At 50.5% G+C, this 60,289-nt stretch overlaps 3 protein-coding genes across 3 annotated transcripts; 2 read left to right on the top strand and 1 right to left on the bottom strand.

Moving 5' to 3' along the window:
• The first annotated feature begins 2,569 nt into the window (after positions 1-2,569).
• HHATL (hedgehog acyltransferase like) lies at positions 2,570-19,942 on the top strand. The gene is made up of 12 exons (XM_021537954.3): positions 2,570-2,794; positions 4,612-4,762; positions 5,461-5,528; positions 6,314-6,427; positions 6,544-6,738; positions 7,790-7,999; positions 11,195-11,366; positions 12,667-12,811; positions 13,149-13,184; positions 13,859-14,060; positions 17,467-17,608; positions 18,777-19,942. Exons 2-12 carry the CDS (start codon positions 4,657-4,659, stop codon positions 18,899-18,901), a joined length of 1,515 nt encoding a protein of 504 aa, XP_021393629.2. The 5' UTR covers positions 2,570-2,794; positions 4,612-4,656; the 3' UTR covers positions 18,902-19,942.
• Positions 19,943-24,234: 4,292 nt separating this feature from the next.
• KLHL40 (kelch like family member 40) lies at positions 24,235-35,148 on the top strand. The gene is made up of 6 exons (XM_021537974.2): positions 24,235-25,698; positions 29,164-29,324; positions 30,655-30,762; positions 31,898-32,083; positions 32,647-32,793; positions 33,548-35,148. The coding sequence occupies exons 1-6, from the start codon at positions 24,553-24,555 to the stop codon at positions 33,657-33,659; spliced, it is 1,860 nt and encodes a 619-aa protein (XP_021393649.1). The 5' UTR covers positions 24,235-24,552; the 3' UTR covers positions 33,660-35,148.
• Positions 35,149-36,813: 1,665 nt separating this feature from the next.
• On the bottom strand, positions 36,814-59,705 carry ZBTB47 (zinc finger and BTB domain containing 47). The gene is made up of 6 exons (XM_021537972.2): positions 59,185-59,705; positions 47,362-48,726; positions 43,909-44,056; positions 42,862-42,977; positions 42,358-42,502; positions 36,814-41,559 (listed from the first exon to the last, which is right to left on the bottom strand). The coding sequence occupies exons 1-6, from the start codon at positions 59,185-59,187 to the stop codon at positions 41,192-41,194; spliced, it is 2,145 nt and encodes a 714-aa protein (XP_021393647.2). The 5' UTR covers positions 59,188-59,705; the 3' UTR covers positions 36,814-41,191.
• Positions 59,706-60,289: the final 584 nt, after the last annotated feature.

Raw genomic sequence — 60,289 nt, 5'->3', positions numbered from 1 at the left:
GGGCTGGGCCATCCGAGGGGCTGCATCCACATTGTTGTAAAGAAATATTATAATATTGGCTTTCTGTGGAAACCCAGGGCACTGGGAATATTTCTCTGTCTGCTCTGGGGTGTCCTGACCCCCAGGGGAGCACTGATTTTTGACTTTCATTCATAGAGAAAACTTCCAAAGCCTCAAGGTAAACTAGAAACCACAAAAGCGTGAAATAGATTGTAAAAATTATAGATAGTAGTGTAGTATATCACATGAGTAAAAAAATTTAAGTTTTAAGATTTTTTGTATAAGTTCAAAATAAAAAATATACAGTGTTGTCATAAGTGCCTTTTTTCTTCTTCCTCTTTTTTCATAAGTTTAAGGAATATCTTGTAATTAAGTAGAAAAATCCACATTACCAGTCTTTAAAGATCAGTTAGTAAGTTAAAAAAATGGTTAAGTGTCACTTATTAATTAAATAATTTAGTTTTTAATTAAACTTAAAAATATTTATAACGAAAGATTGTTAGCCATTTTTATACTGTCTTTCATACACACAAAGTCTAATACAGACAGTGTGCTGAAGTTTTAATAAAATAACAATAAAGCAAAAACCTAAAGACCAAAAAAGCCCTTTACATCTAGTTTTCCTAACAAAAAACTACTTCAAAAAAATTTTCCCCCTGTCAGGGCAGCCCTCAAAGAGTTACCCAACATAAAGCCCACAAAGTCACAGATAATACAATGGGTGTTATATGTATAATGTTAAAGTAACTTTGCTATAAAGATATAGTTTTTATTTCTGTTAGGCACAGCAGTGGAATAACTGATAGAAGAATATTTGTGTTAAAATTCCTGCTTGGTTGAGATAACATTCCATGAACACATGAAGAGGACCCCTGCTGCTGATTTGCCAACTATCAAACCTGCCATCGGTAGAAAGTACAGACAAAGCCCAAACTGAAGGTGATAACAAGAACAGACTAAAACCACAACCAAGAAATACTCTAAAAAGGCAGACCCGAGGAGGAGCCGTGCTAAACAATTCTTAGAACGTGTAAACTAGTTTGGGGAAAAGTTTTAATATGCATAATTGCTTATGAATATGTAACAGGCTGATGCAATAGGAATGGGATATAAAGGGTGTTTCCAAAATAGCAGGTGTGCTCTTGGCTGAACGCCAAGCACCCAGCCATAAATCTTTGCTTTATTGTCTTTTTCTCCTGTTGTCCTTTATTAAACTTTTACATTTTTACAGGAGAGTGAGCCTTGTTTTACACAAGATTAAAGCACCTCGTTAGGTGCTAGGAGTGTCACCACGCTGCCCTGGCTGGGGAGAGCCTCTCTGTGTGCACCAGGTGAAAAACAAAACCCTGCTAAAAAGCTTTTTTGTTCACAGCCAGTGCAACAGCAGAGCTGGGCAGATCCCAGGGCTGCAGATCCTCCCAGCAGATCCCAGGGCACAGCATCTCACCCCAAAACAAACCAGCCACGGAGGGATTTACAAAATCCAACTTTATAAAGTAGAAAATTATTAAAACATAGCACTTCTATAAAATCTCAGCCAGGCTGACCCCAGGGCTGCAGATCCTCCCTGCGGATCCCGGAGCACAGCATCTCACCCCAAAACAAACCAGCCACGGAGGGATTTAGAAAATCCAACTTTATAAAATAGAAAATTATTAAAATATAGCACTTTTATAAAATCTCTGCCGTGCTGACCCCTCAGGCAGCCCAGGGATGCTCAGGAAGCTCACCCAGGGTGAGCTGTGCCCAGATGTCACCGGGGCTTGGTGACAGGTGTGGCACAGGCCTGGCCCCGAGGCTGGGCTGGTTTTTCCTCTTGGCTGAGCTGTGTTTGCCCACCCTGAGATAACAGAGCCCACAACCCTACCCTGCCCCTTCCTGTCCCCTGCTGGGGATGCTGGAAGCCCCCCAAAGGTGTTTTGTAGAGATCCCAGGGTCGTTAAGGTTGGAAAAGAGCTCTGAGACCATCGAATCCAAGTGCTAACCCAGCATTGCCAAACCCAGCACCAAACCTTGTCCCCAAAGTGCCACTTCTGCAGCATCTTTGGGACACTTCAGGGATGGTGATTCCACCACGTCCCTGCACAGCCTGTTCCAATGCCTGACAACACTTTCAGTGAAGAGGTTTTCAATAATTTCCAACTTAAATCTCCCCTGGCACATCTTGAGGCCGTTTCCTCTTGTCCTGACACTTCTTACCTGACAGCAGGAGATGCTGCAGCCCCCGAGCCTCCCTTAGATTTAAACACTGCCCGAGCTGAGTGGGAACGACACTTCCTTTTGGCTCCGTGCCTCAGTTTCCCCATCCCCAGCAATGGAACAAGGTGATGGGGGCAACCCCCTCCCTTGCAGGGCTGAAAGTGGCGACCCAAAGCCCCTCCCTGGGATGGAGCCGGTCCCTGCCTGGGGCTGCCGTGCCCCGGTGCTCCCCGGGCCGGCTTCCCTGGCTCGGGGTGAGCTTTGGCAGCCAGCACGGGTCCTCTCGGCAGCTGCCGTGACAGACAGCTCCCGAGCCACCCCCCTCTGCAGTGCTGCTCGAAAATAAAAATACCTCCCGCCTGCTCCGCTCCACTCCCAGCCAAACTTCCTCCAGGGGCAAGGTGGGGGACGGCGGCCCAAAAATCCCCCCGCCCCCCCGCCCCAAGCCGGCCTGAGAGATGCTGTAGGGCAAATCAGCCCCCCCAAAGCCTCGCTAGTCACCCCCATTTCCCTTGCCCCCTCCTGTCCCCATCGCGCTGCCGGACGCTGGATCCGCGACCCTCGCCCGCCTCCCCCCGCGGCCCCGGGGCTCAAGGTCAGTAGCGGGGGGCGATGCGGGGCCGGGGGGGCGCAGGCTGCGGGTGGTGACACTCTGCTCCCGCACCTCCGGGGCTTTCTGTCACCTCTGCGTGTCCCCAGCGCCCGGCCGGGGTCCGGGAGGGGAGCGGGGGGGATGAGGATGGGGAGGATGGGGAGGATGGGGAGGATGCTGCTGCCCTACGGCCGCTCGGAGCTGCGGGGGGCTCTGCTGGGACCCCCCGAACCTCGCCGGGAGCGATCAGGAGTTAAAAGTGTCCCAGGGGTCCCCGCCAGGGTTGGTCACCGCCTGCCGCCCGCTCCCTCGCCAAAGGAATAAAAATAAATTAATTAATTAATTAAAAGAAGCGATGGAAAGCGTGGAAAGGAGGGAGAAAAGCTTTTTACAGGCACCCCCGTGCGCGCCCTGCCGCCGCAGGGGCACCGCAGCGCGGTGGCAGCGGCCCCGCACCGGCAGCGACCGCGGGGCGACCCCGAAATTCCACCCGGATGAACCCGAAATTCCCCCAGTATGAACCCGAAATTCCATCCAGGATGAACCCGAAATTCCACTAGGGTTGAACCCAAAATTCCCCCCGGATGAACCCGAATTTCCACCCGGATGAACCCGAAATTCCACTAGGGTTGAACCCGAAATTCTCCCCGGGATGAACCCGAAATTCCCCCCAGATGAACAGGAAATTCCATCCAGGATGAACCCGAATTTCCCACCGGGATGAGCCCGAAATTCTTCCCGGGATGAACCCGAAATTCCCCCCAGATGATCACGAAATTCCATCCAGGATGAACCCGAATTTCCCACCGGGATGAACCCGAAATTCCCCCCGGGAAAGGCGTTTGGTGCACGCCGGGGTTGGGGGGAGATGGGGTCACCCCTCATCGCTGCCAAGTTGCTCTTCCACCCCCCACTTAAAAACCTCGGCTGCCGACCAAAAAAAAAAAAAAAAAAAACCGCTTAAAATGAAAACGGTAATTTGAATATTATTTTAATTTCTAAATGGAGTGATTTTAATAACTGCAGAAGCTTTGCAACGCGGATGGCCAGTGCGGAGGGTTACGGGGCGACTTTTTATGCTTTAATCCCTTCCGCGCTCTCAGGGATGGTGGCGGGTGGCGGTGCCAGCACCGGGGGTGTCCCTGTCCCGGTCCCCTGTCCCTGTTCCCTGTCCCTGTCCCCTGTCCCCGCATCCCTCCTGCTCCATCCCTGATTCGCCTCTTGGCAGCTGCCGGCCGCTCAGCCGGGGAGGCTGCGGAGCACGTCGCGCCGAGGTTAATTAACCTCTGCAGGAGTAATTAGCCCTAGGGCTAATTGTGGGGCTGGGTGTCACCGTCCTCCGAGCGCTGCTGATGCCCCGGCGGGGCTCAGCCGTGTCTGGCAGGGGAAATTTGGGATCACGGAGCCCCTCCAGGAGCAGGAGGTTGGGCAAGGGGCTGAGAGGGAGGTGGAGAAACCCATCACCAGGGGTGTCTCCGTGCTCTGTCCTGGATCCCATCCACGGATCCAGCCAGGATTTACAGGTGGGGACATCAGAGACAGAGGAAGCCCATCCTGGAGCAGCTCTGAACATCGGGAGAGATGGGAGGAGCCGCCCATCAGGAACACCTGGCCCCAAATCCTGGGCTTTGCAGGCACCTCTGCGCACCTGAGTTGTGCCCCGGGGCTCAGCCCCAGGTGTGAGCCTCTTCTCCTTCCCTCCAGCCTTCAGGGAAGCCACAAAGCAGAGCTGGCAGAAGGGATTGAGGGTGTTTGGGGAACAGGAGGGCAGCCGAGCTCTCATCCCCGGTTCTCCTCCCTCTCCTCTCTCCCTTTCCCAGGTGTGGATCCCTCTCCCGTGCCGGCCGGGGCTGTGACCTCCCACCATGGGGGTTAAGGCGATGCTCCCCAGCTACGAGCTGGGGTTTTACGCCCTCGTGGTGACCTGTGCCGTGCTCTACAGCGGCAGCGGCATCTTCGAGGCATCCCGAGGTAACCGCGTCCCTGGGGGGGTGATGGGTATCGGGTGCCTGCTTTTACAGCTGTCGATTCCAGCGGCTGATCCCCGGCTTCAACTTTTGCAGAGGACAGCTTGGAAATCTTTTTTTATAAAGGGATTTTTTGCCTGGTTGTCTCTTTGTCTCTATTTCCACTGCTCAGGGCAAGAGGCTGTGGGATGTCACAGGTCCCCAGGTAGTGCCACACCAGGCAACCACCACCACCCTGCCCACGCAGGGCTGATTCCCTTTTTTGTTTGGTTGGTTTTGGGGGTTTGTGGGGGTTTTTTGGGGTTTTGTTTTTGACTTTTTTTTTTGTTTGCTTTTTGTTTGTTTTGTTGTTGTTGGATTTTTTAGGGTTTTTTTTGTTGGTTTGGTGTTTTTTGTTTTGTTTTTTGGCTTTTTTTTTTGGTTGGTTGGTTGGTTTTGTCTTTGTTTGGAAGCCCACAAACCCAAAAACTTTATGGGATCAGACAGGGAATGTGTAATGAGAAAAAGGCTTTGCTGAAAATTCCTGCAGAAACCTGCTGTCACCAACTCTCCTGTTTGTCCATGGCAATCAGGCACTTTTGGGATGGGGTATTCGAGCCCTGAGGGCTCATTATCAAAATGATGAAGGTTCTGGGCCTGGCTTGAGCCTGGATCCTGTTTCCCAGAGATGTTTCTCTCCCTGTAACTCTGGTTCTTTTGCAGACAGCATGAACAGAAAGGCCTTTCGGGATGGCATAAAGCCAGGCTGGCACTACTTCGGCAGGAAGATGGTGAGTGAGGAAGGGCTCGGGCTTTTCTAGCTACAGACAACCTGGTCAGTGGAGAAACAGAGCTGGTTTTTCTGCTACTGAGACACATTTGCAAAGTCCACCTGACTTGTATTTTCCTCCCTAAAGAAGTGGGGAAAACACCAGCCCTGCTGATGCCTTGTGCAGGCTGACCTAGAACAGAAAATAGACAGAGCTAAAGAATAAAGCAGGGATTTATTAAAAGGATCTCCTCCATGGATCCACCTTGGGCAGCACCAGAGCCCAGCCAGGGCTGCACCCGAATGACCCAAAATGGTCCCAAAATGCACGAGCGCTCCCGGGGCTCTCCCTGGGATCAGTTCTGCTCCATTGGCACCTTGGAGTTCATTGTCCCATTCCAGCTCCAGCCCAGGCAGTCCCATCCTGCTTGTTTTTCTCTCTCCAGCTCACGCTGTTTGTGCTCCTGGGCTGAGGTTTGGATCATTTGTCCTTGGTGCCCAGCTGGAGCAGGAATTGTTTTGTGTCCCTGCTCTGTGCAGAGAGCTCACATCCCCTCATATGGAGCCCAGACCCACACACTGAAGCAGCACAGAATGTGAAAATATAAAATCTGAAACCTGAGGCATCACTGTGGGGCTGTGGATGCTTCACTTCATGTACTCTGGGACAAGCGACCTCTGCGCATCCCTCCTGGGGTTTTATATCTGAGCTAAAGTGCTCGGGAGCCCTTGGGTGGAAAATGGGAAGAAAAAGCTCTAAAAGTTGTGGGGCTGGGGGCAGTAAAGTGCCTGGTGCTGCTCCTGCAGGACGTGGCTGACTTTGAGTGGGTGATGTGGTTCACCTCGTTCAGGAACATCATCATCTTCGCCCTCTCAGGACACGTTCTCTTTGGCAAGATCTGCTCCATGACCATGCCACAGGTGAGCAGGGGGGTGCTGGCGTGGATTTGAGAGCACCAGGGGTGGCCTGGGATCTGTGGAAGGGGTTTTGGGGTCTTGGGGGATGTTCTGGGCTGACCCAGCTGCTCTCTCCCCAGCACCGGGCTGTGATGTACATGATCTACGGGGTCCTGGCTGTGCTGGGCAGCATGGGGCTGGTCTACCTGATGATCATCCTCTCCCACTGCCTGCTCCTCTACTCGGTGGCCCTGGCCAAGCAGAAGTGGCTCTGCTACGTGGCCGGGCTCTGCTGCCTCGCCTCCTTCAAGGTGGAGCCCTTTGGCTCGTGGCAGGTGGGTGCTGTCCTGGCCTTGTTTCTGCCTTGTTTCCAAGCCCACTGGTGTCCATCACCTCGGGGTTATCCTCAGGGAGGGCTCCTGGGGCAGCCCCAGGCCCTGGCCATTTTCTCCTGGCTGCATCAGAGCTCTCACAGCATGTTAGAGGGAAGGGGATGTTGAGGTGTGAGCTTAGGAATAATCCCACAGTGCTCATGTCATGCTTTGGTGGCTTCATGCTGTTCCAGAACAAAAGATATCTGAGTCCTTCTTGCTGCCCAGGCAGCAATTTGTCAGCCTGTTGATGGCCTGTGCCTCAGTTTCCCCAGCTATAACACTGATTCAGGGATGCCCATCTCTTAGGCCACCGCCTAGCTAAGATTTTATCTCATTGGTGGGTGGAGAGGAGCCCAGGAAAGAATTTATCAAAATATTCAGTCCCTCAGCAAGACATTGCTGTCTCTCCCTGCCTCCAAAGATGTGTTCCCTCCCTCTCCATCAACCCCGTGCTGGCTCTGCTTTACTCCCTGGGGACACCTGTGACAGGGTGACATTGCCACCCAAACCAAAGCTGTGTGACCAACAGCTGCTTGGTGACGTGGCCAAGAGGATCTACCACTTCCTGGCTGCTCTGAGCTGCAGGAGCCAGCTGGGAAATCGAGCCCCAGTTTTCTCTTTCCAGCTCATTAACTTCAGAGACAATTCGTGTCAGGGCATAATTAGAGATTTTTCCTTGAACTGAAAACTAAACTGGCAGAGGTCAGGGTTACAGGAGATGTTAGGAAAAAATTCCTCACTGTGAGGGTGGAAAAGGGGCCCTGGCACAGGTGCCCAGAGAAGCTGTGGCTGCCCTGGATCCCTGGCAGTGCCCAAGGCCAGGCTGGATGGGGTTGGAGAACCCTGGGATGGTGGAAGGTGTCTCTGCCATGGCAGGGGTGGGACTGGCTGGGCTTCAAATCCCCCCAGCCCACACAATTCCCTGCTGCCCCAGGAGTGGTGTCCCCCACAAAGCGAGGCAGCACAGCGGTGACACCACGTTCCTGGTGGTAACTCTCTGTTTCTTGCCCAGAGCGGGTTTGTGACGGGAGCCTTTGATCTCCAAGACGTCCTTTTCTACGGAGGATGCACCTTCACCATCATGCGCTGCATGAGCTTTGCCCTCGAGAGCTCCCAGAAGGAAGAGGGCATCTACTCCATCTTCGACCTCCTCAAGTACAACTTCTACCTCCCATTCTTCTTCTTCGGGCCTGTCATGACGTTTGACCAGTTCCACGCCCAGGTGAGTGATCCTGAGGCCGGGCTGGAGCAGGATTTCTCCCAGAATTTATTTACTTGTGGTCAGTGTCTACAAAAACCCCAAGTTTTGCCGCAGCGAAGATGCAAAAATGGTTGTAGAACTTCTTGTGGTCACCCCTAGTCTGTGGCTGTGGATTTGTGTGGGGAAGGGCACAAAGTGATGGATTTTTACCTTATTTTTTGGGTTTTTTTAACCATTTTCACTTACCAATTCACAATGAAAGATCTTGCTGTGATGTCCTTGCTCCCCAGGCATCTGCACTGCTCGGTGCCTTCCTTGTGTTGTCACTCCAGCACCTTCATGGTGAGGGCCACACATGTAGAGCCCACCCACGGGACCTCTGCATGCTGTGACAGCAAGGACATTTCTGTCTCTCGTTTCCATCCAGCTGCTTCACCCAGGGAGCTTCCAGGGATGGCTCGTGTGTCTTTAGATCAAGTTATTTCTCAGGAAACAAATAAGATTGGGTGGAAGGCTGAGCTCCAGCAAGCAGGGGCTCCATGAAATTGCCTGATGCCCCAAGCCTTTGCCTGTTCCACACAACCAAGGGAGCTTTTGGATGAGCAGACTTCAAACAGAACTGGAAAACATCAGCAGAAGCCTGGGCTGGGACCTCTGGAGCAGCTCCACACTCCAAGATCAAGGAAACGAGCAGTGCTGTATCCCCCCTCACTCTTCCCATCTCAACCTCCTTCTGCACCAAGAGTCAGCCTTGGCCACCAAAGCAAACTGGTGATGCTGGCAAAGGGGGGTGTTTGGTCAGCAGTGATGCTGTGGAGGATTCTCACCATCACCCCTGGGTCCTTTTGCAAAAGAACAGCTACACTGAGATTTTGGACCCAAATTAATGCCTGGGTACAAGAATGATTTGGAAAAACATTTGTGGATTCAGAAGAAAAACCAGCCCAGGGCAGGGGAGAGCAGCCAGAGTCTCATGGTGAGGAGAAGACCAAAGGCCCAGCAACATCTGTCACACATGGGGCTGGTTCTGGTTGCCTAAGAAAGGGTTTGCACTGGGGTGTTTCCCCCAGAATGAGCCATGATCCCAGTTCTGCTCCGTGTCTGCTCTTCACTTGTGGAATTCACAACTTCATGATGCCTCTTAAAAGGAACTAGAGCCCTCGGGTCTTACTGAGTGCATTAAAAGTGATTTTTAGAGCATTGGACCCTGAAGATCATAAGTCAGCTCTGGTGTCCCCGTCAAGGATGCAGCCAGGTACCTACAAATGTGGACATGAAACTCCTCACCTGAACTCCCACTGCTCCTGCAGAGCTGCATCCAGGGGGAGTTTTATTTCCTGCTCCTTGGCACAACCCCAAACCAGGATGTCTAAAGCCACTTAATGAGCAATTCCCCTCTCTTCTGCTTCAAACCCCAAAGGCACAAGGATTAAGCCCCCAGCCCCTTCCTCCTGCCCTGGCCAGGGGTCCTGGCTTGGCCTGGCCACCACTGCCATCTCCTGGCTACATCCCCCCTGCGTGCTGGAGCTGAGGCTGGCTGCTGAGGTGAATTCTTTATTGCCCAAGAGCAATTAGGGCAGGATGCAGACAGAGCCCTTCCCCCGGGTGGGATGTGTGGCCCTGTTAGAGATCAGATCTGTCCCTTTGAATCCTACTGGTCCTACATCCTGGTGGAGCTCTTGCATCCCTCTGTGAGGTGGAAACTCATCTGTACCAGGGCTTGGCCAGCCAAATTTGGGTGGAGAAGCACCTTTCTTACTGAGATCAAGGGAGAGATCCCCTTCTCTAGGGTTGGGAGTGTTGGTGACACAGCCCTGATCCCAAGGGGGTGGTGGCCAAGTGCTGGCACCACACAGAGATGGGAGGGCGAGAGGAAACCACCTTGAGTTGCACCAGGGGAGATTTAGACAGGATAATAGGAATAATTTCTTCAAGGAAATGGTTGTTAAGCATTGGAACAGGCTCTCCAGGGCAGAGTCACCAGCCCTAGAGGTATTTTAAAGATGTGTAGATGTGGCACTTGGGGACAGGGTTGAGTGATGGCCTTGGCAGTGCTGGGTTAATGGTTGGACTCAATGACCTTCATGGATTTTTCCAGCCTAAACCATTCTGTGATTCCATGGAAGGAGGGTTCTGTGTCCCCTCACACGTCTCCATGCCAGACCCTGTCCTCCCTCAGCTCAGGGTCCAGCGACCTCTTTGTATCCTCGAAGCACCTGGTACTTAACAGGCACAAAAAAAAAAAAAAAATGTGGCAAAGGCTTTAATTCTCAGGAATCATCTGGATTTGACAACAGGGCTGGTGCAGCAGCCTGTGGATTATGCCGGGAGAGCTCCCACCTCTCACAGGGAATAAAGAGGAAGTAATAAACATAAGAGGATTTTGAACGCAGCAGCAATTTTACGGCGATGCGGGGAAGCAAGGACATCGCTCTGCCCCGTGTAATCCTGAGAGCTCACTCTGGTCATGCTTATATGACAACGAGCAGAGATGTGACAGCTCCTGGAGGCAAACCCCAGACCCTGTTTGTGCAGGACACAGCAGAGATGAAATCCCCATCAATCAGGTCTCACCAATTCAGGATGGCCCCCCAAGCAAGTCTCCCTCTCGTTTGCAGCAGGAGTCTGCAGCAGAAGCCTCAGACATCATCAGTTCTCCTCTTCCTCCCAGATGACCCTGGACGAAAATACACCAGGCCCTGGCAAGGCTGTCAGGTTGGGATTCCAACCCTGGAATCCATCCTGGAGATGTGATGGGTGCAAGAATTTGCTCCCTTTTAGTGTCTTTTGGAAAGGGCTGTCCTTAAGCAAAGTTGATTTTCTGAGCACATCGCTGCAGAAGGAACATGAAATTCTGGGATCTCCCTGGTCAGAGGGGATTTCACCCCACCTGGAGTCCCTGAGTACAGCCAGGCCTTTGTCTGACCACATGCCTGCTCTGCTGGGAACAGCAGGGTGATGCAGTAGGGACATCCCTGCTGTCCTCAGCACTGCTGTGGGTGGGACATGTCCTGTTCCTTGTGGATATGCTCACCTGAGCCAGCCCTTGGGCCTTCCTAAATCAGTGGCAATTTGGGCCACATAGTCCATGGAGTGGCCTCTAAAGGAGAATGATGAATCAATCCCTACCTGGACCTTGACCACCCTTCTGGATGAGGGAACAACGCCCATCCTGTCCCTTGGCTCAGCCCCGCCCTGGTTTGTCCCTCCCTGCAGGTGAGCACCCGAGAGCTGAGGCGCAAGGACGACGAGATGAAGAACATCCGTGTCAATGCCCTGCTCCACGTGGGGGCCATCGTGGCTGTGGACATCTTCTTCCACTTCTTCTACATCCTCACCCTCCCTTCTGACCTCAAGTTCGTGAACCGCCTCTCGGACTGGTCCTTGGGTGAGTGGCCGTGCTTGGGCACGTTCACCCCTGTACTCAGCTCCAAGGCAGTGGTGAGTGATCCAGATCTCCATCCACCCCTCTTGAGAGGCTTTGGGAATGCCTGTGTTGGACAGGTTTGAGTAAAAACCCCTCTTCCTCACGCTGGCCACACACAGAGCTGGGGTTGGGCAGCCCTGGAAAGCACCTGGTGCTGGTCTGACCTTTCCACAGTGTAAATTGTTTTGTTTGGGGTTTAGGAAGTTGAGCATCAAGATATTTTTGTTGCCTTTGGACTGGAAGGGAGCTCAGCACCTGTAAAAGACCAGCAGGACACAGCAAACCACACCCAGCAATGCAAAGCCTGATTGCATGTAAGGAGAGTTGCCCACAGAGCAGTCAAACACTGGGAGAAGTGCCCACAGAGGTTATGGATTGTCCCAAAAGAGTCTATTCAACACCTAAATGGGCAATGTCCGGGGAAATGTAATCTCTACCTAAAGGTGGCTGTTCTCCAAGCATGGCTGGGCTAGAGACCTCCAGAAGGCAAATTCCCAGGATAAGTGATGAAGCAGCACTAGCATTCAGCTGGCAGCTGGATGGGAGGGTTCCAGATTATCAAATCCATGTCTGATGGCAGCACTTCACACACCAGCACGCAGCAGAGGCCAAGCAGGAGCTGGAGGAGCCTCATGTCTCTCCAGACTGGCAGCTCGAGGCCAGGATAAAATCCTAATGCAGCTGGAGTGGCACTAACATGGATTTAGGGTGTCCCAAGAGCCTTGGCTAGATGGATCCTGTGTCACTCCAGAGGGAGCTGAGCTCTTCTGGCTGTGCTGACCACACTGGGAGCATCCCTTAATCTGGGAGCTGGATCCCACCAAGATGGGGAATTTTAGCAGCTGTTTGCAGAAGTGCTTGAAATCTTTAGTAGCTGTCCTTGTGGGGTTTGTTTCCCAGTGTCAGAACCTCTTTAAGTCAGAGGTTCTGACCCTGGCTCTGCTGTAGTATGGATGCTGCATCCATGGCCAGAGGGAACTGGGGTGGGGGGAATTTTGATGGAGGTGCCAACAAAACCTCAGAAGGCAGAACTGCTTAGCAAGCCTCAGAGGGAAGGCACAATGATGGAATAAATGACTATACAAACATAATTTCTTGGACGATTAAGGCCAGCAAGCAGTTTGCTCCCCAATACCCTGAGAAGAAACTGTCCTTTGGTTCAAGCCTCTTAAAAAAACTTAGTTTTAAAAGATTTGCTCTGCAGAAATCCTGATGCATTCCGTGTTCCTTTTTCCCCGTTTGACTCCCATTTTTGCTCCAGCTGGCCTGGCCTACTCCAATCTGGTCTATGACTGGGTGAAAGCTGCTGTCATGTTTGGGGTCATCAACACCATTGCCAGACTGGACCACCTGGACCCACCCCAGCCCCCAAAATGCATCACCATGCTCTACATCTTTGCCGAAACGTGAGTACCCCGCGAGCGTGAATGATGAGTGTTGGAGCTGGACAGGACCTGTGGGCAGGGGAGGACACCTGGGCAGCTGGTCTGTGAGTTGGAGGCCACCTGAAACCATAGTCTAGATCCAGCTAAAACCCAGGGAAATATTCTTAGGTGGGGAGAAATAGATAAAGAGAAAAGCTAAACCGTGTCTCTAGTGGCATCTGTCCAAGGAAGGAGCCTGGAGGATTTCTGTGAGCAAGGTCCAAGGTGTGCCTTGCCAGGGGATTGGGTGTTTTCTCTGTTTCAACAGGTTTTTATTGTCATTGTGTGTTTTAACATGCTCTTATCATCTCACTTTTAGGCATTTTGACAGAGGGATTAATGACTGGCTGTGCAAGTAAGTGTCCAGTCGACCCCCTCTAGTCTGGCTCAGGGTTTTCCCTTCCATCCCAGAGCAATGAAGCATCACATGCTGTTCATCCCAAGGCTGGGGTGTCCTCTTTTCTGGATAAATCCCATTATTTGCTCTGTTTAGAACCCATTGAATTAATTACACAAAGAGCAGCCCCCTCCTCCAAATCTGTGAATCAAAAGTGCTTTCCCAAAATCCCTTAAAGTCTGGTTAAGTTTAGGGCTCCCTCAGAGGAGGAAGAGCCAGCTTTACATTTCTCCAGGAGGAAAGGGGAACTGAGTACTGTAGCTCCATCTGCATCTTCCTCCGCCCTTCTGCTCCCTTCATGCATGAGTTCACACCAACAAACCTCTGCTGAGGGGGTGGAGGCTGCTTTGTGATAAAATCCTGAGCATCAGCAACAGCCTCCAGCTCTAGAGACCCCAAGCTTTACCTGCCAGAGGGGGAAAGGTGGATATTTTTTCCTTGACAATTTATAAGTTTGTAGGAACAAAATCCCAAGTGGTTGGGCCACAGCAAAAATCAGTTTATTGCCAGAACATCCTTCCTGTTTTACTGGGATGCTCTGGGCTGACCTTTCAGTGAGAAGCTTGGGAAAAGAAACCCCAGAGGGATCTCCTGGACTACAGGGAGCACCTAAAACCTTCCCTGGCTTTTAGGTACGTGTATGACCACATTGGAGAGAACCACGACAACATCCTGAAGGAGCTGGTGGCCAGCACCACCACCTTTGCCATCACCACGCTGTGGCTGGGGCCCTGCCAGGTCGTTTACATCTGGTCCCTCGTCAACTGCTTCGGCCTCAACTTCGAGCTCTGGGTGCAGAAGTTCTTCCAGCTGGGGCCCTTTGCCAAGCTGGAGGTGAGGAGCTGGGCTGCAGAGGCGGTGGGGAGAGGTCAAGGGGGCTGGGGACAAGCTCTGGTGCTGGGAAATTCCTGTGCCTGGAGGGAGCTCACGCTGGTTTGTAGGAGTCGGAGTTTTGGCTGAGGCGGAGTGTCGATGTCTGATGTTCTGTCCAGCTGGTGTTCTGATGGTCCTGGCTCGGGTCTTTTGGGCTTGTGCCCACTTGGGCTCGTGCCAGCCCACCCAGTGGGATGCCAGTTGTAGATTTCTCTCGGGGTTCTGAAGGTCTGGGTGACCCCAAGAGATCATAAAGGGTCTTTGCTTCCCTAGCCTCACGCAGCCGAAGAAGGAGCCTGGACTTCGTCCAATTTCACTTTCAAGGCTGTTTATTTCTTCTTATCTAAACATTCTTTCTCTGACCTGCCGAGCTCTGGCTAGCAAGGAGGCCATGGCATTCTGCCCTCAAGCCTCGAGGAGCTCCCACCTTATATACTCAAAACTACGTGTGTATGTTTACAATTTCTTTACCAAGTCCCATCACCCTTGTTAGACTGTGAATCTCTACTTAAACCAATAGAAAACTGCCACCATCACACCAAGACATGGAGGACAAGACAAAGAAAAAGAAGGCTAGGACATGCCCAAATCCCTCCATCTTCACCCCCAGAATTATATTCTAAAAACCCCAAAATTCTACTTTTTCACCCTGTGTTAATTCAGCTACCACACTACACAAACCCTTGTGGCTTGTAATTCCTCATACAAAATTGACAGCTTTCTCCACGGGCTAAAATCGAAGCCACAGATGTTTCTGACTTCATGCCAAGGTCTCCGAGCCCCCTGCCAGGGTCTGGAGACAGCCAGGGCAGCCAGAGGGATGTGCTGAAGATCAGAATCCCTGAGGATGCCCTGGGGGCTCCTTGGCCTGGAGACCTGAAGTTCTTTCCTGTGTCCTTCAGAATCATGGAATCAGGAAGGCTGGAAAGGACCAGCAAGTCCAGCTGTCTAGCCAGCACCACCACCGTGTCCACCACTAAACTAATCCTTAAGTGCTGTATCCACACAGGTTTTTTTTAACTTTTCCAGGGATGGTGACATCCCTGGATGATCCTTGGGATCAGCTACTGAGCTGTGCAAGGGCAGCACAGTCCTGGCTCTCCGTGTCCCTTCATTTCATGCACTTTGTCGCCCACCCAGAGCAAACAAACTCCTGCCCCTGCGCTGCTCCACAGGGAATTTAGGTTGGGGTGGAAATTCCAGAGGGAAAACACAGGTCCAAGAGAAGCAGGAATGCGTCTCCAATGAGGCAACAAAGTGCCACAGATGGACACAAATCATGAGGTCTGTCCTTGGGAATACGTCTGCGAATATGGGGAATATTCTATGGGGAATATCCAGATTCTAAGATCCTATGGGGAAATGTTTCTGTATTTCCTTATGGGATTAATTTGCTCTTCTTGTTCCACAGAGCATCTTGGCATTCTCAGTGGTTTTGATCTGATTTCGTTTAAAAGCAAGAATTTGTATGTTAGAACAAATTCTTTTAAAAACACTCCAAAGCTTTGTGCCCTGTCTTTTTTTGGGGCCAAGGTATCTCAGGGACATACTGGAAAAAAAAAAATCCTTTAAAACTTCCACTCTGGAAACAATTATGTTCCTGTTGGAATCCGAAATGCACCAAATTTCAGCTTAGAATTAAACACAAGATTTCATCTAAAACCTTTTAAAAATCTTCCAACCTTAAATACTAAAACCAAAAATATAAATTTATAATTTAAAACAAAACCATGTTAAGCTAAATTTTAAAAATTTAAAGTTTTAAATTATAAAAAAATTAAAATTACTACAAAAATAAATAAAAAAATAAAGTACAAAGCTATAAATTCATCAATCATAACATAATTAACTTGAAAAGACTTACACTATAATTATAAATCCATAAAAGAAAATATTTTAAAATTAAATCAAAAATATAAATATTCTTATTAACAATATTTGTTAATATTGTTAATAAAAATATTAACAATATTTAACCTCCTTAAAAAATCTTACAACTAAAAATCTTGTAACCTTCTAAATCGTACTATTAGAATATAAAACAAATTCACCCTTCCTACCTATAAAAAATTAAATATAAATATAAAAATATTAAAAATATATTTTAAAAAATCAGCAAAATATAAAAATAATGTAATATAAATAAATAGAAATAAAATATAAATATATATAATCTATCATAAATATAATATAAATATAAATATAAATATAAATATAAATATAAATATAAATATAAATATAAATATAAATATAAATATAAATATAAACCACATATGAAAATATTAAAAAATTAACCACGTCATCAAAAACAATTCAAAAATAACATCTCAAATTCCTTCCAAAATTCCCCACAATAAATTATCACATGTTCTTTATTTCCCAGTTTAAATTCTGGAGGTCCTAAATTACTTAAAGATTTATTTTGAATAAAAACCACGGAGAGCAATGCTCTCCCTGTTGAACTCCTAATCAGATTAAGGCTCTCACAGGCAGGGAAATCTCCTTCCCTGCGGCACCGCAATGCCCAGCACTGAGCAGCCTGGGGGCTCACCTCTCTTTGAAGGCTGCTTTAAACTCCTTAAACTCCTTCCCTGCTCCACTCACAGCAGCTGATCCCAGAGATTATGTGCCACTGACAATTCCACTCTGCTGCTGTCATTGGTTTTTGAGCTTTTTTTTTTTTTTTTTTTTTCTTTAATTCTTAAGAAACTATTTTTACCAGCAGCCAGGAGCGATTTGCATGTAGGGCTAATAATAATCCTGGGATACAACAGATTCTTCTGCCTCGAGGAGTGGCTTACCCAAGGCAAGAGGTGGAGAAAGCAGGACTCAACCATTTAATTTAAAGAGGATCTGAGAAAGATGATGGAGAAGGATTTGTGACAAGGACGTGGAGGGACAGGACAAGGAGTAATGGATTTAAACTGACACAGGGCAGGGTTAGATGGTGTCATGGGAAGAAATTCTTCCCTGTGAGGGTGGGGAGGCCCTGGCACAGGTGCTCAGAGAAGCTGTGGCTGCCCTGGATCCCTGGAAGTGTCCAAAGCCAGGTTGGATGGGGCTTGGAGCAACCTGGGACAGTGAGAAGTGTCCCTGCCCAAGGCGTGGAATGGATGATCCTTAAGATCCCTTCCAACCCAAACCCTTCCACATGTCTGAAATTCTACAATTATCAGGAAGCTGTGTCTAATATCCTGCCTCTACCCATGGGACCCAGCCCGGAGTCCCTAAAGCAGCAGGACAGTTTTGCCTTGTCCTTTTATTTCTTCATTCCAGAAGCACCAAAAGCTGCTCTGACTGGGGTTGCACCACTCACCCCCATTTTCCTCACAGACCCTTTTTCCCTCTGCTCCTCTCTCCTCCACAGGCCAAGCTGTCAGGGGCCATGTCTCGGCGGATCAGGGCAGCTTTTGGGGCAGTGAACTTCTGGGCCATCGTCCTCTACAACATCCTGGCCCTCAACAGCCTGGAGTTTGCACTGCTGGTGACCAAGAGACTCCTGGTGATGGGTAAGGTTCTGCCAGCCTTCCCCACCGAGACACCCCTGTCTTCTATGGGAGCTGAGGACTGGGATTTGGAATCCTTTTGGCTCCAAACTGGTCACTGGCTGGTGAATTGGCTGCTCCAGATGTCCTTAATTCTTCTGCAAAAAGTGCAGGCGGTGGTTTCTTAGCTCCCCCAGCTCCTCGCTGGGTGTTCTGGGGTACCAGCTGCCTTCCAGGTGTGCTTGTACAGCTCCTGGCACAGCCTGACCCTGGCTTAGCCTCCCTGGAGCTCTGCAGAGGTCACGTTCACCTCACCAGGCAGGGCTGAGTCCCCGTGCTGGAGAAAGGGATTGACTCCTCCTGCCTCATTCCCTCTGCTCCAGCAGATGTTCCTGCATCATCCCGAAGGTGACAGGTACAAATCCTCACCCTGCAGGCTGTACCTTTCTGATCAGTGGATTGTGGCACTGTTTTGGAGCCTCCCTGAGCTGCCCAGGGTATAAATAGCCTTCGGGACCAGGGTCCTGCAGCCCTCTCCGGGATGGATAATGTCACGCTCGGTGTGCCAGGAGTGCCTGCCCGCTGAGCTCGCTGGCTTTTGCTGGTTGCATTATTCATTGCAGAGCTCCTGTTTTAGCAGGAACAAACCCTGGATCCACCCCTCTGCTGTGGATACCAGATTTGTGATTGCCAACACCTTCCGAAGAGGAGGGGGAGCTCAGGGCTCTGTCACTGACGTAGGTGACAAAAATATTTATTTTCCTGGGTGGACACTGTGTCCCCAGTGAGTGCAGGACAAGGCTGGGCTTGATCCTCAGCATCAGTGGGGCTTCCAGAAGGTCACAGTGTTGAGCAGTGATAAATGTGGGCAGGTTCAATGGGCACAAAGACAACCACGATTTCTAAAGAAGGATTTTCAGGGGTAAGAGGGGCACAAAACCCCTTCAGCATTAGCTCCAGTCCACTGTGCCTTGGTGGGCTCAGGCACAGCTCCACCTAAAATCCAATCCTGAGGATTTCCCTCTTCTCTCGGTGAAGCTGCAGGGCAGGGTCTGTGATGAAAAACATCACTGGCCACCGTGATCTTGTGGGACCTCCCAAACCCACCTGAGAGGCGGCTGTGCTGGTGAACATCTGGCTTTGTCGGGCAAGCAGCCACAGCTGGGTGACCACATCTCCCTCCCTGCTCTAGGTTTTCCTGAGAGCACCTTGTCCATCTGGTTCATCACCTACTGCGGCGTGCAGCTGATCAAGGAGCGCGAGCGCATCCTGGCCATCCAGGAGGAGGAGAAGGGGGACAAGGCAAAGGTGGAGTAGGGGAGGTACCACAGGCTTGTCCTGAAGCCTTGGTCTCCCTTCCAGCCACTGCTGCCAGGCCAGCCACTGGCCAGGGCTCTCCAAGCCCTCCTGACAATCGGACTGCTGTAGCTCATCCACGTAGAAGTCACCTGGAAGGCACAGGTCACCCCCTTGCTGCAGGAAAGATTTTCCATCAGGCACAGCGGGTGTTTCACAATCTCCCCAGGCATGGCAGGATGCTGAGGCAGCTCCCAGGATATTTCTTCCATGCCAGAGCCATCCCTGTTGTTTTTCTGGCCCTCTGACAGTGCAGGCCCAGAGATTTCAGCCCCTGCTTGGTGCACCAGCACTGGGCTCCCCCTCAGCCTCCCAGAGGAGACTCTCCAGGCCCCGTGGCTCGAGGTTTTAGGGCCCTGCACTGCTGGATCCGAGACTGATGTGGCCTCCACGACCACCCTGCTGTGACACATGTCCTGGGACTCAAGCCAAACCCCACCTCATTTTTTTTTACATGCCGTGGACAAAGGTCTAAGCTGACATTCCTGCCCACGGCTGAGGGACAGAAGGTGCTGTAGCCACCCCTTGCTCATCTCCAGCCACCCATCCCTTTCCTCAGCTGCCCACAGCTGTAGGGCTGAGCGAGCACACAGCTGAATGCGATCAAAGGAGAAAAACCCAAATCAAAGGAGAAAAATCCCTGAAGGGCAGGGATTGGGGCTGGGGGGTGGAGGGAAAGCCCATGGGAGACTCCTTGGAGAATTAAGACTTTGGGAGTGTGTGAAACACGGTGCCTTGGGGGAAAGGTGGGTTTGTGACACAGAAATAGCTCTGTCTCTCTTGCACTTTAGAGTAACTCTCAGTGGCCTTATCTCTGAGTTTTGTGGCTGTCTGGGGGTAGGATCCACACCCCTCTGCAACGGGGCTTGAGACGCTTGGTGCATCCCTGTGGGTGAAGCAGGATGGGTTCCTAGCCAGCTTTCAGCTCTGCCAAAGTAATTTGTGAAGTCCCTGGTAAATGTCTCTTATTTATGTAGCCAATAAATGTTGGAAACTCTGGCACCCGCTGCTCATCCCTGTTAATGTTGCTGGCAACACCTGGAGCTGAGAGGACAAGGATCTGTTTGCAGGTCCTCACCTGCCCCCCAAAAGAGTGACACAAGACATTTTTGACTTAATCAGACACCCACTTGGGTGTCATCACCAGACTGGAGTTTGGGCTGCAGCTGGATTCGTATTCACCTTTATTTTCTTTATTCACCTTTATTTTGACTCTACTTTCATATGTATCTGTAGCCTGTGGCCAGAAAACTGTCACCCATGTGGGTTTTGGGTTAGAAGCCAGGTTGGTTTTACTTTTGGGAGCCTGACCAACAGTGCTGGGAGTAAGGGGCAGGTATTGTGTGTGCCTTGGTGGTGCTGCTGTTGGACACAGAGTAAGTACACAAATGCTTGGTAAGTTCAAAGATCAAAAAAGAGAGCATTTTATTTGAGTATTTGATATTTATAGAATTCTGGAGGTGACTGTGGATTGGAGGATGGAATTACCACCTCTCCAACTACAGTGGTTAAACTAACAGTCTATCAATTCTCTTTTCCTACAAAGAAGAATATGAAACAATAATTTTTTATATGAACGGTGTGTGAGAACTTTAGTAGAAATATGTAAACATCAGAAGGTTGAAGAAGTTTTATGAGAACTTTAAAACTTTTTAAAGAACTATAAAAGAAAACGTAACACTTTTAAAAATCAGGGTTAACATTGGTGGCATCTTGTCACATCCCTTTTTGACACATCTGTCACTGCTGGACTTTTCATGGGTGTCTCTTGGCATCTCCATTATTTCAGATTTACTTTTTCCATCAAACCAGCTCTGCCGTGGTGTACTTCCTGCAGGGTTGAATTAATCCCTTGGCCCCCATGGGGATGTCCTTGCACAGGTGGAACCACCCTGAGGTGCTGGCACCACCCTGGGGTGCTGGCACCACCCTGGGGTGCTGGCCCCAAGGGCTCTGTCGCTGTGGAGGCTCAGCTCAGGTCTGTGCCTGCCTGGGAGGACAGAGGCACCTCCCAGTGCTGAAGTGGGTGACTCACATGGCAAAGCCCAGTGACTCTGCACTGCCCTCCTGACTTGGAGACTTCAGGAGAGAAAATAGCCCATTCACTAAGAGTCTATATTTACCCCGCAGATGCATCTGCTGAAGCTGCCAGAAGGAGCTAATCTTAGACACCAACCCAGCCAGTGATCTGTTAGAGACAGTTCATGGGAGAATTTGGGCTCTGCCCTCATTTTCCAGGAGTTATCCCTTCAGTTTTTGTTGCTCTGAGAAACCCTGGAGGTCTGGTGGGTCAGACTGTCTCAACCAGCTCAGCCTTGCACCGGACACCCTCAGCCTCACTGAATGCCTCTGTAGGATGGGATTTATCCACTGCTCATCTCTCTGGAGAAGAGCATCTCATCTGCTCTGGTTATTTCCTTACCCTTCATAAAACTTCCAAGAAGCCATGAAAAGCGATTTTTTTAGTGTAATAACAAATGCCAGTTAATAGCCTTACACTGGACACTTTCTTGTTCAGCCTGGCATGGCTAAAATTCCTTTTTGTTGTAACATTTTGTATGGGTGGGAGTGATCCTGCAGCACTGCTTCCCTTTAGGATGCATCCATGTATCCTCACTGTTGTGGTTTAATGGTTTAATCCCACACGGTTTCTCTCTCACTCACTCCCCCTCACCCCATAAGGAGGAGGATCAGAATAAAAAAAAGTAAACAGGTAAATCTGTTGAGATAAAAACAGTTTAACAGTTGAAACAAAACATAGTGATTATGATAGTAATAATAATAATAATAATAATAATAATAATAATGACAAGGAGAGGAGAAAGAGCAACAGAACCCAAGACAAATAAATGATGCACAACACAATTGCTCATCACCCACTGGCTGATGCCCAGTCTGTCCCCAGCCAGCAAATTGTCTCCCTTCTGGGTAATTTCCACACTTGATATCCTGGAAATGGTGTTCTGTGCTATGGAATATCCCTCTGGCCAGCTCAGGTCAGCTCTCCTGGCCACGTTGCTTCCCAGCTTTTGGTGCAGCTCCTCACTGGCAGAGCGTGGGACATGGAAAATCCTTGACTCAGGGTGAGAATGACAGCAGGAACCGAAATATGGGTGAGTTATCAGCATTATCCTCATCCTAAATCAGGAAAAAACACAGCAGTGTAGGAGTAAAATTAACTCTGCCAGACAAAACCAGGACCTTCACCCATACTCCTGGGGGAGTATTGCCCACTTGGGGACACATTTAATGACTGTGGGAGTGCACTGGTCATTGGAAATCCCCAGCTGTGGCCCTGTCAGATCTGGGGGACAGTGCACCCAGGCTTTTGGAAAACCTGGGCTGCTCCCCAAGCCTTGGAGCTGCTCCAGCTTCTGGGCAAAGCCACCTTGGAGTCCCCAGGGCAGGTCTGGGACCAGCACAGGACTTTTTCCCTGGGTGAGATGCCAGAGACCCACCAGGTCCCAGAGCTCCTCTGGGAAGAGCTGTAGCTGAATTTTAGCAGTGGCACCTCGTGGGGTGCGGGATAAGGAAGCAAAACTCAGATGGCAGCACAACAAAAAGGAAAACAAGGCAGGGCTCAAGGGAGATTAAAGGCAGAGGGAGGGGGGGAAATCCCAGCTGGTGGCACAACAGCACAGGATTAAACTTGGGGTGGCACAGAGCTGATGCAGAGGGGGCAGAGAGGGGAGGGTGGGGGCGTCCAGCCCCAGTTGTCAGGGAGGAAAGATTCCTGAAGTCCAACCCAGCTCAAAGATCAGCACTCGGAGCTGGATCCCCTCACAGATGAGCAGCACAGAAGAGCTCATGATGTGAGCTCTGAAAACAGCTGGAGATTATTTCCCTGCTGTATTGGTACTTCCCAGATGCTGCTGGAACCACACCAGTACAGAAGGGCCTCATACTGGTATAGTTCCCTCCCTCTTCCCACTTTGAAATATCCATGGTGGCAATTTTTATAAATGCATCCCTGCCAGGGTAAGGGGTTGTGTGGCTTTAAATGCACCAAGAATTATGGCTAATATTTTTTCATAGACTTAATTAAATCGTTAATTAAATCTGTGCCATCACTGAGTGTCAGACAGCCCAGAGGGTCCACAGCAAGAGATAAAACAGATTCATGCACAAGTTTTACCGTGGGTATAAATAATTATAGCTACTCTGCTCGGCCATGTCTGTCAAAACTAATTTGCTTCTTTGTGAGGTCCATGGGAATAGCTGGACCTGGACTGGCCATTTGAGGGCCCAGGGGATTTCCTAGACATCCATGGGTAGGCAAGCAGGACACAAGAGCTGCTGGAGAGCTCAGCCACCCTGGAGCATCAGTTCCAGGCCAGGCAGGTTGTCCTGCTGTGGCTCTAGACTTCATCCAGAGGGGAGTGATGAACCATAAGGCCTTTGTTAGAAGGTATTTGTGTTTAGACGTCTTAATCTGTGAGTTTAAGACCACCATTGCATTTCCTTTATTTCTATTCTGCCTCAGGCACTCTCTCTGTCACCAGGCTCTGGAAAGGATGGATTTATTGGTGCCAAGGTGCCCAGAGATTGTGACACTGAGGCCCATTTGCACTCATGACAGAGTCACAGAATCAGTGAGGCTGGAAAAGAGCTCTGGGATTGACTCCGAGCTGTGGTTGAACCAGACCGTGGCCCTGAGTGACATGTCCAGTCTTTCCTTAATGCCTCCAGGGATGGTGACTCCACCACCTACTGCAGGGAAAAAGAGTCACCCCCCTCCCACGAATCTTAAATCCTCAGGTCCTCAAATATAACTATATTTGAAAAATATTTGAAAAAAATAATGAAAATATTTGAAAATATTTGAGAAATAATCCTCCTGCTTTAATGAGGATTTTAAAGGAACTTCCAGCACAGATCTCGTATCCCATAGAGGGCTGTAAATAAGCAGCTCTATCTCCATTTCCCACCTCTTTATAGTCCCCTGAAAAGTGACTCTAGAGGAGAATAAAGGACAAACCCTTGCAGCAAAGCAGGCCTGGGTGGGAGCTGGCGATGCCACAAAGCCCACACAAGACCCTCCCTTAGCACATCTTCCCAGCTTTGACTTCATGGCCTGTTTTTAGCACAGCTAAAGGTCCAGCACTTTCAGAGCATCAGGAGGAAGTCCCAGATTTGCCACCCATGACCCAAAAGGCAGATTGGGCTGTTAGATTCACTCTCCCCGAGCCCATGGGTCGCACGTGTCCCCCGTGGTGTCACAGCAGCCAAACCTGCTGCTCTCCCTGCAGTGACTCATGGGCTGACAGACCCTTCCTGAATTTCTGAGGCTGGAATTACAGCTGTTCCCCCAGCCCCCTCCCTTCCTCCCTGTCCAATGTGTCATATTAAAGGGTGATCGGCTTACACATGCTGCAGTATGGGTTCCTTAAGCTCTGCAGTGCTGTGTCTATATATAAAGCCCCGAGCTGGAAGCTGAAGTGCACAGACAGCTGGGATTGGAGCAAGCATTTCACATTCCTGGTGTGCCAGCGGTCTGGAAGCCCGCGAGGCTGTGAGCTCTGCTTTGAGCAAGTTTCTTTACTCAGGTTTAGGTAGAGCCACCGATATTTATCCATAAAAGAAGGATTGGGGCAAAGAACGAGCTCATCACCATGGGTTTGCCTCTTGATCAAGTGGAAGAATTGCGCCTCTACCAGCAAACTCTTCTCCAGGATGGACTCAAAGACATGTTGGACCACAATAAGTTTCTGGACTGTGTCTTGAAAGTGAAAGGGAAGGAGTTTCCCTGCCATCGGCTGGTGCTGGCAGCCTGCAGCCCGTATTTCCGGGCCATGTTCCTCTCAGACATGGAAGAGAGCAAGAAGAGGGAGGTCAGCTTGGAAGATGTCGACCCAGACGTCATGGGCAAGATCCTCCATTACATCTACACCTCCGAGCTGGAGATCACCGAGCAGAACGTGCAGGACATCTTCTCTGTGGCCAACATGTTCCAGATCCCCTCCATCTTCACCGTGTGCGTGTCCTTCCTGCAGAAGAGGCTCTGCCTCAGCAACTGCCTGGCCATCTTCCGGCTGGGATTGATGCTGGATTGCGCCCGGCTGGCTGTGGCTGCCCGGGATTTCATCTGCGACCGCTTCGCGCTCATCTCCCGGGACGAGGAGTTCTACCAGCTCTCCCCTGACGAGCTGATCGCCATCATCTCCAGTGACTCCCTCAACGTCGAGAAGGAGGAGAGTGTCTTTGAGGTGGTGATGAAGTGGGTGGGGACCAAGGACCGCGAGAGCCGGCAGAAGGCCTTGCCTGTCATCTTCGAGAGCATCCGCTTCCGCCTCATGCCCAACGACTACATCAAGGACCACGTGGAGAACCACGCCATGGTCAAGTCCAGCCCGGAGCTGCTCAAGAAGCTGCAGATGGTGAAGGACTCCCAGAAAGGCAAATTCACCGTGGTGAAGAAGAAGAAAGTGAAGAAGAACAGTGAGAATCAAGCAAAGGAGAACGTTGTCAATGGAGCAGTAGATGAAGGGGAAGATACGGAGGAGGATGCTCTCCCTGGGATCTTGAATGACACAATGCGCTTCGGGATGTTCCTCCAGGACCTCATTTTCATGGTGAGCGACAGTGGAGCAGTGGCCTATGACCCCAATGCCAATGAGTGCTATTTCGCCTCCCTGTCTACTCAAATCCCAAAGAACCATGTCAGTCTGGTGACCAAAGAGAATCAGATCTTCATTGTTGGGGGACTGTACTACAACGAGGACAACAAAGAGGATCCCATGAGCTCCTACTTCCTACAGGTACTACCTTTATCTTTCTTTTGTTTCTTTGACATTTGGTAACATCACCAAGCTTTAGCTTGCTTTCAAAGCCCATAATATTTGTTGTCACGTGATGTTAAAATGAAAGTTTTAAACAAAGCACAATGATCTGGGTTGCTTTACTGGAGATTCTTCTCCCTTTATTTTTAAGGCAGATGTCACTGAGTAGTTTGCAGTTGAGTAGGTTGTGGTAGTTGAGGAAGAAGGTTTGAAGGAGTAGGAAATAGGAATGATCCAAATCCTGAAGAGAGGATTGTTTATAACATTGGATTTGGCCCAGCCCTGGCTGCCATAGGATTCACAAACCGGGAGGTTTATGGCATCAGACACAGCTTGTTTTGCATCCCCTGCCTTCCCTGGTTATGAACCCCAGGAAAACCCAAGGGTGACACTGTCAGGTGCCAAAAAAGAATCAGCAGCAGCTGCAGACACAGAGCAAACACCCCAAGGACACAGGGCATGTCCCTGCCTCCCAACACGTGCCCATTCTTTGGGCTGCTCCTGCCCCTGGAGGTGGGCTTGGTCCAGCTCAGGGTCTCTGCCTCAGCCATTGCCATCCTGAGAGGGGGAAACCACCACGAGCTGTCTTTGGGGATGCTCCTCAGGGAAAGTGGCTGCTCTAACTCAGCAGCGACCCAGCTGTGATTGGATTGAGCCATGCAGGCAATCTGAGCCCCAGCCCGGGCTGCAGCCCAGATTTCTTTCTCTGCAGACAGCTAACACAAGGCGCCTGCCCTTCCTGCTGACCCCAAGCAATCCAGTAAATCCCCTGTTCTTCCTCCCATACCCAGAAATCCTTTTTTTGTTCCTCTCCATGGCTCAAATCTTCTGGGAAGAAACAATAACGTGGCTCAGACTCACATCTTCTGGGGAGAACAATAACATCTCCAGGCAGAAAGGATAAAATGAGGATGGTTGCCAAGCTGGGACACAGAGCCCTGATCCTTGCCTTGACTCGTTGCCCTCATCAGTAGGGCTGCACATCATGCAGGGAACATGCTTGTCCTCACCTAGAAAGGGGCAGGGAGTTGTTCAGGGAATGAGAAGCAAAGAGGAAGAAGCCCCCAGCCCTACATAGCAGGAAGGAGTGGGAAAGTTGAGGAAGTGCTGGGGGTGTCCTGATTGAGATACAGCCTTTCACACTGGACAATCCATGATGACAGAGGTGTGGGCAACCCCATCAGTTGCCTGTGAAGAGCAGGGCCAATGTATTCAGCCCTAACCTATGCCTAAAGATCAATCTTCCCAGCAGAGGTGGAGCAGGGTCCAGAAACATCAGAGAACCTCCACAGAATGGCCTGGGAGGCCATTGTATGGAATCTTGAGAGTGACCTTGAAGATCACCCAGTTCCAAACCCTGCCACAAGCAGGGACACCTTCCACTAGGCCAGGTTGCTCAGAGCTCCATCCAACTTGGCCTTGAACACTTCCAGAGGAGGGGCAGCCTCCTTGGAATAATTCAATGTTTGACTTCACAAAAGCCCTGAGAAGCTGCTCTAACTCCAAGTCTGTGCCCCTTGAATATGTGGGTTGGATGAAAAACCTTTGGTGGTCCTTCCCCCCAAAGTACTCTGTGTTTCTAAGCTGCAAACAGAAGATTTCTCTGTTCAGCTCCCAGTTTGCCACTAACTCAGTGGCAAATGCTTTGAGCATCATGGGGCCAGTTTCAGCACTTCCCCACAAGAAGGGTCTCTTTCACACATCACCATATCACTTGTGCTTGGGAGAATTAGACAAACCCTGGGACTGGAGAGTGCCATCAGTTTGCAGATGTTTAATTTATTACATCAGTGTCATTATGTAGCTCACAGTTGCTGAATGAGCAAGAAAGGTTTTGAGGCCTTTTTTTGCAACTCAAATGACATATTTAGACATGCAGCTCTATGACAAGCCACTGTACCACAGCTCCCTGCACCTTCTGATTCTTTTTACACTCCCCAAATTTCACATTCCCCCTGCTGAAGCCAGGTGCATTAGGTCAGATATAATTTAGATTTAAAGACAGGCACCAAAATATAAAAATGCTGATAAATCCCAGGGGCCTTGTAGATTTTGGCAGGAGCAAAATGATTCCATTGACATTTCAGATGGAAAAGGGTATCCTTTCTTTGTCACTTGCAAGATTTATGACTTGAAAACAATGCTGAATCCATCAAGAAGCAGGAACTATCCTAATGACTGAACAGCTCAGGGTTGCACTATAAATAACACATGTGTGGACCACAGCTTACAAAGAGACAAAAACCACAGGCACCCAGCTGAGGGCGAGTTTTGGAGCCAACCCATCAGGCTGAAGCTCCTTGGCCTGAGCCCATGGCAAACAATGCTCCAGGCAGTGCTGCGTCACAGCTTCATCCTGCAGTCCCACAAAACTGGCTGCAAGACATCCCTCCCTCCTCTATCAAGCAATATTAATTATTTTTTTCCCAGTTCCCATTAAGCCACAGGGCTCAGAGTCTCCAGTCTAAGAATTTTTCTTTTTTTTTTTTTTTTTTCTTTCCTGGTGGGAGATGAGGCAATGCCATGATCTACAGATGTCCAAGGAGTTGGTGATCTGATCCAGCAGCTTGGTTGTCTCTCAGATGGGTCTGGCACACTTTATCTGTGTAGCCAACATTGCTGGCAGCACCCTGTTACCTGGCAGAGATGGAAAATGCTAGGATTAAATAATGTGAGGTGTTCTATGCATGAAAAGGTTCAGGAAAATTTCTAGGATTGAAATGTTTCCATTCCTCCAGTCCCAGGAATGATCTATGGTAAGTGCAGCAAGAAGTCTCTCAACCAAAGATGACCAAGCTTGTTTCAAGTTCCAAGTTAGAAGAGGAGACTCAGGAGAGAGGTTTTCACTCTACAACTCCCTGAAAGGAGGCTGGAGCCAGGTGGGGTTGGCCTCTTCTCCCAGGCAACCAGGGACAGGATGAGAGGACAAGGTCTCAAGCTGCACCAAGGGAGGCTCAGGTTGGATGTCATGGAGAAAGTTGTTACTGGAAAGGTGGTCAGGCATTGAGATGGGCTGCTCAGGGAAGTGGTGCAGTCACCATCCCTGGAGGTGTTCAAGAAATGACCTGATGTGGTCCTCAGTGCTGTGGAATTAACAAGGAGGTGACTGGTCAAAGGTTGGACCCCATGATCTCAGAGGTATTTCCCAACTTTAATGTGATTCTATGAGGTCCAGGCTTTGATGAATAGAGCAGAATGTGTTGTTGCAGACCCCTCTCTGCTCTTATGCCTTGTCATAAAAGATCTATCATACAAACTGTGACTTGGGCTTGCTCTCAGATCTCCCATCCTGCTCCAGCTGACAAAGGCACAGCCACAGGAGCATTGCAGAGTGCTGCTGGGGTGACCAAGCTGCACATGGGAGCAGACTTTTTCCTCCACCCCTGCACCCTGACTTTTGCTAAACAAATGGGCACACACTAATGACCGCACGTTCCCTTCCAGTACGACCATCTGGACGCAGACTGGCTGGGGATGCCCCCCCTGCCCTCCCCTCGCTGCCTCTTCGGCCTGGGGGAGGCAGAAAACTCAATTTTTGTGGTTGGAGGGAAGGAGCTGAAGGAGGGAGAGAAGACCTTGGATTCAGTCCTGTGCTACGACCGACTGTGAGTGCTCAGGGCGAGCGTGGGGTGGAGGGGGCTTGGAGGAAGGAGGTGGAGCAGGTGCCATGCACAGTGACTCCAGCTCTCCAGGGGTCAAAATGTTTGGGAGAAGGGCTTGAACTCTGGGTGTGGATGCTGGCACTGTGCCCTGGGGCTCTGAGCTGCCTCATTCCAGCTGCTCCCCTTGTTGAGAAGACTGAAGCCTTTATGGGGATATTTTGTTATCTGGGACTGGTGTTAGTAGATGTTCATGTGAGACGTGTACAGAGGTGTTTTTTTCTTCTGCTAAATCTTCCGCCCTTGCCCATTGATTAAAGGATTAGTGACATTCACAGTGGTCTCACCAAAAGAGGTTTGAACAGAAAAGCTTGTTTTTAAAATTTTCAGATGTGTCACAGAATGGCTCATCCTGATTGATATCAGGCTTAATATCCAATTATTTTTGGACAATGGGCTCTGACCCATGCTAGCTCATGAGCTTTATTAAAAGGCACCATCCTGTTCTTCTCTCAGGAGACAGAAACTTCCAAAGCCTGCTGCTCTCTGCCCCAAAGAGACAGAGCAGCAGGCATCAACAAGCCTTTGCTTGGTCTATATTTAGATGTGTGTGCTTCCAAGTCTGTTTTACAGGCAGAGATTTGAAACCAGTTCCATTCCCACAGAGCAGGACATTTATCTGCCCCTGCAGACTCTGGGGAACAATTTGTCTGCCCCCACTAAGTGCTTGGGGGCGGTTTGAGTATCAGTTTGAAGTAGAGATGTGATCAGCACCACTCTAGCTCTGGTTTTATTTGGTTGACATTACTCTGACTGATATGGCTGAACATGAGCCAGCCGTGTGCCCAGGTGGCCAAGAGGGCCAGTGGCATCCAGGATGTATCAGCAGGACCAGGGAATGTTCCTTCCTTTGTGCTGGGCACCGTGAGGCTGCACCTCAAATCTTACATCCCATTTTGGGCTTTTCACGACAAAATTGACATTGAGGAGCTGGAGTGAGCCCCAAGAAGGGAACAGAGCTGAGGAAGGGTCTGGAGCACCAGGAGCAGCTGAAAGAACTTGGGAGGCTCAGCTTGGAGAAAAGGAGGTTCAAGGGGTCATTATTGCTATCTATACCTACCTGAAAATAATCGATACTGGCATAAATATTCTGCTCATTTTACTGTCACCCTTTTTTAGGATCACAACATTTACTGTCTGAGCCTCCTTACAGACCTTGTCTGTCTGAGATTGAATCCAGCCCTGTGCTCACCTCTAGGTCTGGAAAATGCTATGTCCTCTAGGTGTCATCCAGCAAGTTGCAAATCCTTTTGCCTCCCATCTTTTTCTGGCCCAGGTCCTTCAAGTGGGGTGAGGCCGATCCCCTTCCCTACGCAGTCTATGGCCACGCAGTGGTATCACACAAGGATCTTGTCTACGTCATCGGGGGCAAAGGGAGTGACAAGTAAGTCAAAAACCAAGAAAAATCAAGGAGGCAATCACCCAGTCCAGTGGGAGTGAAGAGCTGGTATCTCCTCAGCCTGGTTTGAGGAGGGCTGGATGGGATAGGAGATGTGGATCCTTCCGCCTCCACTCACCTTTGTGCCTGCAGCCCTTTCCAAAACCTTGGGAGGTCAACAGGGATATCAGGAAGATGGCAGTGTCCTTGCAGGAGAAAGAATGTATTGCCCCATCCCTGGAAGCAGGCTGGAGAGGGCTTTGAGGGAAACTGGTCTAGTGGAAGGTGGCCCTGCCCATGGGGGTTGGAATGAGATGCTCTTTAAAGATCCTTCCAAATCAGACCATTCTCTGAACCCCTTTGCTCACAAAAAAAAATAAATGTCACACAGATTGGGAGAGGCTTTGAAGAGCCAGAAGCCCCTTCACTTTTAGGGTGTCCTGCCTTGGGCTTGTGGAGCAGAGTTGTCACCACAGTCAAATCCAGACATGTATTTGCAACAGGAGGGGAAAACCTCATCCACCCTGACCCCATCCCGCCCTCCTGCAGGAGACGAGCTCAGCAGGAAAAGCCTCACTCAGGAGCATCACAGTGGCTGCCTTGCAGGGCACAAATGTGACTGTTTGCAGAGCAAACATTCCACAATCCAGCAAGGATTGGTCCTGCTCTGGGGTTATGGTCTGAAGGGTGTGAACATCCTCACACTGCCCCCCTGGTGACAGGAATGCCACTGAGGATATTTTGCAGCACCACGGTGGATCAGGAGCAATAAAACAATGCCTTGGTGGCTGTGAGAGGTCTTAAGAGGCTGTTGGCTGCCTGGACCTGTTTCCAGGTGTGTGAGCAGCAAGCTGAGCTCTCAGGACTCCTATCCAAAGCAGGCACAGCAGGTGGGGATGTGTTACACACACAAATGGTGGCTCCAGGCATGGACATCCTTGGGTGTCCATGATGATGGACACCCAACAAAGGATGCACACCCAACAAAGGCTGTGGGCTCCTCCCCTCATGCTGATGTGAAGGAGCAAAATCCTCCCTAGAGACCCCACCTTCTTCCCAGCAGACACCCCCAAACCCCGGGAATGCAAAACCACCCCTTGGCAGGGGATCGAGGCTCCTTTCCCCTCTCATTTTTCTCCAGGAAGTGCCTGAAGAAGATGTGTGTCTACAACCCAGCCAAGTTTGAGTGGAAGGAAATGGCTCCCATGAAAACAGCCCGCTCCTTGTTCGGAGCCACCGTGCACAAGGACAAAATCTTCGTGGCAGCTGGAGTCACTGACTCCGGTTTGACCAGCTCGGTGGAGGTCTACGACATCACCACCAACAAGTATGTCCTGAGTTGTGGTTACACAAGGAGTAGGTGCAGGTGTACACTCAGCAGCTTCCAACCATCCTGCAGTTGGTTTGTGATTCCTGATGTCAGTTCCTCCAGTTTATAGGCCCACAGTAGGGGAGCTGGAACTGGATAATCTTTAAGGTTCCTTCCAACCCAAGCCATTCCAGGGTTCTATGGTTCCTCAGAGAGCTGGGCATCACCAAAGCCACTGTGGTTGGGCTGTGGATCATCTCAGGCTGGCCCTCAAAGTGGTTTCACCTGCAGTGCCATCCTTGGGTTCCCTGGAGCTTCACCCAACACAACAAACCCTCTGAGTCTGGGTGTCTCTGGCAGCTGCAGTCCCAGCACTGGGACATACTGGTCCATGTACCAAAGCAAAACAATGATGATGGGAACAACTTCCCTAAGAACAACCAGGGTATGGTCCCATCCCCCTTAGACCTCCATAGATGGATGTGTCACCGGCGAGCTCAGCTGTTGAATCCTGATTTGAGGCCATCCTCAGTGTGGGGGTGGCCAGGATGCTCTGACTTGTCCCCTCTGTGACGTGGCAGGTGGGACACCTTCACCGAGTTCCCCCAGGAGCGCAGCTCCGTCAGCCTGGTCAGCCTGTCTGGGGTGCTCTACCTGCTCGGGGGGTTCGCCACGGTGGAGACGGAGTCGGGAGAGCTGGTGCCAACGGAGCTGAACGATGTTTGGAGGTGACAACCTTCCCCAGGGCTGTCCAAGGGAGCGTGGGAGGGATGTTAGTAATGAAATAGATAATTTCTGTCTTTTTTTATGCCGTCAGTGTGAGATGGAGGTTGTCACCCCAGCATGAGGCTGCAGGCTCAGCACTTGGTGTCTGGGAAGTTTGTCCTGTGCTGTGCTGGAGGGCACACTGGTGCTTCAGTGATCTCTCCCAGCCTCACACAGCAACAGGCCAGGGAAAGCTTGCTGTTGTTGGGCACTGACATTTTGCCTGGGGCTGGTTCCAGCCTCCCCTCTGGTGTGGAGCAGCATTTGTGTGATGCTTCCTCTCCCTGGGAACAGCCAGTGCTCAGGGTGGGAAGCAGATAGTCTTACATGCAAGAGGAGTGGGCAGAAAGCACTTAGTGACAGCTGCTAATGCAGCACTGGCTGCTCCTGTCCCTCACGTCGGTGCTCTGGCACCCTCAGCAGGATCCTGCTGTCCTTCACCATGGATGGTCCACCTTGGTGCCATCAACCCAGTTCCCAGAAGAAAAATATCCCCATATCCCTCCCTTGCAAGGCCACATGCTGGTATCCACGTCCCCCAAACCAGAGCACGCCAGGGCTGAAAGCCCTCATACAAATTCTTGTGGCCAAATAACTCTTGTGAGCTCCCACGCAAATTCTTGCGGACAAATAACTCCTGTGGGCTCCCACCTCCATGAAGAGCAGCTGGAGGGAGGGAGAGGAGACATTTCCTCACCGTTATCTGTCTTTCTCCAGGTATGATGAGGAGCAGAAGAAGTGGGAAGGGGTTCTCCGGGAGATCCAGTACGCCTCCGGTGCCACGTTCCTGCCCGTGCGCCTCAATGTTCTGCGCCTAACCAAGATGTAGTCAGGAGTGACGGGTCCTCTTTCCACGGGGTGCTGGGGCAAAGAGGGATGGGGAGATGCTTCTCAGAGATGTGGCATCTGGACACTGCCCAGGACATTGCATCTGTGATTGGTACTTTTTTGGATAAGTGGGAAAGAGGGGAGAGTATCTGGAAAACCTCCAGGAACTTGGAGGTGCTCGCAAGGTAATTAGAGAGGGGATCTGGAGCCTGCAAGGAGCTGGGGAAGAGGAGAAGCACAGAAAAATCAGTTACTCCAGTCTCAGGAGACAGGACAAATTGATCATATATTTTTTTAACTTCTTTCTCCATCTTTCCAACTGTTGTTGGACCTCTCCAACAAACAGCAGATGCAGAAAGTGAGGACTAGGATGACATTCCCCAAGGAAAGGTGTCCACAAAGTATTTCCCAGCCTAAGGTGTCTGTGTTCCTTGGAGACGAGAAAGAAGGGTTAAAGTCAAGTGGTATAGGAGAAACCTGGTAGAATTTGATGAGTTCCTGAGTGAAGAGAGTTGTTGGGATGAGACAGTTAAAAGAGAACATGTGAGCAGCAGAAGCACTTTGGAAATTGTAATGAAGAGCAAAATATCTCAGTTCTTTGCCTCCACCTTGACTTTGGAGTGATGAGAGGCCGGGAGCTGCGTCTCAGGAAGGAAGAAATCATGGAAGTTGTAGGTGGGAAGGGAGGAGAGATGGACAGAGGATGCCATGTGTGGTCATCTCCAGCCTTTTGGGCTCTCCACCTTCAATCACAGATCACAATGTCCTCACCTATGGACGGGCAAATGCTGATTTTTAGGGAAAGGTTTTATATTTTTGCTGTTTTTCTTATTTTTCATGTTCAGATTTTCTTTTTTAAGAGTATTTTACTTTGCTAAGATCTCAAATGTGTTTGGCTCAAAGAGAGCTTCTGACTGAGGAAAAATACATATTTATTTTAAAGTTGTCAGTAATGAAGTTTTGATAGAGACATGACTGTAATGGCAGCAGGAAAAAAGATCTGTTAGACCAAAAATCTCCTGATGCCCACACCATCTGACCGGTGGTTTATTTAAAAATAAATTACTATTCCAAAAGAAATCCCCCGTGTTTGCACATTGATAGAGCTGAAACTGATCCTTCACAGAACCAAACACAAGGATTGAGCAAAAATTGTGATGGACACATGCAGTAAAACAGCCCCATGGAGAACCCCTCTTTTCTTGTTATTTTCCCCCATTTGAGAGCTGAAATTTTAGGATCTGTATCCTTGAGCTCTTCCCTATGGAGACCACAATTAAGCATTTACCCAGGACTAGAAGGAAGCTGGATGCTTACACTGACAGGATGAGAGGAAATGGCCTCAAATTGTGCCAGGGGAGGTTTATAATACAAAATAATTGCCTCAAAGTGGTATGAAAATTCTGGTATCAAAAATCTGGGTCAAAATGCAGTTGTGGAGAAACTGAAATATGTTTGAAAAGAAAAAGAATTAAAGGGAAGTAAAGGAACCAGAGTCTTGTCCTGGTTTCATTTGAAGGATTTAAGAAGTTACAGGATAAGCTCCTTAGAGGACAATCACATCAGAACAGTAATGAAGTATTTCAGAAGAAAAAGAAATCCAAGGTGACTGGCTGTCACAAAGTAGCTTAAAAAAAAAAAAGGAACAAAAATCTTTGAAACAATCAAATGTGTGAAAAAAGCACGGAAAAGAAATAAACACCTTCTGCCTAGCTCTGCAGAAATTAATGTTGAGAATTCCCAAGCTAATTAAAGATGAATCTTCCAAATAGCTTTTGGCAGAAAAAAAAGAGAATAATTCAGGAAAAAAAAAATATCCCTGAATAGAATAATAATTTTAAAAAGTAATTTATTGTAGTGTCAGGATCCCACCTCCTGCCTCCAGCAACACCATCCCTGGAAGTGTTCAAGGAATGAGTGAAAGCTGTCTGGTTGACAAGGTGGTGGTTGGTCAAAGGTTGACTCAATGATCTGGCATTTTCCAGCATTTTCCAGCCTTAATGATTCTGTGATTCCATGACTTTTGCTTCAGCTCTTCTTGCTGAATTCATGCTGGGAAATTGTTGAGGTTTAACCCCCACTCACCTCACCACATTTCTTAGCTCTCCTGGAGGAATTCTGGGCTTTTTGAAGCCAGCAGGAGAATGTTGCTGACCTTCCATGAGTTGTTGTGATGTGGTCCCTGATAAAGGCTCAAGATGTTTCAAATAAACTGGAGTTTGGTGCTCACGTGTGATTCACATCCATTACAGAGCTGTGGAGAAGCCACCATTGGCACAGGGCAGGAAACTATAAAAGGAAAAATAGCTGTTGTATAAAAATACCCAGAAGAACTTGTAAATAGCCCACTGCTTGAGCAACAAGAGGTGAATCTCAGCACACGCTGGTCCCAGGAAGGAGGCAAAGTTGGACATCACCAAGTGGAGGTGTGGCCTGGGGATGTTCCTCCACATCTCCAAGAGGCTGTGTCAGTTTAAAGGCCATCATGGGTAAGAAATGCCACCAGGAATGCTCAGAGAGACATCACTCTTCCCTGCTGCCTGGTGTCTTCCTTGCTCAGATACAACAGCTCCAGTGGCACAGATCCCCCTACAGTTAACAACAGTGGCAAAGACTACATCCAAAGGCTGAGGGAAAACCATCTCTTCTTCCATTATCTTCCCAATATCCATGCTGATATCACTGTCGAGGTTCCCTGTGCTCCACTTTAAATTAATAAAGGCATTGGTTGCTTTTGGATGTGCTCCTTGGTTTCTCCACAGCCAACAGAGACTGGAGAGCTCCTACTCAGAGTTCACACTGACCTGAGAGCCAGTAGGGCCAGGTGCTCAGTCCTTATCCCAGGGCTGTAAGCACGGAATTCCTTCTTCTCATCACTCATCACCCTTCCCTGAAAAGCTCCTTTTTTGTTGGCCCCACAGCAGTCAAGTTGTCTCACACACACGCACACACCTCCCACCAAACCCAACACAGAGCCTGTACATGCAAAACAGTGGCAGCAGTCAACATTCCACAGGATTCCTCATCCTCCCATCTCTGACTGCTCACAGAGTTGCCTGAAAAAAACCCTTTTAAAAGAAAATTTAAAAAAAAAAAAGGAGGGGGGAGAAGAAAAAGATAAAGCAAAATTAAAGTAACAAAGAAAGTGGTGGAGCTTTTGGTTTTCTTTTATAAAAGACAAATCGTTTATTGATTCAGTCCTTCCACTTGCAACCTCTTTGGTAACAGTCTTAACACTTCCAGACTGGGAGAACGCAGTGGAAAGGGCCCGGTTCTGACTTCTCACCAATTTCAGAGCTCAGCGAGCCCCAACGTGCCTTGGTGAGAGGCCAAAAGCAGATTTCAAAGCATGGCCAAGGACCTGGCCTTGAAGGACAACCCAAACCAGCCTCCCTACCGTGACTTGTTGGGCTCGTGGGCGGCTCAGAGAGCAGCCCCAGCACCCCCAGGCAGAAGATGGCTCGGGATGGGGATGTCTGACTGGGAGTTGTGCCCTGGGAGGTGGCTTTGATGAACCTCTTGGGACCTCCTGGACGTTGGCCAACGGGACCATCGATGAAGCAAGACTCACCCGTTCCTGCGGTAGACAATGACTTGCCTCAGTTGGCCCCACGGGGATGGACTAATCCAACCATCTCAGCCTCCCCCTCCTCACACCATCCCAAAGAGAGTAACTGCTGTACTTGGAGTTAAAGATAAACATATATTGATTACACATGGTCATAAAAAAAAAAAAGTAATAATAATAATAATAATAATAATACATTTCCTAGAACATTACTTAAGACGCTTCCGAAAAGCATCCAAGCTTCCCCTCCCCTCCCCGCCTTCCCTTAATCTATACAGAATAAAGTGCTTTGTTTAGTTTGTTCACACTTGTAGAGCCACCAATACACTCTTAACTTGGCATGTTTGGGCAACCGATACTGAATGCCGTAAAATAATTCAGAGCCGAACACCAGGCATGAGAAACTAGTTTTGAGGCAAGTGCTTGGGGTTTCATTCATCTCCTTCAAGTTCCATGCTACAGAGGTTGTTCTTATTCCTATTTTTTTTTCTTTCTTCTCCTTTTTTAAAAATGATTATTTTCTTCCTTTGTAAGTTCAACCCAACTCCCGTCGTGGTTCCGTGTCTCTAGGCAGGGCTGCGTGTGGGGAAGCTCTCGTCGTCCGTGTGAACAAAGGGCGTCTGTCCGTCTGTCCTTCCCTCCTGACTGCGGGCAAACCTCAGAGGAGTTCTCTAGCAGCGGATGCTCGTCTCTATTGCACTGTCACAGCCATTCCCACCCATCCGTCCATCCATCCACCACCTTCCCACCGCGCCAGGGTTATGGCTGTGGTCCGAAGGGCCAGCTGTGCCTCATGGATACGTGAGGCGAACTGGTCTGTGCTACCAGGCTCCTGGGATATATAAACCAAAAATGACCTTCCCCACATGATTCCCTCCCTCCCCAAAGTTCAAATAAAGGGTGGAGTGGAGGGGGAAAAAAAAATTTCCGGCCCAGACAGGACTGGGGTTTAGGTGTGTGGGAAGAGCTGTCAGCTGAAAGTTGAGCTACGGCGTATTCAGGAACTGCGTAATGGAAATCAAGCCCCTCTCCACCCTCGCAGTCTGTTAAAGAAGGGATGTGAGAGATTAAGGTGCAAGAGTTAAAAAAAAAAAAAATTAAAAAAAAAAAAAAAGTAAAACATAAAAAGCTTGAAAACAACGGACCCAGCTCTCCTGCCCTGTCTAACCCCAAGGGGTGCGACAGCGTGACGGGGACGGGTCCGGGATGGACGAGGCACTGCGGGAGCGACTCGTCTGAGCTCTCAGTACGCGAACGAAAACCAGACATGGAGACACATTGGGGCTGTCAGGGCATGGACAAAAGGGCTCGGAGGCCTTGTAGGACTCCTGGGAACTACGGAGGCCTTGGAGAGGGGAGGGAGCAGCAGGGATCTGGTTCTCCAAAGTGCTGTGTGCATGGTCACATCTCAATGTCTCCAAGTGGCTCTACGAGCAGGCTCTCCAAGGGGATCGGACGTGGCTGGGATCGCTCACTGGGCTGTCCGCTGGGCTTCCAGCCTCAAGGAAGTGCTCTCATCTCACAGAGATGTCCAAGGGGGGCAGGTCCTCACTGGGAGAGGATGAACTGGGACAGGAACAGGGAAAGCCACCTCCAGGAGAGTGGAATAAGGGAGCACACTGTCGGCATGGATGATTACATGGGGGGGAAGTCTGTCGGCTGATGGGCTCCGTCACAGAAGACCATAGGTGAGCCCTCCTCAGGGCACAGCGCTCCCATCCTGCCTCAAGACTGAACATGAGGGGAAAGAAGCACAAGGAAGCCCAAGGGGATGGAATATGGGAGGCAGCAGAGGAGGAGACAGCATGGACCACTCCAGCACCTCCATGGGTTTCACTGAATCCTTCTCTAAAGCAAGCATCTTCCAGTACGGGTCATGGTCCCTTCAGACAGCCAATGGCCCCAAGAGCCCTCATCCCTCACAGGTGCGTTTGAGGCTTTGCACCATCCCAACAAGCCCCAGGGTCATGGAGGAGGGCAGCAGAGAAGCCTTTGGAACCCACCTGAGAAGGTCAGTAAGGTGAGGCAGCTCTGCCATAGCAACCTCCCCGTGCTCGGAGCAAATGGAGATGGGGGGTGAGCTCACTGGTACTGAGAGCCACGCTGGGGATCCACAGGATCCCAGCCAACACAAAGATTAAAAGAAGTTTGTGGCTCCAAAATGCTAACATCAATCAGATTTCCCAAGATGCCGGGCACCAGTGGGGCACCACTCAGAAGGGGGTGACACCAGTCACCTCAAAGAGCACTCAGGAGAACAGCAGATGCTCCCCGGTCCTGTCCCTGTCAGGCTGCTGCATGTCCCCAGTCAGGAAAGCCCCTGAATCCTCCCATGTCTGCAGGGACAGCCTCAGTGCTGCCCAAGTGCTTTGCTGATTTGGTCCAGGAGAGGAAGCACCAAGACTTTTTGCAGAGCCAGATGTGGGTCCCTGTCCCCAGCACTCTGCTGGGTGAGAAAAGGCTCCTGCAGCCCACTCGGTGACCTCTTTCCTTCTTACCTAACAGTGCTTCCACCACCTCCTCCGTGACCTGGCCCGCAGGTGGCCTCTACACCAGCTTTAGAAGCACAGGATCAGCTGGAACACCCCCCACCTCTTGCCAGCCCTTCTCTGCCCATGCTGGGTGCTCTCTGACTCCACAGGGGACAATTCCCCCAGCAGGGACCCCACAGCCGTGGTCAGGACAATGCATGGCACCCTGGGGCAGAGCACAGCAGTGAGAGACCCTGCTGGGACCTCACTGCCCAACAAAAAGGTGACGGCAAAGCCTTCCTCTTCTCCTCCTCCTCAGCATGAAGCCAGCCATATTATTTGAAAGTAAGTGAAAACAAAGACCAGCTCGACCTCAACATCTTCAACAAGCCCTAAGCAACACCACAGGGCATCACCAAAACAACCACATCTCTCACTGGTCCCCTCTGGTCCCCCCACAAACCAGGTCAGGGCAACAGATGCCAGCACCACAAGGGGAAGTGAAGCTTGGGAGACCAAAGCAGGCAACAAACTGGAGAGTGGGACATCATCATCCCCAGGCTGAACATGGCCCTGCTTTAGCTCTGAACCTTGCAGTGGGACCAACCTGGAGCTCACCTGCCCCTCAGGGGTTTGTTCAGATTGTTAAGGCACTATTCTGGGCCGATTCTGTCGAGAAACAGAAGCGTCCTGCTCCTCTGTCCCAGGCCACCCTCCTGCCAGTCCCAAAGGTACCTGAGCTCTCCCAGGAACAGCTCCCTGACTCCAGAGCATCCCCAGGAGCCCAGCTCCTGCCGGGATCAGCAGAAAGGACACATCAGAGCCCAGCTCTCTTAGGGCACCCCGGAACTGAACCGACAGCGAGTTGCAGATGCCCCGAGATGCAAGGTGGGTGTTTGTGCTTTTGCCTGTGGAGGAGGAAAACCTGTTGGAGGGAAGACGTGTCAAGGGCTGCTAACAAGAGCATGCTAATGGCTTTCCAATGGGGACATCTGCTCACTCGTCTTGGCCACTGGGCCTGGCAGTGACGGGCTCCCCTGGGGTGCCCACCTTTCAACCCCGTGGGTGAAGAGCCTGACTTGAAAGACCAGCTTTACAGTACAGGGATTCAAGCACCACTAACTAGAATTCGGCTTTGAAATATTGATGCACCGGCCAGCAAGCTCCAGCCCGGATATCCTGCTCCTCCCAGCCTCACCAGCATCCCAGCAGGAAGATGAAACTGAGAGTGACACCTTTTACCTACACCCTTACGGACGGACGGCGGTTCCCCCCCAACACCCACGCTCCTCGACAGCGGGGGGGGCTTCCTCCTGCTCCCCCTCTCTGCGGAGAATGACTGGTGAGAAAAAGGAATAAAAACCCAAAACAGCCCCAAAATGAGGAGGAAAGGGGGGGTAGAGAGCAAGCAAAGCCTTGGCTCCCCGGGGGAAAGGCATTCCCGAAGGGCAGAGCAGTCCGTGCAGGCGCATGGCTGGGGTGGAGGGGGGGAGCCTAATTGTTGTTTGAATTTATCCTCCCCGCGGGAAACAGGGGAGGGGGTGGCGGTAGGTGAGGAGGAGGAGGGAGGGTCTGTGAGAGAGGATGGAGCAGCGGCAGGGGCAGGGGGGAGACGCCGGGGCCGGGGGGCAGCGGAGCCGGGCTGGTGGCGGGCTGGGGGACGGCCGTGTCCGAAGCCAAGGGGTTGCTGACGCGGAAACATTTCTCCTTGTGGGCTTTGAGCATGTTGGAGAAGCGGAAGCGCTGGCCGCAGACATCGCAGGGGTACGGCTTCTCCCCGGTGTGGGTCCGGCGGTGCCGCTTCATGTTGGGGCGGCTGGTGAAGCTCTTCCCGCAGATCTCACAGATGTAGGGCTTCTCCCCTGAGCGTGGGAGAAGAGGGGCGAGAAGCTGCTGGTTAGGCTGGGTGTCAGAGACTGGTGTCTCAAGACAATTAAGGCATGTGCCTTGCCCTCGTGAGGCAGTGAACAGCCCCACATCCCATCCCAGAGCCTGTATCCCAGCCTGGCAGTGTCTGTCAGTCATGGCACGTGGTGGGCAATGCTCCACTCTCCCCTAATCCACCTCCTGAGGGCCAAATGACCAGCAGTCCAATGTGGAAGAAAGCCTTTGAGGACCAAGGGGTATTTAAAGCCTCAAATTTAAATGCAAGACCATCCCATTCATCTAGACTCTACCTTTGTCTTGGAAGTTCTGTCTGAACCCAGAAATTGGTAACTATATATGTGATTTTCTGTATCTTTTCTGTTTTTCTCTCTTTGCTTTTCTTCTAATTTCCTCTCCTTGCAATATTTTGAGTACCTTAAGATCAAATGTGTTTAAAGTTTGCTAAGTTGAATGGGCCAAGTATTATGCTGTGAGAAGTGTTTTATGTTGGTTGAATGCTATACTAAATATTTCACCAAAGTTCCCTGATTTTTCTCAAGTTTGCCAGCAAATTTTGCTTTGACCTCTTGAGAAGACCTTGTTGGTATTTCTCCTGTGTGTCCAGCTCAGAGATGAACCACTGTAAGCCTCTCCAAAAGTCATTGAAGGAGTTGACTGGGGACCCCCAAAACCCCATCCTGCCACCCACCCAAAGATGTTCCTCCCATGCCATCACTCTTTCCAGGGAGAGCCTGACTGCAGGGATCTGGGGCCAGGCAAGGGGCGGGTCTCACCCGTGTGCGTCTTCATGTGCTCATCGAAGTACTGCTTCATGTTGAAGTCCTTGCCACACCACTGGCACATGAACTGCTTGTGGCCAATGTGGATGCTCATGTGGGAGCGCAGCTGGTACTTGTACTGGAAGCGCTCGTTGCAGTTCTGTGGGAGCGAGGAGTTGGTGATGAGCACCCAAAATATCCCCACATTCCCCTCAAATCACCACCAGCAAGGAAATCCCCTCAAGAAACCCCCCAAAACAGGCATTTTGGGACATACCCAGCCAGGTTTGCAGGCTGGATGGGCTTGGGGTGGCTGCAAAGTCCAGGCACTTGGGGACAGATCCTGGCATTGGACAAGTTTCATCATAAAGTTGGTGGGACTTTCAAACCAGGAGGTGATGCAAAGTTTGGAAAAGCGTGGGATCATCCCTACAGCTGCACTGGCACAAAGCACAGTGGAAGCCCCAAGGAGTGGAAGAACCCTCCCCAAATCAGTGTTTTTGCCCTCGTTTGCCTTACCTCACACTTGAAAGGCTTCTCCCCGGAGTGCTGGAGCGAGTGGACCTTGAGGGACATGCTGCGCTTGAAGGACTTCCCGCAGGTCTCGCAGGTGAAGGGCATGTCCTTGGTGTGTGCTGGTGGGGACAGGGGCACGTCAGCAGCCTCCACACACCTTCACCATCCACCTCCCCACACCCCAGCCCCGGCTCCCCGTGCTCAACCCCAGCAAACCCAAAGCATCTCTGGAAGATAAACGGCAGCAACATCTCAAGCATTTCCCTTCCAAACCCCTGTTCTTTTGGATCTCTTTGGTGGCTCTAAAGCCCAGGGACCCAAACACCGTCGTCATATGAAATTTGCTTTTCAAAGCCCAGCACTGGTCCTTTTACACTGCTGACAATTCAAACCTTCCTCTGATCACTTCTGACCAATATAATAAATGGGATTCTGTGGCAGCACATTTCTCTCACTCTCTCAGGATTTTTCATAGAGGTGCACAGAGAAAAATGAAAGAGAAAACAATTTCTATTTCTGGTCCTTGTTTTTCTCATGTGGAATGTGTTTGGAGAGTTGTTTACCTGGAGTGATTGCTTGGTTGGATCATGGTGGATTGTTTGGGCCTGATGGCCAATTAGATCCACCTGTCTAGACTCTCATTAGAGGATCACAAGTTGTGGGTGAGTTATAGTTAAAACAAGTAGGTTTGTAGTTTTTTGTAGTTTTATTATCTTCCTTTATATAGTATATTAATGTATTTTAGCATAGTCATAATAAAGAAATCATTCAGCCTTCTGAACTGAGTCAGACACCATCATCTCTTCCCATTGGGTTTGCCTGCATCCACAATAGGATTCCCCAGCACCACGTCCAAACCCAGCACTGAGAAGACATCAGTTCAGCATCGAGTATCAGGCCAAATTTCAAGATGGGGATGTGAGAAAACTCACCCAAGAGTAAGCCCAGCCCTGAACACCCAACATGACAACAACAGAAAACACCTTTGATTGCCAAATTGATGGACCAACACCCCCAAGAAGATCTCCCCGTGGTGCCTCCCACACTCACCAACCATGTGTTTGCGCACGTGGGCCATGGTGTAGAACTTCTTCTCGCAGATCTCGCAGGAGAACTTCTTCTCTGCATAGCCATGGACAATCTTGTTGTGCTCGTGGAGAGACCAGAGCTTCTTGAACCCCTTCCCGCATGTCACGCACTGCAAGGACACAGGAGATGGTCAGGGAAGCAGGAAAGGGAAACATGGAAAGGGAATATTATGGTGAAAGCTACAGCTGATATCAAAAATCATAACAACCAGCAAGCCTGATATAGAACTTGTCACCTCTAAACCTCCAAACTTCGTATTTCTATCCATGGGATGAGCAAGGGGCAATGACCTTCCAGGGAAGGATGTGGAATCTCCATCAATGGCTGTATCAGGACTTGGATAAGCAACAGCTCATGCCCTATTCCCAGCTGGGAATTTTATTCCTAAATGAAGATTTTACTTAAAATATCCCAACACTCTGTGCATTGGAAATTTGCAAAAAGTATGAAAAGGAGAATCCCCATCCAGAGCAGTACAACTTCAGTCTTCAGCAGATATTATTTATAATTCACCACTGAATTACTTTTCCAAACAGATCTATGATTCTATGATATCCAAAAGGACCAAAATGGACCCAAACCACCAGTTCATCAGCACAATGAGAACAATGTGACAGGCAAAGTCTGCCCCAAAAAGTTAAGGTAGAGAATCACTTCAGCTCCAACAAGTTCAGTGTTCCTCTGGAAGTTCCCAGGAAAAGCTCCAGCTTCTGTGTAAGACCTCCTGGAGGCATGTGAGACCAGTTCAATGCTCAGGGAAACACAGGAGAGAGATATCCACCAAGGAAACCATGCCAGGAGCCAAGGGTCAACTCCTTCCCCTTTACCTTTCCATGGCTCATATTCCTCTTGGTCAACAGGGTTAAAACCATCCCTTCTCTCCTTGCAGATTTGCTGAGAAAATAATTCATGCCTTGAAGGCATCTTGCAACAACGTGGCTGAATTGTACCTGAGAACCTGGGGAGGGATTCCTCCACTTCTCCTCCTTCCCAGAGGAACAGATGCTCCTTGATGGGTTTCAGCCAAATTTTGCTGTGATACGGTGGCAAACACACCACCATGCTGTGAAGTCACTGTATTTTCCCATATATATTTATATTTAGGTGCCCCAAAGGAAAAATTAAGGTCACAGAACCATTCCCAAGCCTCATCATGCTCAAATGTCAACATGAGCAGTCCTCCAAGTCCTACTGCTCCCAAGTATGTATTTCCATGGATCAGAACAGCTTTATCTATGTCTTAAGGGATATTTCAGGGCAAATTCAGTACTACAGCCTGATATCAAAGACACATCAATATCCATTTTCTCCACTTAATATGAAAGAAGCAGGGGAATTTCAAAGTGAAAGGTAGAGGGAAAGCAGCAGAGGTAAAAAAAACCCAAGGGCTGGGCCCAAACACCCTGGAGAGCCGAGCTGTGTCCTCACTTAGTGCTGAAAAGCATCGCGCAAAAATACAGACGTGATGTCCAAATGAGGGGAAAGAATGAGGATATAAATCCCTGCAGGTTAAAAGGGAAGACATACTGAAGCTGGCAATAAAAACATTTATCTCAATAAAGAAAAGGATGAATCACTTTTGAGATGGTAGAGGTAGGATGCACATTATGGAGATGGGGAGTGAACACAAGGAGTAGGATGATGTTTAAATCCTAAAGCTTTATGGATGAAATTTGGGGACAAAACAAAGAAAGAAAGCAGCAGAGCAAACTGAGAAAATGTGGATAGTCCCTTTGTGGATCTGATTAAAACTCAAGAAATAAAAACTGTTATAGGTAGAGTGCCAAAAAAAATCCTTTTCCATCCAGACATAATTCCATGAGATGTTGATAAAGTTATTAAATATTATCAGATCAAATGGAGTGGATTTGGCTATTTGTAAAATTAAAAATGCTCAATTAAGTGGGAGACAATGATCCCTTTTTCGGCAGAAGGAGGTCACTATACAGACAGTTGTTGTTCTTACTATTCCAAAATTAATTGGAAAAGGGATAAAAAGGAGGGGGCAAAACAAAAAACAAGCAATGAGGTGACAGCCCCATGTTATCCACCTGGAAAGCAGATGAAGCTGAATAAACATTTGGCAAAACTCCTTTTAAACTGCCCAGGTTTTATGTTAGGCCCTGAAATAGCCACCACCATGCAGGTATTGGAGCTACACTCATCCTGGGAAAAAACATCCAAAAAAAGCAACTTCAGCACTGTGAATTTGACAGGAAGATGCACCAAAGGGTCAGTGACTGCTTCACCTCTGAGCCAAGACCATTCCTGCTTCAATGTTCCCTGCTTGCCAACATCTGCCTCATTCCCTGTTTTATTTGGGATGCCATCAGTGAAGGGCTCCAGTAGCACTTGGGTTGTGTTACCTTCAAGGAGAGCTGTGAGATCATTCAAAATCTGGTCACTGGTGGGAAGGGTGATGGGAGAAATAAACTATAAATTGGTTTATTTGTAATTATTATTAGCAGCATCATGCTGTAAAAGCTCAACAGGAATTAGGAGACGGGAATTTGGAGGGATCTTCAGTGTTTGCTGCTCTGATTGGCTGCCTCCCTATCCCCCCAAAACTGCACTGATTTAACAAAGCCAATTTGCCAACACAGGATCTCATTAACACAGAGGAAGGCCACACCAAGCCCAAGCCATGCATGGATGTCAAACACACTCAGAAACTTGCTAATACACACACAAAAAAAAGCACAAAAGGCAGATTAAAACCGTTTTAACTCCTGTCAGCAAATCTTCAAATTAAGCTAAAATGGGTTCAGCCTGTGTGGGAATGCTGGAGTGTGTCTCCATCAAGGGCTTGCAGTGTTTTATCCAGATTAACTGAATAAACTCAAAAGAAAAATCACTCCTCAAAAATTAACTCTGTGTTTCCACCCAGGCAGTCAAGGGGAAGCCACAGCCCTGTGGCACAAACCCTCTGATTCCAGGCCACTGTGGGACCCTCCTGAGTGTGGATACAAGTCATGGGTGAAGGAAGGTTCCCTCACAGCTGCCATGTTGTGCTGGTTTTGCACAGAGAAGAAAAACCTCGTATCTCAAATTCTCAAAATCTCTAATTAACAACCAAAACCACTACACATTGTGCCAACTGCAACATCAAAATTATCTAAGCACGAACCCATCCCATGGTGGAGCTGGAGGGGACGACCTCCATGGCGCTTGGGATGCCCTTCCCTCACTGGGATGTCCCACAGTGGTGGGATGCTCCTCCTTTAGTGGGATGTCCCCACCTTGATGGCACATCCATCCACTTTGGTGGGGTGTTTCCCCACCTTGGTGGGACATCTCTAGCAGGCTGCTCCAGACCAGGGTAAGGCATTTCCCCCTTGGTGGGATGTCCACGGCCTGGATGGATCCATGCTCACCTGGATGGATCCATGCTCACCTGGATGGATCCACGCTCACCTGGATGTTCTTCTCGCAGTCGGTCTGGTGGTGCAGCAGGAGCTCGCTCTCCAGCAGGAAGCGCTTCCCGCACTTGTCGCAGATCTGCATCCGGCTGTGCGTGACGTTCATGTGCTTCTCCAGGTACCAGCGGTTGTTGAAGATCCGGGGACACTTCTTGCACGGATAATGCTGCTTCTCCTCCAGCTTCACCTTCTGGCCCAAGCCGTCTTGTTCCTTCTTTCTCTTTCTTCCCCTCTGGCCTTCTTCTTCCTCCTCCTCCTCCTCTTCCACCTTGGCCATCTCCTGGGACCTGGTTGCCATGGTAGATTTAGTGGCTTTGGGTGCCCGGCTGCCCCTGCGGGGCTGCCCGCTCTTTTCCCTTTTCATCTCTGAGGCATCTTCATCATCATCGTCCTCTTCTTCCGTCGTCTCCTCCAGATCTTCCTCCTCACTGCGCTCCTCCTCCTCTTCCTCCCCCACCTCCGCATCCTCCTCCTCTTCCTCCTCCTCCTCCCCTTCCTCATTCTCCTCCTCCCCGTCCTCCTCCGTGTCGCGCCCATCCCCGTCCGGCCGCCCCATCACGGCTGCCTCGCTGGCGGCCGCCTTCCCCTCCGTGCCCTTGGAGACGTTGAGGGTCTGGTTGTTGAGGTTCACCTCCACGATGATCTGCTCCCTGTTGTAGGAGCCCTGGCTGTCCAGATCCTCCTCAGACTCCTCGCCCTCCATCTTACAGACAGCGCCGGGACCTCCGTCCTTCTCCTCCTTGTAGTACTGCTTGGCGGGGCCGGGGGGGAGCGTCCCGCTGCCCGTCCCGTCCTCCACCCGCACCGAGAAGGGGTCGTTGCCCTCCCGGGCGTAGATTTTGGGGTGGGGGGCGTCCACCTCCTGCTTGATCTCGCAGTAGTAGGGCGGGGGTCCGGCGCAGCCCTCGGCGGGCAGGGCCATGTCGGTGGCCAGGCTGAGCGAGCGGGTGTCCAGCAGGTCCTGGCAGGAGGACGCGATGTTGTTCATCTGCAGCACGGCGGCCGCGTTCAGCACGTCCTGCACATTGCAGGAGTTGACGAGCAGCTTGGAGGTGTAGATGAAGTTGAGGATCTGCTGGAGGCCCTGCGAGGTGAGGGCCTCCAGAGAGAGCTCCACGCGCTGCAGCTGCTTGTTCTGGGTGAAGAGGGAGTGGAAGAACTGGCTGTAGGCTGCCAGGACCCCCTTGTGCGCCGGGAAGATGCTCTTGTGCTGCACCAGCACGATGTCCACGTCGCACAGGTCCGGCTGAAAGAGGCGCTGCTCGTTCAGTCTGTCCATCAAACACGTGAAGTGGAGGGCTACATCCTCCACCAGGGAGTACTCAGCCGAAGGGTAGTCAGTCGTTTTTTCGACTATCAGCTGCGGGGAGGAAAGAAATTAAATCATTCAGGGCTCTGTCCCCGAAAAAACACATTTCTGGCCGTGCCATCCATCCCTGTCCGTGCATCCCCAAGTCAGAGATAACACCTGAGAGACTACTGCCAAGCCCTGGCTTGGAGGTGCCAGACAAAACATTCTGTCACCAACCCCAGTTTGAAGATACCAACCAAAACACTCCATCACCAACCCCAGCTTGGAGATACCAGCCAAGAAACTCCATCATCAACCCCAGTTTGGAGATACCAACCAAAACACTCCATCACCAACCCCAGTTTGGAGATACCAGCCAGGAAACTCCATCACCAACCCCAGCTTGCAGATACCAACCAAAATACACCATCACCAACCCCAGTCTGGAGATACCAACCAAAACACTCCATCACCAACCCCAGCTTGCAGATACCAACCAAAACACACCATCACCAACCCCAGTCTGGAGATACCAACCAAAACACTCCATCACCAACCCCAGCTTGCAGATACCAGCCAAGCAACTCCATCATCAACCCCAGTTTGAAGATACCAACCAAAACACACCATCACCAACCCCAGTTTGGAGATACCAGCCAGGAAACTCCAGCATCAACCACAGTTTGGACATGTCAATCAAAATGCTCTACCATCAGCCCCATCTTTGGAACACCACGAACCTCTACCACCAGGCCCAGCTTGAAGATGCCAACCAAGAAGCTCTATCACCAGCTTGAGTCCAGGAGACTCAACCAAGGAGGAGAAGCGCCAGTGAAAGGGCAGGTCAGGGCCACACAAGCACCCACTGATATCCCTTCAAGGTGGGTAGGAGGCACCATGGCCACTGAGGAGGTCCAAAGGCAGGCTCAGGTGTCCACACTCACTCAGAGATGTCACACAGGAGAGGGGATGCCTTGACCACTCGAACCTGATGGAGATCCAGGTGGGTATTTGCCCCAGGCAGGAAGCCAATTTTAGGCACCTACTGAGATGTATCCCCCTAAACAAAAGGAAATTAGGAGTTTATAGCTCCCTGTTTCTGCAGATAATAACATAAAGCCCAATATCCTCTGATATTTCTGAATTACGCCACGTGCTCTCACTCACGACAGCAGCTCACTCACAGCTGGATTCATTGGGATGATTTATGCACTTTTTAATGCTCATTTTCCATTGCCTGGGGAAAGGCACTGCCTGGAAAAATTCAAATCAGGGAGCAGCACCCTGAGGCTGGGAAATGCTGCACTGCCAACCCTCCTCAGGCTGAATTTTCTGGGTATTTAATCCAACTCCCATGTATTTCACATGGTCCAGACTATCCCTGGTGTACATCCCTTCTCCTGGTCCTACCTGAGCCCCAGGATGAGTCTTCCTGCTCCATCCCAAATCCAAGGGATCCCACACCCTAAAACCTGTGCCCTGTATTAAAAGAAGGTGGGACACACCCTTTCCCTTGGCATCCTTTGCTGAAGACCCAAATCCTGGATGGAGACACATCCAGACCCCATAACACCCTTTTTCCTGACCTCTGTGGGATGCGACCAAGGACATGGTGCAGAACAGTGGCAGAAAGGGACAGTTCTACCTGCCAGGTTTATCCTGCACTTCCTGCTCCAAAAAGAGATTTTCAACTCCCATTTTGTTATGGAACAAATGGCAGTTCTTGATCAACACACAAATTCCAGCAAGACATGTTCTGTTTGTCTTCTTTTTTTTTTTTTTTTTTTTTTCCGGTGAGCCAAAGGCAAAAGACAAAAATGTTTAAATAATAAAAAAGGGTGTTCTCGTCTCTGTTTTCCCAACAAGCAAAAAAACTCTTCCCCATCCCTGCCAAATTTTTTCATTTTTGTTGGATTTGTGCTCCACAACCAACCCGTCCAACCAATAGGGATCTCAGTTTTGCATGGTCCTGACAGCCCTGGAGAATCCCAGCAAGTGCTGGCACCCAGCAAAAACATGGAAAAACCAGTTCTACTCCAACTTCTTGGCTCGGCAGCCTGGAGCAGGGCAGAGAGGTAGGAAAAGGGTTGGGTACTTATATATTTTATATACTTTTTATAGTTTATATATATTAATATTGTAAATATTTTATACATTCATGCTTATATATAGTTAAACTATTTATATATAAAAACACATAAATATAGAAACATTCTTTATATATGTATTTGTTACAAAATGCTGCATTCCCAGCTGGATCACCCATCCACCTCACCATTTTCCAAGCCTCTTGCAACTGCCAAGAACATTTTGATGAGATCTTGGATGGTTACCCCCCCCAACCCCGCAAGACACGTAAAAAATAATTAAGGATGTAATAAATATCAAAAGCTGAAGAGACAGCAGGAATTCAGCAGAGCAGCTTGCTGTTTGCCAGGTTCTCTCTTGAAAAAACACCCTAAATGCAGATTTTTCCTCTGGGGATCCATCTCCTTCTCCATATAGGATACCCCAAGCTTGGCGTAGGGACATCCACGGAGGAATAGGTGCAAAATAGGGGAAAACGGGAATGTGGGGCGGCATCACCCAGCATGGGAAGCAAAAGCTGGCTTTTTTTGCCCTGGGGATCGAGGATTTTTGGCAGAGGGGGCTGATCCCTCACCCAGCGGCGCTCCTTGCCAGGCGGCTCTAATCAGTCCCAGCAGCGGCGAGGACAATGCGTGTCTTGGCCGCGTCCCGCCGGTGACTTCAGCCCGGGCTTGTCAGCGGGAGCCTTTTGCTCTTTATTGCTCTCAGATGCTTTTCGTGAGCTTGCCCGGAGCCAGAGCCGAGACAAGAGGCGCCTGCCGGGGTGAGAACCCCAGAAAGACCCCAACTTGCCCCAAAATGCCCCTCCGGCAGCTCCCGTCCCTGCAGCTCCATTGGAGCAGAGAAGCCTGACTAATGGGGATTAATGGGAGGGTTAAATCCAGTGCTCTTCCACTGGGAAAACACAAATATTTGAAATATATATCCCTTTTAATATTTGTTGTGTTAAAAATACATATTCGGAAAAAGAAAAAAAAAAAAGAAGAAGAATCACGAGTTTTGCTCTTTTCCACCATCACCACCCAGCCCCTCTGGCTCTGTTTAGGGTGAAGAGCAGGTCACCCATCCCACCTCCATCCCCTGCTGCACCTGGGCAGCTCACTGGGTGCACTAAACCCTAAAACTACAGGGCCCCACCACACACTGCCAACCTCTAAGCAAAGTTCTGGTATCATCAGCGCAGAAAAACACCCCAAAAAAATATTAGAAAGCGGCGTGGCCGCGAGTTCCGCACGCTGAGGGCCGGCGGCGCCTCCAGCCAGCTCTCTCTGCCCTGACGCTGCCCTCCAGCTCTATTTTAAGAGAATTTTCACGTGGTGCTGCCAAAGTCCCATCCCAAAACAGCTTCCAGGGCAACAGGCCGGCCAGAGGATGGGGAGGATGCTCGGGGAGAGGGATGAGGGCTGGATGAGCCCTGATGGCAGGGGATGGAAGGAAAGGATGAGTAAGGAACGGTGGTGGAAAGAGATGCTGATGGTCACTGGGGCAGGGCAGCCTCTCTCCAGCCAAACCACCCAAAATCCCACCACAGGAGGTGGAGCCCAAGCTGCATTTCCACCTGTACCCTGCCACGTGCCTCAGTTTCCCTAAACAGCCCCACCAACCTGCCCACCTGCCCTGAAAGGTGTTTGCTGCTGGATTTAAATCAAGGTACTATGACAAAAAGCACTTTCTCTTAGCAGCTACTGAGAATGAGATCCCTAAATGTTCCTGCAGCTCTAAACCTCCCCAAAGGACCAGAAGGTTGGGCCACTCTGGATATATTCAAATACTCAAATCCTCAGTCCCCCAGAAGACCATCTCTGACATTCACCAGCCCCTTATTTATTTCATTAATTATTTGTTCATTTCTAGCGCCCTCATCACCACAGCATTGAGGACCATGAGCAATTCTTTCCCACATAAGCAAAAGGACAAAGGGTTTTAGGGCATAAAATTCACATTTAAGTGGTGACAGGACCAGCTGCCTCTGAACCACTTTCCATTCAGCAGAAAATTTGGTGATTTCTTTAAATTTTTCACCCTCAAGATGTAGAAAAAAAAAAGCAATCTGCTTTTCTGTATCATTTCCAACCACCAAAGCATTCATAGTTGACCTTCAGTATTAAATTGCATTAAAGAAAAGTGCTTTAATAAGGAGCTAAATACAATGTCAGCACTTGCTCCTCAAAAAAAAAGTCCCCCATGCCCTCTGCAATTTGGACATTGCTGCACTTCAGGACAAAAGAGCTGGGCTGGAACTATTTAATGTCAAAACTTGACTTTTGCTTAAGAAAGAAATAACATTAAACCCCCATTTTTACAGATTAGCTGGGAGGATACAAAGGGGCATCATTACAAATCCCAAACACTCACACTTTCGGTTTTAATCCTCGGCCTCCTACAATTTGCCCTCTGCCTTCCAGACCCTTGCACGAAACCTTCAGCCTTTTCTCCCTAGTTTTGAGGCCGGAAGATTTTTATGGAAGCGATGCGACGCTGGTGTCCTCCCACAGCTCCCAGGCCAGAAGGAGCAGGGCTGCCTGGACCGTGCACATCCCAGTGCCCAACCAGCCATTCCCAGAGCTGGGAACCTGGCAGAGAGAGGGATGAGCCGCATCCCAAAGCGCCTGTCCCTCACCTGTGGCCTACCTTCACCGCTCTGCCGTGCCCTCCCTCCCCGGGGAGCTCTCCGTGGGTGCTTTCGGCACGGGACCGCGCCGGGGGTGGGCTCTGCTCGCTCCTCCGACGGGTGTTTTTATTTAATTACGAGAGGGTTGTCCGGAAAAACAAGCAGGAAGGGAAAACAATAGCCCAGCCACAGCCCCGCCTGGCGAGGCGCCGAGCGCCCACCGCCGGCATCCTGCCCGCCGGGATGTGCCCGTCCCCTGCCAGGGCCTCGGGGATGCTGCTGACACCATCCCAAAAAGTGATTTTTCCTCTCTGTGCTGTCCAAAAGGCTTTAGGGTGCCCAAGGCAGAGCCAAATGCAGCCACAGAGAGAGCAGGCGAGGGGAAGGGGCTCAGCGATGCTCATCCTGCGGTGTTGGCACCCAAAAAAATATCTCCCAGCCTCTGCTGGGTGAGGAAGAGCATTAATCCAGATGTGGGACAGTCAGATGCTTCACAGGTTTGTGTTCTTTTTTCCCTCCCTTTTGGTTGTTTCTAATTTCTTATTAATGATATCCAGCATTTACAGGCTTTTCCCAGGATAGCAGTACCAGGCCCACCAGTGCAATGGAACAGGGACAGTTCCATCCCTCATCCCTGTCTCCCTGCTACCTTTGCAAAGGGGAAAAGGTTAATTTGGGGTTTTTTTGGAAGTGCCACGGCCACCAGCAGCATTGGGAGAGGAGTAGGATGAGGTGGGATGAGCAACACAAAGCTTCATCCACTGGGTGCAGGCACTCCCTTCCCAACAGCACAGCCCACCGAGGGTTAATGGCTTTGTGCTTCTTTTTTATATCTCATATTTTAAAAAATTGTTAAACTCTATCAGCTGCTCTGGGTACTTTTCTCCTTTCCTTCTGCACACAGAGCTGTAAAGCCACTGTGTGACCCTTCCAAGGATGGATGGATTAACCCCACGGTCACACCCCATCCCAAAATCGTCCCAGTGAGGTGATGCTGCTCCTGGGAGATGCCACCATGGTGATGGCATCGAGGACACCGTCCCTCTGTTCCACCAGGGTGACAGTGAGGGCAGTGCCATGCCCTGGGAGCTTGGCACTGAGAAGCCGAGCGCTGTCCCTGCTCAGACACAGCCTGTGCTCCAAAACAGAGGCTTCAGCAATGCCACATTATTTTCATCCCAGGACAAATCCCAATCCCTGCAGGAGAGCAGAGGCACCAAAACCTGGATGGGAGCACCCTTCTGTGTGTCCCTGTCCCCTCTGAAAGAGGTGTGGCTCAGTCAGCCCCAACATGTGGGGCAAAAGCCCTGCAGGTGATTGCAGAGCCGGGCAAAGCCAGGTCTGGGGTCAAATCCCGACGGGATGCTGGTGGATTCCAGCAGAGCTGGCACGGCCCTGGCAAACGCTGAGGGCACACAGGACAGCCAGGCCATGGGGGCCCCGCCAGCGCCTGGCACAGCCAGTGACACGTGGCTGATGGAGATGTCCCCGAGCCACCGCGCTGGCACTGGAGCAGGCGGCGGGGATGGGATGGGATGGGATGGATGGGATCCATGGGATGGGAGGGGATCCACGGGATGGGAGGGGATCCATGGGGTGGGATCCATGGGGTGGGATCCATGGGGTGGGATCCATGGGATGGGATGGGATGGATCCATGGGATGGGATCCATGGGATGGGATGGGATGGGTCCATGGGATGAGATGGGATGGGATCCATGGGATGGGATGGGATGGGATCCATGCGATAGGATCCATGGGATGGGATGGGATGGGATGGATCCATGGGATGGGATGGGATGGGATCCATGGGATGGGATCCATGGGGTGGGATCCATGGGGTGGGATGCTGCCCTCCATCTGTGGGATGCAGGACCACCCACAGAGTCACTGCTGGGGTGGAAGAGCCCGGGGGACACGCACACACAGCAAAGCCACTGTCCCCTCCCTCTCCTGCCCGAGAAAAGCAAGTGGAGGGAAGGTTGAGGGAGGAAACGAGGACAAAACCCGAGGCTGACCTCCCCAGCCGGGCTGTCGGCCAAGCGGCTGCGCCAGGGGCCGGCCCCGGACCACGGCCCAGCCGGGGGGGGGCATCGCCCCCAGAGAGCCCAGGGGTGTCCCCACTGCCACTGAGGGAGGACAACAGCACAGGCAGTGCTCAGAGCCCCCCAGAGCTCACAGGATCATCCCCAGGAGCCCCAAATTCAGTGCTGGGAGCAGGGATGGCTGCAGGAGCAGGGATGGCTGCAGCGGGGCAGCCACCACGTCACTTGTGCAGAGCACAAAGGCATCGCAACCCCGAGCCACCCCACTGCCATGTAGCCAGGGATAGGGCTGGGAACTCCAGCAGGATGGATGGATGATGGATGGATGGATGGATGGATGGATGGATGGATGGATGGATGGATGGATGGATGGATGGATGGATGATGGACGGATGGATGATGGACGGATGGATGATGGACGGATGATGGATGGATGATGGATGGATGGATGGATGGATGGATGGATGGATGGATGGATGGATGGATGGATGGATGGATGGAGCCTCCTCCCGGGCACTGCTGAATGAGGTTTCCATCCAAGAACAGCATCCTCTGCCTGGCACCACAGTGCCCATCCCTGGAGCAGCCACCACAACCTTCCAGGTGGATCAACAGCATGGTGGGATGTAACACCTCCAGGGTTTGTCCCACACCCAGCCCACAGTAAAGCCTAAAACCACAGCACTTCCTAACCCAGCCACAAACTCACCAGAAATATCCAGGATTCAACCTGTCCCAGCATGCTGGGCAGGATTTTCCATCCCAGAGCATTTCTCCAAACCCTGGCTCTGACCCCGGGGATGGTCCCCATCTCCAGATCCATCCTAACCCAGCCTTGACCAGGGCTCTTTGGGAAGCACCAGCCATGCTCCTCTAATCCAGCCATGGAATGCTTTGGGCTGGATGGGACCCTAAAGATCATCTTGTTCCAACTTCCCTGACATGGGCCATCTTCCTTTAGCTCCAATTGCCCAGATCAAGGATCTGGATGTGCCAGATCCTTCCTCTCCAGCACTTTTAACATTTTTATGAACATGCATTATTTTTATCCTTATTTTTATCACCATTTTTCCTGTAGCTTGGGGAGCAAGGCTTTCACTCAGACAGGGTGTCAGCCACCTTGGCTCCAGGCAAAAGATATAATCATAAAAATAATAATAAAAAAAGACAGTTTGTTGTAATTAAGTCTTCTATCCATCATATCTGCACCAGTCTTTCCCCATATCCAAAGGTATCCCAGTTTTCACCATCAGGAAAGGTGGATGAACACTGAGTTGGCTGCAGAGGGGACAACAGCCCCAGAGGACATGGGGACAAGTCCTCAGGTGTCCCCATGCAGGAAACCCAATAGGGCCATCCCTGCCGTGCACAAATCACCCCAACAACACAACCCATTTCCCTTTTCCCTAGAAATAAGTGAAAATTAGGGGCAGGAGGCACAGAGCTCATCCTGCCCACCAACAGCCACTCCTCCAGTTTTACAGGGAGCCATGGAATGTCAGGGGACATCTAGGATGCAAACCACATCGAGGATCTAGATGTCCAACATTTCTGGGGCCAGGAAAACGTGGCTGCAAATGAAAAACTTCATCCCTTGCCCTTCCTGGAGAGTCACTTTGTCAGCACAGGTCCCCTCTATAAAGGCTGAAAGGCAGCAGCGTGGGAGAGCCCTCAGCTTTCTCCGGAGGGAGAACGGGAAAAGGAGCAATTCCCCCAAAACCTTCAACGACCCTCTGATATTTTGACACATTCAGTTCATCCCTAAAAGGTTTGGGTTGGATTCCCCCACTCCCCTTATTCTTCCACGAGTAGAAAAACCTGCATCTTAAAAATAACCGATATTTCATCAACTCGCAGGCAACCGACCTCCCGTTTCTCCCTGTCTTTTCCAAAGGATCCATCTCCAAAGGAGGCAGCGGGTTATTTTCGTGGAGGGGGTGGCAGTGTCTCTGCTCCAGACACCAACACAGGGCTGTTTATCTCGCCTGCTGATAACCGAGTTAATTCCTCGCGGGGAGAACAAAGCTCCGCCGTCATTCCAAGCCCAGGTGGCCAAGGGGACCCTCTGGCCACCCCAGGAAAAAAAACCCTGGAGTGGTGCTGAGCCCAGCCAGCATCCTCAGGGAAACTCTGCAGTTGGAGGCAGAACATTTGCACCCAGCGAGATTTCACCACAGATCCAGGGGGAAAAAAAAAAAAAAAAATTAAAAAATAATAAATCCCTTAGTGTCGTTCCAAGGAGGAATTTTGCTTTGTAAAGCAAATCTTCCTCTGGTTCTCGCAGGGTGTGGAAGGAAGATTGAATTCCCAACTTTTCCCCGTCTTCCTCGCTGGGCTGCTCGCTTGGGTGGGCTCTGGGTGTCTCCATCTCCACCTCGGGGCATGAAAGGCTCCCCAAAACACCGCGGTGTGTCCCCCAGTCCCTCAGCATCTCCTCTGGGAAGGGATGCAGGCCGAGTGGGACTGCCCAGCGTGACCCCAAACCCAATCCCGACCAGTTTAACCCCAGAATGGCGCTCGGGGGTGGGGGGGAGCCGAGCCCCATCCCACCATCCCATCCATCAATCCATCATCATTTCCTTATTTTTCCAAGCTTGCACTTTCTTCCCCTTTCCAAAAATCCACTCGGACGCTTGCCGGGGCGTTTGAGGGGCACGGAGCCAGCGCTGGGGCAAACACAACCCCGCACTTTTTGGGATGGACACCACCCCGCACTTTTTTTGGGATAGGGGAGGCTCCGAGGCACGGGGAGCCGCGATCCCAGCACATCCCAGCGGGATTTCCCCGTGGATCTTCCCAGCTCAGGCCTGTCCTCCGCAACTCCAGCTAAACCCCCCCCAAAACTCCACCGGCCGATAAAATAGGTCACCGCTGCAGGCGAGAGCCCCAGCTCTGGTGTTATTATTATTATTATTATTACTATTATTATTATTACTATTATTATTATTATTATTATTATTATTATTATTATTATTATTATTATTTAATAGCAGCACTGGAAAATCCCTTTTCGGAGGGAGTGAAAACCCCTTTTCAGAGTGGGTGGGGGGATGCTGCGCCCTCCCTGCAGCTTTGCTCCTCCGGGATGCCGGGGAGCCCCAAGACCCCCCCAGATCCCCCAGGAAAAGGGGGCCCACGACGGGAAGCAGCCACGGAGTGGAGGGGGAAGAAGGCGGGCAGGAATTGGCAAAAGGATGGAGTCATCCGGGGAATGGGAATGGCCGAGGAAGCGGCAGATCGTGCGCACCCCCACCCCCCCCACCAGCCAATCCTCCAGCCTGGGGGCTCCAAAAAGTGTGTGCGTCCCCAAAAATCCTCCCGGAGACCCCCGAGCCGGGCTGGGGTCCTCCCAAGGGAGGGCTCAGACTTCAGCCCCCCTTAGGCACCCCCATCCCTACTCCAGGGCACCCAAAGGTGCTGGGGGGTGGGAGGGGGGGAGAATTTTAATGCCATTTTCACCAAACCTAGCCCGTTCTCGCCTTGCAGGATGGGGGACCCCCATGCAGCACCGGCCGGGCTGCGCTTTTCATAGCCCCTACCCCCCAAAAAAACCAAATAAAATAATGAAATCCACGGCCCCCTCTCTCCCTTCCCCTGCCCCCCAGGCGCGGATGCAGCATCGCCCCTGCAGCCTCCCCCTCCCGCATCCCCCCGGCCCGATTTGGGCAAGTTTCGAGGCCTTTGGGAAGTCGGCAAAGCGGCGGAGGAAGGAAAAGGAAGGGAGAGGGGGAAATAAAAGCGAGGAGAAAAGGGAGAAAGGAGAGGGGGGGAGTTCAGGCTCTACCATTTTGATGCAAAGGTCTCCGCGCTGAGGAGTCCCGGTCCTCCTCCGCTGGCCTGGGGTTTGTGCTCTCCATGAAAAAAACAAGGAATTGGTGGGTTGGGTGGGTTGCTGGTTTGGTGGTTTGTTTTTTTTTCTTTTTCTTTTCTTTTTTTTTTTTTCTTTTGGCTGCCTTATTTCTGTTTTTATTTTATTTTTTCCTTTTTTTTTCGCCTCTTGAAGGAGGAAGGGGGGGGGGAGGAAATCACCGCGCCAGCGCTGCTTCTTGCATCCCCGTCCTTATTTTCCTTTTTTCCCCCTCCTTTTCGTAATTTTCCTCTCGCCCTGTCGCATCTATTATTTTTTTCTTTTTTTAAAATTTGATTTTTTAATGTCGTCCTCCTCCTCCTCTTCACCTCATCCTGCCCATCGCCATGTTCGCCCCTTTTGGGAAAGCCGGAGGAATGCGGAGCGGCGGCGGCTCCGGCTGCCAAGAGCCGCTGATTGGAGCCGCCGCATCAGCTGGGGCCGCGGCTGCCCCTTTAAAGCGACAGCAGCCACCGCCACCCCCCGGGACACCCCCTGTCCCCCGTGCCCGAACCCCAAACCCTCCGCCACACCCGCCTCTGCACCGCCGCATCCCCCCGGGATCATCCCTGCATCCCGCTGGCCCGGGGAAACTGAGGCACACACAGCCCCCCCCCGCCCGCCCGCATCGAAACACCCCCGAGGGTTTTTTAGGGGTGTCGTGGAGCAACGTCCATCTGATTAAAGTGGGATTTTTGGGGTGTTTTCCCGCTGTTTGGATGAAATGGGGATGTCCCCATCTGGATGTGTTTTTGGAGCATTAATTGGGAGCATCCCCTGGATCCTACTGAGGCAGGGGAAACTGAGGCACACACAGCCCCCCCGCCCGACCACATCGAAACACCCCCGAGGGTTTTTTGGGGTGTCATGGAGCAACGTCCATCTGATTAAAGTGGGATTTTTGGGGTGTTTTCCCGCTGTTTGGATGAAATGGGGGTGGTCCCAGCTGGATGTGTTTTTGGAGCATTAATTGGGAGCATCCCCTGGATCCTACTGAGGCAAGGGAAACTGAGGCACATACAGCCCCCCCCCGCCCGACCAC

The sequence above is a fragment of the Lonchura striata genome, chromosome 1, assembly GCF_046129695.1.
Source record: "Lonchura striata isolate bLonStr1 chromosome 1, bLonStr1.mat, whole genome shotgun sequence".
Taxonomy (NCBI): domain Eukaryota; kingdom Metazoa; phylum Chordata; class Aves; order Passeriformes; family Estrildidae; genus Lonchura; species Lonchura striata.
This window is presented reverse-complemented; position numbering and strand designations above follow the sequence as displayed.

Bases quoted from the DNA above. Each gene is read 5' to 3' on its own strand.
- HHATL (XM_021537954.3), top strand. From the start codon at position 4,657: ATGGGGGTTAAGGCGATGCTCCCCAGCTACGAGCTGGGGTTTTACGCC. The intron at 6,739-7,789 runs GTGGGTGCTGTC...TTTCTTGCCCAG, and splicing joins AGCCCTTTGGCTCGTGGCAG to AGCGGGTTTGTGACGGGAGC. The intron at 12,812-13,148 runs GTGAGTACCCCG...TCTCACTTTTAG, and splicing joins CTCTACATCTTTGCCGAAAC to GCATTTTGACAGAGGGATTA.
- KLHL40 (XM_021537974.2), top strand. From the start codon at position 24,553: ATGGGTTTGCCTCTTGATCAAGTGGAAGAATTGCGCCTCTACCAGCAA. The intron at 25,699-29,163 runs GTACTACCTTTA...GTTCCCTTCCAG, and splicing joins TGAGCTCCTACTTCCTACAG to TACGACCATCTGGACGCAGA. The intron at 32,794-33,547 runs GTGACAACCTTC...GTCTTTCTCCAG, and splicing joins GAGCTGAACGATGTTTGGAG to GTATGATGAGGAGCAGAAGA.
- ZBTB47 (XM_021537972.2), bottom strand. The intron at 44,057-47,361 runs GTGAGCGTGGAT...GTGTCCTTGCAG, and splicing joins ACTGCGAGAAGAACATCCAG to TGCGTGACATGCGGGAAGGG. The intron at 42,503-42,861 runs GTAAGGCAAACG...TCGCTCCCACAG, and splicing joins AGAAGCCTTTCAAGTGTGAG to AACTGCAACGAGCGCTTCCA.